Raw genomic sequence first — 72,089 nt, forward strand, 5'->3', positions numbered from 1 at the left:
CTATATTAGTCGGAGGCGACCTCAACCTACCTAGTATAAATGGTTCAAACGGCTCTGAGCACTATGAGACTTAATATCTTAGGTCATCAGTCCCCTAGAACTTAGAACTACTTAAACCTAACTAACCTAAGAACATCACGCACATCCATTCCCGAGGCAGGATTCGAACCTGCGACCGTAGCAGTCCCGCGGTTCCGAGCTGGAGCGCCTAAAGCTGCACGACCACCGCGGCCGGCCCCTACCTAGTATAGACTAGGATGTCTATGGATTCATTGCAGGTGGTACAGACAAGCCGTCCTGTGAATTACGTTTGAACACATTATCCGAAAACTGTCTTGAGCAGCTAAATCGACAGCCAACGCGTAACGGAAATATTTTGGATCTGGTAGCTACGAACAGACCGGACCTCATCGACAGTGTCCACGTTGAGACAGGGATTAGTGATCATGAAGTTGTCACTACGGCTATGGTTACGAAAGTTAAAAAGTCGGTCAAGAAGGCTAGGAGAGTATTCTTTCTAGAAAGAGCAGATAAGCATCCCACTTAGTGAGTGAATCGTCTTCATTTACTTCCGGTACGATGGGCGTGGAAGAAATGTGGGCAAACTTTAAACACATTGTAAATCACGCATTGGACAAGTATGTTCCGAAAAAGTGGGTTACGGACGAAAAAGACCCACCATGGTTTCACAGCGCAATTCGGGGAATGCTCAGGAATCAAAGGTAGTTGCGGTACAAGAAATATCGGGAGAATGCGGACAGGAAAAAGTTAGTAGAGATTCGTGTTGCTGTAAAAAGAGCGATGCGCGAAGCATTCAACCACTACCACCGTCATACCTTAGCAAAAGATCTTGCTGAAAACCCAAGGAAATCCTGGTCATACATAAAATGGTAAGCGGGTCGAAGGCTTCCATCCAGTCACTCACAAATCAGTGTGCTCTGGCAACGGAAGACAGCAAAGCGGAAGTTGAAATTTTAAATTTAGCATTTGAGAAGTCTTTCAAGCAGGAGGATCGTATAAACATACCGTCGTTTCAGTCTCATACAGATTCCCGTATGGACGGCATAGTGATAGACATCCCTGGGATTGTGAAGCAGCTGAATGGAATGAAAATAAATAAATCGCCAGGTCCTGAGGGGATTCCAATTCGGTATTACAGAGAGTACTCTATTGCATTGGCTCCTTACTTACATTTATCGCGAATCTCTTGCCCAACGTTAAGTCCCGAGCGACTGGAAAAAAGCGCAGGTGACGCCTGTATATAAGAAGGGTAAAAGGACGGATCCTCACAATTACAGACCAATATCCTTAACATCGGTTTGTTGCAGGATTCTCGAACATGTTCTAAGTTGGAATATAATGAATTTCCTTGAGACAGAGAAGTTGCAGTCCATGCATCAGCACAGCTTTAAAAAGCATCGCTCCTACAAAACGCAACTCGCCCTTTTTTCACATGATATCTTGCGAACCATAGATGAAGGGTATCAGACGGATGCCATATTCCTTGACTTACGGAAAGCGTTTGACTCGGTGCCCAACTGCAGACTCCTAACTACGGTACGAGCATATGGGATTGGTTCCCAAGTATGTGAGTGGTTCGAAGACTTCTTAAGTAATAGAACCGAGTGCGTTGTCCTCGATGGTGAGTTTTCATCGGAGGTGAAGGTATCATCTGGAGTGCCCCAGGGAAGTGTGGTAGGTCCGCTGATGTTTTTTATCTACATAAATGATCTTTTGGATAGGATGGATAGCAATGTGCGGCTGTTTGCTGATGATGCTGTAGTTTAAGAGAAGGTGTCGTCGTTGAGTGACTGTAGGACTGTAAGATGACTTGGACAGGATTTGTGATTGGTGGCAGCTAACTCTAAATGTAGATAAATGTAAATTAATGCAGATGAATAGGAAACAGAATCCTGTAATGTTTGAATACTCATTTAGTAGTGTAGCACTTGGCACAGTCACGTCGATTAAATATTTGGGCGTAACATTGCAGAGCGATATGAAGTGGGACAAGCATGTAATGGCAGTTGTGGGGAAGGCGGATAGTCGTCTTCGGTTCATTGGTAGAATTTTGGGAAGATGTGGTTCATCTGTAAAGGAGACCGCTTATAAAACAGTACTTGAGTACTGCTCGAGCGTTTGGGATCCTTTTAGGTCTGATTGAGGGAGGACATAGAAGCAATTCAGAGGCAGGCTGCTAGATTTGTTACTGGTAGGTTTGATCATCACGCGATTGTTACGATAATGCTTGAAGAACTCACGTGGGAGTCTCTAGAGGAAAGGAGGCGTTCTTTTCGTGAATCGCTACTGAGGATATATAGAGAACCAGCATTTGAGGCTGACTGCAGTACAATTTTACAGCCGCCGACTTAAATTTCACGGAAAGACCACAAAGATAAGATCAGAGAGATTAGGGCTCGTACAGAGGCATATAGGCAGTCATTTTTTCCTCGTTCTGTTTGCGAGTGGAACAGGGAGAGAGGATTGTAGTTGTGGTACGAGGTACCCTCCGCTTCGCACCGTATGGTGGATTGCGAAGTATGTATGTAGATGTAGATGTAGACTTAGATTATATGAAATGATTGCTAAACTAGCAAAAGATGTTGTTTATTTTGATACCGATTCTATGGTGTTTACAGGGTGTTACAAGAAGGTACGGCCAAACTTTCAGGAAACATTCCTCACACACAAATAAAGAAAAATGTTATGTGGACATGTGTCCCGAAACGCTTTATTTCCGTTAGAGCTAATTTTAGTTTCGTCAGAATGTACTGTACTTTCGTCGATGCACCGCCAGTTCGCCCAATTGAAGGAAGGTAATGTTGACTTCGGTGATTGTGTTGGCATGCGCCTCATTGCTCAACAGTACTAGTATCAACAAGTTGGTGTTCATCACGAACGTGGTTCTGCAGTCAGTGCAATGTTTACAAATGCGGAGTAGGCAGATGCCCATTTGATGTATGAATTAACACTGGGCAATAGACCTGGCGCGATACGTTTGTATCGAGACAGATTTCCAGAACTAAGGTGTCCTGACAGGAAGACGTTCGAAGCAATTTATCGGCGTCGTAGGGAGCACGGAACTTTCCAGCCTATGACTCGCGACTGGGGAAACACCTAGAACGACGAGGACACCTGCAATGGACGAGGCAATTATTTGTGCAGTTGACGGTAACCCAAATGATAGCGTCAGAGAAGTTGCTACTGTACAAGGTAACCTTGACCAAGTCACTGTATGGAGAGTGCTGCTATGGGAGAACCAGTTGTTTCCGTGCCACGTACAGCGTGTGCAGGCACTAACAGCAGCTGATTGGCCTCCACGGGTACACTTCTGCGAATGGTTCATCCAACAATGTGTCAATCCTTATTTAAATGCAAATGTTCTCTTTACGGATGAAGCTTCATTCCAACGTGATCAAATTGTAAATTCACACAATCAAATGTGTGGGCTGACGAGAATCCGCACGCAATTGTGCAATCACGTCATCAACACAGATTTTCTGTGAACGTTTGGGCAGGCATCGTTGGTAATGTCTTGATTGGGCCCCATGTTCTTCCACTTACGCTCAATGGAGCACGTTATCATGATTTCATACGGGATACTCTACCAGTGCTGCTAGAACATGTACCTTTACAAGTACGACACAACATGTGGCTCATGCACGATGGAGCTCCTGCACATTTCAGTCGAAGTGTTCGTACGCTTCTCAATAACAGATTCGGTTACCGATGGATTGGTAGAGGCGGACCAATTCCATGGCCTCCACGCTCTCCTGACCTCAACCCTCTTGACTTTCATTTATGGGGGCATTTGAAAGTTCTTGTGTACGCAATCCCGGTAGCAAATGTAGAGACTCTTCGTGCTCGTATTGTGGACGGCTAAGACGTAATACACCATTCTCCAGGGCTGCATCAGCGCATCAGGGTTTCCATGCGACGGAGGGTGGATGCATTTATCCTTGCTAACGGAGGACATTTTGAACATTTCCTGTAACAAAGTGTTTGAAGTCACTCTGGTACGTTTTCTTGCTGTGTGTTTCCATTCCATGATTAAAGTGACTTGAAGAGAGTAATAAAATGAGCTCTAACATGGAAAGTAAGCATTTACGGACACATGTCCACATAACATATTTTCTTTTTTTGTGTGTGAGGAATGTTTCCTGAAAGTTTGGCCGTACCTTTCTGTAACACCGTGTATTTACAATGGGAAAAATACAAGAGAGACAGGTTCTATGTTAGGAGAGGGGACAGATGAATTAGGAAATAATAAATGGATTACAAACTGGACTTCAACAGGTCCTAGAAGTTATTATTATGAAACAAATTATAAAATCTCTGTAACAAAGATAAAATGATTTACTTTAAACTACAACAACATTCAAAAGTTTAATGGTGAAACTAAGATGAGATTAATTTTAAAATGAAGTAAAAGAAATGGTGCAATTGGAATACAATCAGATAACCAGAAATGAAAAAACTAAATAATAAATAAATAAAGCTGTTAAAAAAGAATTCTCATTTCACTACGATAAAAGAATAGTTTTAGAAAATTAGGATATTCTTCCATATGGATATTAATTGAAACGTGTAAATATATAATTAATTGTATATAAATTACGCTTTTCCATTGTTTCCTTTCTAATCGTTTACCAAACAACCGCTACTGCGCTCAACGTACCCATATACTACTGTCTCTTACAGGGTTTTCAGCGGAAACAGACGTGGGCACGAGGCCAGATCGTCTGTCGATTTGACACTTGCATCTATCTTCTTTCAGGTCCACATTGTTTGCAGCGCCGCCATCATAATATTCTTTTCCACTGTCATGTACACGATGATCTCTCAGTCACTCTTTCCCCCAGATTCACGGGTCCAGAGGACAGCGCTGCCACAGCAGCCTCCAGAGGGTGTCATCATCACACCACGGGACTACCACATGGAGACGGAGTCTTTGCCTGCTCCACCTCCACTCGTCCTACCGATGGAGCTGTCCATCCTGACACCGCAGCAGTTGCCGTATTCTTAATCTGGTTATGGCAGCAGGAGGAAGACGCATACCCTTCTGGTCGTTTTCTGGGGGACGTTTCTGAAAGAACGCATGCCAGATGGCAGGATACGTTCAGAAGCTTGACGTGCCCTGCTGTCACAGCTTCTGGCCCATCCAGTGCCCCCATACTCCTATTCCCCCGCCGTGATCGCACTCCCTGCACGATGACGGTCCGTCGCTTTGTGTGGGAGGAATGTTCTGGTGTAACCACAAAAGTAGGAACGAAGATGAAGAACGCAAGACCAGAGAAGACGGTGAAATGATGTCGGAAAATGGTGCACGCAATAGGACCACACCACGGCAGGGGCGCCCTCAAGCCGAAGTGAATATAAGCTCTGCTCCTGTCAGCCTCGACCGCTCTCATCGCTTGTGACACCTTTATACATTAAAGTTAAGTATAGTCAGTCTGCTTTACAGAAATATAACTAATGGTGTTACTTGGTTGAATTGTTGTATAGTACTTTGAGAATGCAGCATCCCTTCGGCACTCACGAGACAAGTGGGCAAGACCGAGCAACAGGAATCAATGAGGTTTTGTTTTCTAAATAAACTGGATTTACACACTACAGTTAAATGTCATATATTTACGTAAATACAGAGAAGCACATAGAAGCACATGCTTACATTTCGTGGAATCAAAGAAAAGCGGCACAGACTTTTCGGAATAAATAAAGATGTTAATCATCGCTTGTTTTTTCACCTACCCTACATATTTTTCATTTTAGGTTCCCTGTCTTAGCCAAATGATATTATTACTACTTGAGTTGAAAAATTTAGTTCTTTATGTAGAACAAAACGTAAAATATCATTTTACAATAAATTACAGTATTAATACATTTCTATACATATGGTTTTGAAATCAATTTCATGGCAAAGTATACATTTCTTTCATAAATAACGATCACACATAAAGCTTTACTGCACACATCAATGTAATAGTAATCGCCACCAACCAGAAAATGTAAACAGCGGTAGGAGGAATCAGTATGGAAATGAATGAGTCTGCAGAAACTAGAGAGATCGTATGTATGGATGACGTGGTGCATACTGAAACTGTGGCTGCTCCCATGTAGAACTGGGTAGAAACAATATTGCTTTAACGGTTCTACAGCCAGGAAGTGAGGTTATATCGACTAAACACCTGCACAACCACCATGCCATAGTGACTGGACAACGCACTAACGATTTCAGGTGTGGAAGGTGCTGTACTGGAGAGGAGCATGAGAAGGCAGCCTGTAGTGTATGATTCAAATCCAAGGAAGATTTTAGGAAGGTTGGCTGCAAGTGGTTTTTCTGCGTTAGAGTCTCAGCCATTAACCCTGATGGGACCATTTCGATAGGAGAAGCGCATTTTCAGTACGCAATCGATACTGTTAGACACTCCTCAGTTATTAACAACGAAGCATTTCGGAAGTGCAGGGAGACAGGGACTCATCTTTTGATTCGAGGGAACAAGGTAGGGGGCGCGATCCACAGTAAGATTGTAGAGATCCGAAGCGAGAGACGATTGAATTGCATGCCAAGGAAGAGAATCTGATTTCAATTTTTCTCTGTACCCCTGATGAATATGGAGATTATTTTGGCGACTAATTTAATGAACGACTACCACAAGCAATTTACATGGGTGGACTAGTAATGACGGTACATGTTAAGAGTAGCCCCGTTAATTCAGTGATTGACGAATGCTGAGGGATCACATCTGTTTATACTCAGAGGCGACTAGTATAATTAAGGAGTTCGTCTGTTAGTGCAGGAAGTGTGAGCATAATAGTTTTTGTGATACCATACGGTATTCCTTTATCGCAAAATGTACAGGTATAAGTTTTAAGTAATGTTACAGAAAAGATGAGCGTATAGTAAGCCCTAGCAAGTGGCCTCTGCTGCTGGTTACAAAACACGACAAATCTGTTCGCATAGTCTTGGATTCCAGGCAGATTAACAAGGAGCAAATGACGGTCAAGAAACCGAGGATGAACCCTTGTAACACATAAACAGGGTTAACATGTTATCATCAACCGTCCTCCGAGCCAGCTACTGTCAGATGACTATACACCCTTCACGCAAGCTATATACTGTATTCCTGCGCTATGGAAACTGATTTCAGCTTCGACGACTCCAGTTCAGGCTGAACAACTGGACAAGGTTTTAAATAATACATTACCAGATAATTTATTGGTTATGGGGAACTATATATTGATGACATTTTGATTGCCGAAAAGTTGTGTAGCAAGATGTTTTTGAGAAGGCAGGCATAACCCTTCGTTTATATAAATGCCAGTAAGGACGAAAAAAGATAAAGTTCTTTGATCATATTGTGTCTCTGGATAGAATCAAGCCGATAACATTTCAGCAATAACTTAGTGCACAATGCTGCCAAGCAAACGACGACTGAGAGGATTCATAGGGCTTTGCAAAATTTATGAACGTTTTGTGAGTGTAAGCTTGTACCCACTATTCGTCTCTGTCCGGTAACTGGAAACAATATAATGTAGATCTGGGACCTGTAAGCACAAGATAAATCCAGTAAACTTAAGAATGCGTTGGTGAATGCGACTATCCCTGTGCATTTGGACTTGATGCAGGACTTCTGTACGATGACAGAAAGGTCTCTGACTGCTTTAGGAGCAGTGTCGTTTCAGGCAGAAGAGGGAAGCGACCCCATCTCTTGGAAGACATATTTATTACTGGAGCGGTCTCTCACTGTGAGAGAAAATACTCCGTTACTGATCTTGAGGCACTCACTATTGTCTGGGTTCTTACGAAGTTTTGGTATTTCCTATTTGGCACATTAACTACAGTATTCATCGATCGCCGTGCATTGAAATTTCTTATGAGCGCAAAACTGACACAGCAGATTGGAATTCTAGGCATTATACCTACAGGAATTCACTGTGTACTACATTCTAGGCCAGAAGAATATGATTGCAGACTGTCTGTCACATGAGCTTGAAGGACTTTCTGTCGTAGAAGATTATAATCTAAACAACAACAATTTTAGCAGTTTGTACCTAATGAACGTCGCATTTGAAATTTTGTCAATATCTTGCTGGGTAGCATCTTGCAGAAATAAGATCACGGTAAAGTATTGAGGGATATTAAAGAGAAGCCGCGTCACAAGAACGACGAAGCGACACTCCAAAATCGTTTGATCTAGTTCTTGGTGTATTTTATGTTGGGTGTACTTAGTGACAGAACGTGTACATGTAAATAACGATAACACTAACACGTGCTATCGCTATCCTTGTACAAGGAATAATCATGTTTATTTGGCGGAAAATAACTAGTGCTTACCATCATTCTTCTGTAAAGAATTCTGAAATAAATAGAGGACTATGTGTTTGATTTTGAACCACACCACATTTGTGACGTGGGTTTATTTAATTCCACTTTGCAAAGTACATTTAATTGCTTCATGTGTATTTCTTCCTTTAATAAAAAATACTGACTTTTGTCCTTATTTTTAAAGCTGTAAAGACGTTCTTTTACATAATCAGTTAAGATTAGGCGTATTATTTTCCTCTTTTTGTAAAAACGCTAAGCAACACCGTGTGTTATGAATTGCAGCTTTGTGCTCTTATGATGTGGACAACTGCTATGAGTACAGCTGACATGGAGTAGGGAGATCGTCAGCCAACACCCAATGCTGTTGGCGCTGCAGTTGAAGAGGTCGAGGTTTAGCCACGCATCTCTAGAATACTCACGGACACACGCTCTCTACGGGACTCTGCAAGGTGCGAGCATGGTGGCCAATACAGAGGGGTGCTGCGAGTTGTATGTCTCCTCCACGCCCTCAGCCAACACAATACAACTTGTTGGGTCAGAAGCCTCTCCTCGCCGTGTCGATGACGTTCGGTGGCACGATGTCAGTCACGTAGACACCCCCCCCCCCTTCCCCTCCCCAGGCGTTGGCACGCAGTATGTAATGCAGTGAACCTGTGTTCTGGAGAGATGGTGTATGTGGTTGTACTGACGTGCGACAGGCCAGCAGCTCTACCATCAAGTACTCTGGGTAGTGCAGGAGCATGGCCCAGCCCCCTACGCTTATAACAAGGCGAAGATGCGTGGCTGTGCATACTCAGAGGAGGGGGAAATCAGCATTCAACAAGGCAGACGTATCAACGAGGAATGTTATCCCATGCCAGGTGTCATATGATAAACCAAATCCACAAGATGTCAGTTGGGTGTTTCGTCCACATTGGCCAGTCGACTGCAGTCTTGTGACAGTGCAGGTTAGTCAATGTTCTCTGCCTGCTAAGAAAATCACACAGAAGGCATGACGTGCCACACTTATGCAGGAATATCCAAACGAGCATCGTCACACAATGCTGGGAGGAAGCTGACAACGTGTCTACACGCTCGACCACGACTACCACGATGCACAACGGCAACGAGATGGATGAGATGATACGGACCACTTTGAGGAGGTTTCCTGGGCCGAAGGAGGTAGCTAGATCACAGGTGTACAGTATGACTATAACTGACTACGTGCCCATTCCCTATTTGTTCCTGTCCATATTGTCAGTATTTCTTTATTGTTTCCTCTTTGAACTACAGTTTCATAAAATTTTCGTTCATGATTTGAAGTCTTGGGCTAATCCATAGAAGATAGCCTTGTTTTTAAGGTTTGTCATTAATTGATGTGCACTCTTGTGACTATATAAGAAGCGTTTACCTTGTTAGCCCATCTCATACTCTTATTTTTGATGTGCTGTGGTTGTGCTATTCATCAGTCTTCTGAAGCTTTTAATCATTTTTTTCAGCTTCATTTTGGGAATCACCTTCGATGAATTATTTAGAGCACATAATATTAGGATCTTCATGTTCTTTTGACTTACTAAGGGAATTATTTTGTGCCACTGGAACTTTGTTATCTGGAAGTGTAACTGACACCGAGATGCTTAGATTATGTTTGAATGTTTCCTTGTCTAGAGTGAATCTATATGTAAAAGTGTATTCATGTGTCTGTAATTCTTTTTCTTTACGTAGTTCAGTATTTATCCAAGTTCATTCTATATCATCTAGCCGCGTGCTTACTCCTACAGGTCTCACATCCAATCTTTAATCTTCTCTGTGTGAACCCAGTCACGTGTATTTATTCATCTTTCCCTTCCTTCAGTTTCGCGGGTAATGCTACCAAAAGAAGCCTTTTGGCATCTATCGTGATTTTAGTTTAATGTTGTGTAGTCAGTAAGTAAGGCACTAGCAAACCTTAACTTCGGGAAGCTTTTTTGCATGTTAATGTCAATTTTCAAGGAAATAAATGTACCTGCGTAAAATTTTACAATTTATCTCGTCACGTAGTGGCTCGCAATTTTCTTACCTCAGCCTCCTACGTGCCATACTGTTACTAAAGTGAGAATAATGGTAGGGCAAACATCTTATGTTTGTTCGTGAGAATTTAAGTGGCTTATTTCAAATTTGCTGACGGAAGCAAGGATTTGTATGACAATGATGACATCTAAATGACATCAGTAAACAAAGACTGTATTTTCCCCAAAAGGAGTAGTTACATACTATCAGATGTAGATTATTGTAACGAGGCTCACACTCTCATTTTCTTTTTAACAAGATAGTAAAGTGGGAGCATTGATAATTTCTTTCAGTCGTTTAATTTATACAAATTGATATTAAAATCAGATAACACATCGTGCTATGGTTGGGCTTACACTCAGTAAAAAGTATTATTCCATTCATTTTTGGCCACAAACACCGACACACATCGGAGTCCACCACACACCTACTATAAACTATATAACAATCATTCATTAGACTAAAGATGGTACACGCTGGAGGAATATTCATTTCTAGAATATTAAGGTCATAACAAGACGCAGAAACTAAAAGTGACCAAAAGGAAAGAAAATCACATGTGTTTCATCTAGTTCATTACAAATTCAGGAAATGACTTTATGCTGCAATTTCATATTAGAAGGAATATCAAAAAATTCACCATCTTCTTCCTTCTCTTTTTACTATATATAGCCCTGTGGAAAATTTGAAACTACTCGTACCATGATATAACAATGATACAGGTAGAAATCTTTGAGATTATACAAGAGCAGCGTCCATAATGAAGCTTTTATTGATCGTCTGATGCACTTACGGAGTTGTCCTTTCTTACTGTCGCTTTATTATCTCCAGATACATCAGCTTGCTTTGAAGGGCTCGATGCGGCCTTCTTTAATATTGACAATGATATGGAAAAAGGAGAAAGTCAGCACTTACTCTACATGCTTCCCGTGCTGATTGATGATTGCGTGTATCTAGACTGAACGCTACCGCAACATAGATCTCTGGAAGGGTCCAATTGGGAAAAATGTGCCACTCAATAGGTGAGGCCTGAGCGCTTCTGGATCTCAGAGAGTCGGTTCAATACAATCAGTTTGCACGCTGATGACCTAGGAGCACGGGTAAGACATTATTTATTAGTCAGTCATTGTGTGTACTGAGTAATCACCATCCTCGTTCACGCCAACCAGGCTAAACATGACTGTCTCCCAGTCATTGTAAATTGAAATATGCCAGCATTAGCACAGCGCGGCAGCAAAACGTCTGCTCTATAGTTCATAAGCTTCCGCTGTTAGTCCACGTTCTTCGACATCTGATTCCCAACAGAAACACCGATTATTTTTTTTTTTTGTCATAGCTTTGAAGTCTTATATGTTAATCTAACTGTGCCACAGTTCTTCTAATAAGAGAGGTGAGGATGCACACATCAATGCTGATAAATTATCTCCACTGCAATCAGGTTTTTCCAAAGATTTTGAGGGGTGGTGCACTCAACAACGAACAGCGATATCTTGAAGAGTGGTAAAGGTTCCTACGCAGAAAATCTTCTTCCACCACTAAGCCTGTATAAGCTTAACATCCATGAAGTGAATTAATTGTCTGTATTGGGATCTGTCATCCGATACAAGAAAAAAGAAATGTTTATGTGTAGCAATGATCATAACAGTACGATGCAAGTCTTCCTTACACCGACGACACAGTGACCCACTCCAAAAACGTCGTAGTGCAAGGCCTCATTTGTTCGCTTACATTACTTCCACACTCTAACGATTCCTAATTCTTTCGTGGTTATTCTATAACGGCTGTTAAGACAGCAAAGTATACGTTACAAAGAGCCTCATACAAACTGCCGAGTGACTTCCTATCACTTCATGTAACTCAGTGCAGGTATCAGATCTTTGTGTTGTGCAGTCGGTGAAGATCCGTTAAAAATAAGAGCTTTGTTAAAAGGTGGCAGGTGGTAGGATGATTGGAGCCACAGATCCTGCCACGTAGTGGGATGCATCTAGGCTTCTACATAGGCTTCTACATAGGGCCCTCTTCAGAAAGTCACCATTGTGTTTTGATTTAACATTTACATTACATTAGACACTGCTGATGTTAAACTAACCTTTCAGAACCCAATGCCAGCACCACCATTTTCTGTAGTGCCTTGCACGCAAAGATCATTTGACCCATAGTAGTAAGGGAATGAGTGCCAGCACCGAATGTGAATTAACTATATCCGTCTGTCCATCTGATACCACCTACATACTGCTCACGCCGCTATTTTGCTTTTTTACCACATGTTCTAAAACATCTACCCCTTTAAGTCCGTCGTTTGAATCCAAATGTGAATTAACTTTGTGCAACTCGGCTGAGCAATCGCTCCCACTGTACCAGCCAATCTGAGCAGAACACCAAGGTCCCTGTCAGAGCACCCCACCCAACGCAGTCTTCACACGCTTTTCGATACCAAATTGTATCATCAGTTCTCATGTCCCTATTCATTTCTCAACACTTTATTACTGATCGAACTACCTGTGTTCTGAACATTGACATATCATAGCTGTCAGCACACCGTATAAGAAGGAAGAAAAGCGGTAGAGATAATTTACGTGAAAACGTTAGCTTTAAGAAACAATTTACACTAAAATTTGTGTTTCTAACCGCTATATAAAAGTCAGACTATACAAGACAGGCGCTTAGGATAGTGCCTCCTGCATCAAAGTCTGCACTGGGAAGTGGCACACTCCGTTAAGCAAAATTATCAGTCACTATCCCTGATATCCACACCAGTCCACTGTGCATAATCGATCGACATAATGCTCTTACATTGTACTCGTCATCTGTAGTGTTATGTTGAACCACTTATTTGTTTCATTGTTTTAATCATTAACGTACTGCAACTCGTCCATTAAAAGGTGGCTTCACTAATAATGTCACCATCTTCTGCTGACGCCAGCTGTAAGTCTGTGGTGTCGTGTTTCACAGAGTGTGATACTCTACTTTATATGCTTCAGAAATACCGACCGCTTTCCCCCGCAATGTTTCCGTTCTACTCATTTCGATATAGGGGCCAAATATCATCCATAGATAGACGAGTGAAGGTGAAATAATAGTGAAGAGAGGTGATGGAAAGAGAGCAGTTTGCAATGCAAATTAAATCGACAGCCCGTGGCTTGGAACTAAGAACTTGCCAACCCTGGCAGCCGCTAGTGGCATCTGTGAATGAGAACATAGTTAGCCATCATTTATTAACGTATTAACGGTTTCACGATATATTGTTACTAACTCCTTTTTATTTCTTATTTAGACGATTAGTTAACATACTAACCCATTCATACTGACATTTTAATCAGCAATTTATTGTCATTTCTTTGGTGTTATTAATCATAATTTTCTAATGCTTTAACTACTTTAATTTTCCACTTTAGCAATTACTTTTTTATCTCTTACTTCTCTTATAATCCTTCTGCTACTAAAATTTCACATTAATTTTTATTTAGAAAGCTACTGTCATATCATTGGCGTCGCTTGTAATTAGCTTCATTCTATTACCTTGCATTTGGTAATTTGCGTGCAGATTATTGTGGCTCTGTCTGTAGGAATTATGTTCCCCATTACAGTTCAAATGTCTTGCTTCTCTGTCGGACCCTGCAGGCCTTGGTTGCAGTACCTACGGTCGCCCCAAATGTTATCTGTCCCTATTTCGTATGCCACACCACCTCCTCACCAACTAAACACATTCCTCCTGAATTGGCACTTTGTCACCAATGACCCAGAGCCCGATGTTAAATAAACTAATAATATCCTCGCGCATGCTACAACTGACGCACTACACTCAATGTCGCTCACGCAAGTTTTCAATGTCTCCCTGCCCATTATGATGATTTCTGCCAGGTACTTCAAGACCTAGTTATTCACGTAGTACGTCTACTCTATACCTCGCTTAAATGAAGCGTTCCCAATAGAATAGTAGTTTTAGACTTCTATGTCTTTCTAAGACACAACAGATGGGTTGTAGGGAGGAGGGAGGGGGAGTAGTGGCTTACATTCGCTCTCAGTTACTGCCAATTGTGTAACGCACACAAAACAATGTTCAGGATAAACAAATTGAGTACATGTTTATTGGCATCAAATCGTATGAAAGAAAGTACTAATCTGTGTCATCTGATAAGCTCGTAAAGTATGCTGGTTGGCCGGTTTCGAAACTGCCCTCGCAAGACTCAAATCGATGTACGAGTATAAATTGTAGCTGCTGACACTAATACACATTACAAAAGGCACCCAAATGTAATGCTAAAGAGTGTGCTTTCTTGATCAAATCAGATCGTACTTCATCTTGTGAATACACGTTACGTGGCTAGTGTGACACTCTCATAGATACATTTGTTACCAAATCACGAATCAGAGTAATTCGTACCTCCTTAAACGTTGACGCCTGCTGGCCCACCCACGACATAATTTTCATGACATACTCAATAGAATATTCAAGAACGAAACCACGGCTGATTACATACAGAAACTTGGAAAGCATCAATATACTGAATCTTAAGGCTGATACGAAATCATTTAGGAGAAGACTTCCGCTCCTTTCCCTGACGTAAATGGAACCCTTCATGGATATACTAACAAACTTACTCAACTATTAGACAAATAGCTCCCCTAAAGAGGAGAAAACCAGAAGCAAACCGGCAGCTTGCCTACTTGATGAAATAATATATCTCATAAACTTTAGTGACACCTCACATCAGCCGTACAAAGTACACCACACAAATATAATGACATCGCTTATGAGCAGGAGCGCAACATAGTCGGTCAGTCTGTGATAAATTCTAAGAGCTGGTATTATGTTCATTCATTGACCTACAACAGACACTGACCAGCTGTCCCCCGGCAAAATCTGTGTGGTCTTGTCACCAGCAAAGTAAAAAATGCATCTCATTCCAGGTCGCATTCGAGAAATTGTCCTAGTACTCCATGTTACCTATAATAACATTCTAACCACAAAGGAAACACAGTCTTATTGATACATTCATGGGGATAAACGACGGTAGCCACGGAGTATGTTACCTTTAAAACCATCATAAAACGATCGTTCGTTTTAGTGCAGCAATCTACTGAACACGATGGATCAAAAGTCTAATTATTAACCTTGTTATTGACGCACTAATGCCTACCATAACAGATGTTTTCAACCACTCGTTATTCGCAAGTGATTTCCCTGAGGTTTCTAAAGATGAAATGTTTAAGCCACTGTCTAAAATGGTCTTTTCTCAGCAAACTCTGATTACCGACCTGCATACGTTCTTCCAGTACTGTTCACGGTCTTGGCGGACATAGCACACTACCAGCTAAGCAACTATTGAGCTACAAATAACTGGCTACACGAATACTAATTAGGTTTCCTCAACGATATGAGGACATCTGCTTTTATAAATATAACAGATGACCTACAGCGTACCATAGATAGACTATAGACGACTCTATTACGTTTCTTAGAATTCTGCATTGGCTTTGACGCCGTCGACTTCGCCACCTTACTTACTAAACTTAGCAGCCTAAATTTCTCTCCAGCTACAGAGCTATGGTTTCGCTCGTGAGTGACATCTCGCCAGAAACACTTCCTCTCCCGCACCGTAAGGCCGTAGCGAGCGCAGGTAGTATGAGGCGTACCACAGGGCTCAGTACTCGCAAGTATCGGATTATCTCCGATGAAGGTACTCGAGTCCGCAGCACACTATAAGCTGGTTCGTGCTAAATGAGTATCAGAGCTGGCAGCCAGACTTATCTACTACAGATCTGATGGCTTAAACGCGAAAGCGAAACTACTTCACAGCGGTTCTTCTCAGAACCAACCAATCAGACACCGAAGCCGTAACATTCGGATTTTACAGCTCAACATCTAAGGGTTCAGTCGATCTAAATCACAACATCTATGTAGTATGCTACTAGAAAATAATGAACATGTGGTAGTTATTCAAGAAACTCATATAGATAACGAGCAAAGACTGTATTCAAGAGTACGTGTAGCTGGATATGAAGTCCTGGGAACTACATACCACCAGAGGTACGGCTGTGCTCCCTATATACGCAGTAAAATTAAAACACCCATGTGATATCTGCTAACTCCGTACAAAATATTGAGACTGTCTCAGTTAAAGTTGAAGATGTTACTGTAACAAATGTCTACAAGAGTCCGGAAGATAACGGGCTAGCTCATGTTCTTCCCGTTTCCTCGCATCCAAGTGTATGTATTGGCGACATCAACAGCCATCACAGCAATTGGAAATACAGCGATACTGAAAAAGATGGCGAGGACCTGTAAACATGAGCTGAACATAAGAACCCTAGCCTAGTTTTCGACTCAAAGAACAAGGGAACATTTTAAACTGCAGCCTGGAGCAAGAATTCCAACCCTGATCTATGTTTTGTAACACAGGACTCCCAGGGACAACTTCTACATACAGTAAGGACAGTCCTTGGAGATTTCCAAAAAAGCCAACACCGGCCAGTAGTTCTTGTCGTAGGAATTCAAAATTCTGTAATCAGATCAATGCCTAGACCAATATGGAACTAGAAAAGCAGACTGGACTAAATTCTCCAAAGAACTTGATAAAGTTATCAAGCGGTTCCCCCCACTAAGTGAAAATTATGAAAGAATCGTCAGAGGAGTTCTAACACCAGGAAAAAAATACATGCCTAGAGGATTCCGGAGAGAATATATCCCAGACTGGAGTAATGACTGCGAAGAATCGTATCAGTCCTATTTAACCACCAATGACAGTGGAAATGCTGCAGAACTCCTCAAACACTTTCATTAAGCTCGTAAAGAGTGCTGGGACCGAAAAACAAAGTCTTGATTTTAAGAGGTCAAGTAGAAAGGCGTGGAACCTCTTGAGAAAACTGGGAGGAAGACGACCACCCGCCCTGAAAGATCCTGGAGTAACACAAGACCAGATTGCGAACAGAATAATTTCTCTCGCCAAAGCAACCACACACAAGAATGGTTAAGAAAAAGCTTAGAAACCGGAAGCAGGAGGCACCCAACAAATCAGAATACTCCAGAGACTTGACAGTAGATGAGATCACTGCCACAATAAAAAAAAAAAGGGAAAGCTCCAGGATTGGATGAGATACACCCAGAGTTTCTCATCATTTGTGGAATCAGGACGCGTAGATTGCTTACAAGTTTCTTCACTAATATTATGCTGTCAGGGAACATGCCAAAAGCCTTCAAAAAAGTCGTACCAATTCTGAATCCAGGTAAACCAGCGAACAAAACTGCTAGCTATCGCCCAGCGCCCTCCTGAGCTGCTCCTACAAGCTTTTGCAACGAGGCATTGTCAACCGAAACGGTCCAAAGGTCCATGAAGTTATTCCCATGTAATAGGCAGGATTCAGACCAAACAGAAGCTGCGCAGATCAAGTCCTCAGCTTAACTACAAGCATAGAAGCTTGATTCCAACATCACCTTAAAACGTCAGTGGCTTTTATTTACTTTACAGCTGCCTATGATACAATGTGAAGACAAGGACTCCTGTATAAACTCGCCAGTGCAATACACTGCCAAACCACAATCAGGCTCATAAAAAACATGCTATCTGATAGATACTACCAAGTAGTTGTTGGCAACCAACTAAGCAGACAGAAGAAACTTAATAATGGTCTTTCTCTAGGCTCAGTTTTGGCGCCAATCCTGTTCAACTTCTATACATCTGACATCCCTGAAACAGAGTCAACGAAGTTCATCTATGCAGACGATCTGGCCTTGGCCACCCAGCAAAAAATTCTTGAATCTGTGAGTAGATCCTATCCGCATATCTAAGCACATTAGATGAATACTTCAAAATGTGGAGATTGATACTAAATCAAACGAAGACTGAAGTCAGCTGCCTTCACCTTAACAACAGAATGGCCAATGTGAAGCTGAATGTCATCTTTAATGGTCAGATGCTTCACCAACAAGACAATCCAAAATATCTAGGAGTGACTGTTGTTAGAACCCTGTCTTACATAGAAAACACCGCAGCAAAGCTGAGATTACAGAGCAACATCATACAGAGGCTGAGTAGTACCTCATGGGGCGCAAGAGCTACGACACCGCGATGCGCTGCCTTCTATTCCGTTGCTCAATACTGTGCTCCAGTGTGGCTCTATAGCACTCATGTGAGAAAAATTGACGTGGAGTTAAATGCAGCAATGAGAACAATAACATGTTGCATCAAATCTACTCCTGTATACTGGTTACCACCTCAAAGCAACATTGCGCCACACACCTCCGAAGACAGAATGCCCTCCTCAAGGAATACCAAAAATTATTGAAAATCCCCTAGCTTTCAATGCACTCTGACGTTCCTACACTCCGAGTGAACAGATTAAAATCTAGGCAGCCATCTGTCCTACTGGCAGAATCGCTACAGTATCAACCAAAAGTGGACAGAAATGTGGAACACTATTGCCCATGACGAACATCAGACCCTCCAAAGACCTTACATAAGACTAACCGGTATGGAACTAACGCGACGTGCGTGGAGAACAATTAATCGATCCGCACAGGCCACGGTATCTGTGCTGAATATCGATGGGGAAGGGCTTCATATGTGACTGGAAATGAATACCAGACGATCCATCACAATGCAACAAGCTGTAGCAGAAGAGCCTACCATAGGAACTTGGAAGATTTTTTGAAGTGACAGAGGCAGCCCTTGATTGGATCAAGAAACTTATTCATAGACTTATTTTTTAAATTAAAAATCATGAAATTAATAATTTTTTCTAAAATTTTGTAAATCTATGTAATCCACAATTGCTAGTCACTGTTCGTATGTAATTCCATACGCCAAATAAATAAATAAATACATCTCCGGTTGTATCTAAGTGCGAAACCAATAAATCTAAAACAGCCATCGAGAATTTCAATACAGGCCTGTGTGAACTATTGAAATGAGCACAGAATACAGTGCTAAAGCTGAATTCAATCAAAACCTAAGCTTAAATACTAGGTCATACTAGTGTCATTAGCCCGAAATATCGGGTATCCCAACCGACTATAATGATAAATAGTACAAATATCAACTTCTCTCCTTCAGCAAAGAGTATAGGAGTAATAACAGATAAAAAGCTATGTTGGACTGTGGTCATACTGGCAGTGTGCTAAATGGTGTCAACTACTCACCAAGCACTAGAAAAATATAAAAAATCTCTTCCTTATCGACTTGGAAATGAAACTTCCATACACTCCGTCTGCTCTGCTGTCTTATCAGAGGCCACTGTCCCACATAGTAGAAATACTCGATTCCATCAGAACAAAATCCTCTTACACTTCATTACTCACAAGCTTTCTCGATGTACTCCTCAGTAGCATTTTAAGACTCTGGAATGACATCCCACTTTATATCAGAAAACTGAATATCATCTCCAGCCTCCAATGATCTGCTGAGGCAACAACAGTGTCTACCTTTGATCCGTATACCTTACCATAGCACAACCATTTTTCCTGTTAATATTAATTTTACTTACGTTAAATGCATGAAATCCCGGATTTCCAGCTTTATGCTGGTGGGTGCATTAACCGCAGTGGCTATCAGTGTACGACTCACAGCCAAACCCAAACTTCCATATGTAGCCGTTGCTGCGTCACAACCTGTACTCGCACACACGTTATGTAATTCCCGTACAGGGCAGGATGTTCGAAATGAGAGTTGCTGCCTGCCACAGCGGATGTCCGAGGAACATGTCCGCAGGAACATTACACTGTTTTTCTTAGCAACAGAGGCACTGATATAGCTTATAAATTTTCTTAGCCTTAAGTCAGTGCTGTTTATTCAGATTCTCTCTACATACGGTCAGGTCATATTTAATTCTATTTATACGACGATATTACTGTATGCCACATTAAAAACTTAGTTACTTCTTAGATGATTATGATGAAAAAGAGTTTTGAGTATGATAAACCCTCGTCCGATGTAAGAGATGACCTGAAAGTGCAGTTCTGATCGGAGTGGATAAATGAGTCTCATACCATAAAGGACCGAATTTGTTGTCTGAAATATTCATGATACATTCAGACCCAGTGACGTCTCATCTCACTTGCGTTTCGATCGCAGAGGCTGGAAAACATTTTCACGAGCGGCCGAAAAGTTTCTTTGCCATTACTTCCAAGCCAACGAATCTTGGTGTGAAAGTCTCTGTGATTTATTTAGAATATCAGTTTCCAAGAGCTGTGGTGTTGTGTGATGTTAGAGCTACTCGTATGATCACTGCGTTCTCCATTTATTATTATAAGTTTAATTTTTACTCAGGTATGTAACAGTCCCAATTCTCTATTACATGGGTCACATTTTTAACAATTCCTTATACTTGTATATTTCAACGTGTGTTAAGGAGAATGTAGCTACTATTTACTACTGGAAAAAATTAAGTAAATGCCTAAATAAATAGCAAAGCAGTAGCCACCATGTTGTAGCTCCCCGTTGTTGTCGCTGTGGTCTACAATCTGCAGACTGATTTGATGCAGGACTCTACACTAATGTACCTTATGTAGCTGTCTTAATCTCTGCACAACTACGGTAAGCTACAGCCATTAAAATCTGCCTTCCGTACTCAAGGCTTCGTGTTGTTTCCTACATTCCATGATGTCAAAGACTCGATGGTTCGTCTTAAGATGACCGGCAGTTGCCTAATCCAAACATCATGCAGTGTAGTGAACGAGATCCGGCTGCAAGCCCGAAATTTCTCTGAACGTTCAGATCTGAAGAAAAATTTTAAAATTCATCTCAGTATCTGTGCTTTGTGTAGTCACGTTGTACCATAATACTCTTGTATGTCCATTTCTTCACAGTATCTATTCATTGGTTAACCAGTGAACCAATCTAGCCTTAAGCATTTTTTCTGTATCACATTAACTCAATAGGTGCTATTCTCTTCTTGTCTGAACAGCTGATGACCCACGTTTCACTTTTCCAACAAGGTTGCCCAACAGACAGATACATTTCGGAAAGACATCTGAAAATTTAAATCTATATCCACTGTAAGAAAATTTCTTATTTTCCGAATCGTTAACCCCGTTATTGTGACTGTGTTTTTTACCCTCTCTAGGTCGTCAGTTATGTTGCCCACGAAATAGCATACCTCGTCTACTAGCTGTTGGTGTCTCGCTTCGTAACCGAATTCACACACTGGCCCTGATTCAGTCAGCTGAATTTCATTATCCCAGTTTTACTTTTGTGTTCATCTTATAATTTTCTTCAATACTTTATTCGTTCCTTTTAGCTAATCTTCCACATACTTTGCTACCTCTGAATGGATTTCTCTATGATAGGCGAACCTTAAAATTACTATTCCTCTGTCCCACTCCCACCTCTGGTACTAGGTCCGTTTCCTGTCCTATTATGCTTCACCTCATGTAACTACATTCCGGTTTCTGTACAAGTCGTGGAGAACCTTGCCCTCCCCGTGTCGTATCCATTTAACCTCATAAGTCCTAAGCGTGTATAATACTTAACAGTGTCTCTCTAAGCCTATAAAGCTGTAAATGTAGCTACACATTACTCCAGTTAGTCTTCTAAAATAAGTCCTTCTTTCTACATTGAATTGCGTTTACCTACCTTTCTCTGGAACTGACACTTACTGCCCCGAGGACGTCTTCTAGCAGCCTCTTATTATTTGTCCCTTATTCACCGATAAAAATGTGTACAGCTACATCAATCACCTTCAGGAACTTTGGCATCTGCCATGATGCCAGCACAAATAACTACACAATACATATTAACAGTTTCACACTTCATGTAATCACCACCTTCTTAGATTTAAATTTTAAATTGAGTAGCATTTAGATACATAACGAGTTGATGATTGTCTAAGAAAGAACACAGCGAAAAACCAAAGAACTAAGCAAATCCATTATCCAGTCAGCGTCTCCAAGTCCATCCGTTTTATTTATAATACATTTTACGCTATACTTACTTTCTTCATCCAATTTCAACTTACTCTTAGCGTTTTCATTGGCTTACATTACCCATTTGTTCGATCTAAATTTTTAAATATTAATTTATTTGGAATTTTGTAGTCATCGTAACTATAAAAATAAACTATTTCATATTATCATATGTGAATTCCGTTTAACGCAAATAAAGAGGAAAACGTAAAATGATTCTGTTGTCATGCCAACTGAAACTTTACTCCACTAAAGGAACCACAATGCTGCGTTCCTTCATCCGGATAATAGTTATTTTATCTTTGTGTTAAAAAAAGCCAGTTATTCATATCTTGACGATCTTTTTTCTTTTAGCAAACGATAAAGCATTTTTTCGACCATGTTAAGTATTACATTATACTGATAAGTTATCTCCGAGTGCGACAAGACGTGATTCGAGATGTTTCATATTTTAAGTGTTCATCGTAAAACATGGCGATGATAATCGCGTCCTTCATGTGCAAGTGACTTGCAGTTTTGGACAAATTTCACTCATATATAAGCCATGTATTGAATCCTCACGCCAGGAGATCAGCTGCAGCAATACTGCACTTCACAGCGAGCTCTAGAATGGTTCAAGGTGAGCTCACGCCCCCTGTGGGTGGCACTGTTGTAGATTACTGTACGGCTTGGATTCTAGGGTTTATTTCTAGCTTAGTATTTCACTGTTTTTGAAAGACATTTTCGATGCATTTAGTTCATGTAGTGATTTCTTAAAATGTTTTATATCTAACCTGCACAAGTACGGGTATTAATCTTTTCATAAGGCTGGTAACAGTTCTAACGATGGGTAATTTTAAGAGGATAATGAGTAGGTAGTACTTGAACGGAGACCCCATTTCTATGCAGCTAAGAAATGCGATAGAAAAATGAAGTAAGACACTATTTTAGATATTCGCCACTGAATAGTTTACTACAGGTATTTCCCTTCCGTTACCATTGGATTGCGGGAAGAAATGGATATTTTTTAATGCTTCCTTTAAGCTTCGAAAACGTCTATGAGCGATATCCAACCCCACCAAAAATCTGATGGCAAGCCGCACTTTATTTTGGTAAAATATAATTTTAAACGATGTTTAGGGAGGTTCAGGATCGCCATCCATACAGCCCCTAGTCAGAGGTATGTAGAGTCAAATGTTTCTCATACAAAACGGAAAGCAGCCAAGTCTCTTGAAGGCGCCTTTTAATGGCCAAATTAAGTAAGTCAACCATATTTTCTCTTCTATTCTGTTATCCTGTAATCCCAGGTAACCTGGAGTTCACACCAACGGTAGGGCGACTTCTGTTTCGTTAAAATGCAGTACTACAAAATCGTGTAATTAGAATATCTGTCATGGTAGGTTGGGTACTAGTTGGAATACAGCACTTAAGAGGATGTTTCATCTTTTTATGGGATTATGTACGATCTCAATGCGTACTCATATTGATCTTCCGTAGTTATGACCGATACAGGAAGAATTACAGTGACCTGCTGTAAGGCGATATTTTACAGAATCAGGGGGCTATTGAAGGAGTAGGGTAATAATGGATATACGTAGTTCTGCAGTATTATTCTGCTACAAAGGTTCCCATAAATCAGGAACAAATGATGTAATGTTAGGTGTTCTCAGAAACATATTTCACGAATGTGATGAATTCTAATCTATTGTACAAAACATAAATAAAAGGTAAGAGACATCATTATAAAACAGAACATCATGATAAAAATTAAAAAAATTCAGTCAATTATTAAAAGTTTTCGCCTTTTTGGTATACTGCTAACAACGAGACTGAATTTGTAATAAGAGTCTCTATCGTGGTCAGTCGCACACTAGTTTGAATTCAGTACGTAGGTCGATATGTATTCGTCGTAATGATGATATGTGTGAGGGCTAACCTGCCTATTAATGCCCTTAATATATTCGACCTGCAGACAAGCACTTAAATGACACACCGTTACCGTACTTCCGTCTATATTATACCCTGTTACACTGACATGGGAAATTCCAACCAAACACTTGGTGACCGAGTGTTGTAGTTTCCGTGTACAAATAATCTCCTTATGCACAAATGTCGAGATAGTCAGCCAAGAACATAGCGACTGAGCGTTGTCTTTTTTGGGTTCAAACTATCTCCTGTTGCACTGACGTTGGGATTGTTAACAATATGAGGACGCCACTTATTCACGATTCGAGACGGCTGTGTAACCTAGGCGCCATTTCATCCCTAGACTAACCCAGGAAATCACAGATGATATTGTTAACATTTTGTTTTCTGGTCAAACACGAGTTCAATTAATATTCACGCAAGAATCGTAGTCGTAGTTCCAAGGGCCCGACCGAGAGCGTCTGAAAGCAGATCGTACTGTAGGCCTGTTTAGGATCATATTGGATTCTTCGACGTTTCTGAGTGTGCCATGGTTCGAAGAGGGACCGCAGGGCAACTAATGACCGCATCATACTCAAGGGGGCGTCCAAGTGAAGCAGACCAATGTATTTGTTTCACCTAGGAAACTTTCTGATCCCAGAGATGTTATCGTCCCTCGTTTCCTCACCGGATAACGCGGAACAGTAGGGTCAAAAAGGCAGGCGCTTTTGTGGCATTTGCTGTGAATGGACTGAGTCCGACGACTCACCGCTCTCTGCCTCCAGCTGTGCCCGCGACCACCCTGCCGCTGCTGCTGGCGTTCGGCCTGCTGGTGCCTCCCGCCGCAGCCAGCCTCAGCACCCGCTACGACGAGGCTGCTGGCCGCGTCCAGATACTCTCCCACAAAGGTAAGTGGCCGGCGACCGCCGCCGCTGCCGCGCGGCTCGCTATCAGCTGTAACAGAGTCGCGACTCAGTACTCGCAGCGTAACCAAACGACCCGATCTGTGCTGACACCTAGGTGTCGTACGAGGGAGACCAACCACTACGTATGAAAATAATGCTTTCTACTGTCTTGAGTTTATTGTTTCAGCGACAGAAAATATTGATGCTTCCAGTATTGAGATAACGGTCTGTTCGCACTTATTCGACTTAATCAAATCACACTTCGTGGAAAATGATTGCAAGGTGGTATCAATTCTGGGAAATGTCCGTCTGTAATTCAAGGAAACAAAGAACGTACAGAGAAAAGCAGATCAGCCTATATTTACTTATTATATTAACTCCAGCAAGAAGCTTCCTCTTCTTAATATACTACGGGGTTTCACAGTTTTATTCTTGTCTGCAGAATGACTAAACCCAGAAAGGGATAGTACGTGATGATTTCTATTCCCAGTCTCTGAATTATACAGCGGTAATTTTTTTTTCAAGTACTGGAACATTAACAAGTAGCCTTATGTGTCATACGTGTGAATGTACGTTAACTTTCTAAAATCCTCAGATGACTGATATTTATCATAGCCAAGTCCACAGTACATAAAGATCTTTTCCTTACTACAGTTTTCATTTTTTATCAGTTTCATTGGTCCTGTATAAACATATTGTCCATGGATTTAGGCTAATTTAAATCTCAAAACCGGTTTTCTGAAGGAAGTATAAAATCTACTTCCATTGCACAGTTTTTTACTTCCACCTAATCCATAACAATATAATGTTTATGACAGTAAATCAGTGGAATCTGTCTTGAATTTTTTTTTTGTTTTCGTAATTACAGATTCCCATACGTCATATCAGTACTTCCTTTTCTGCTGGAGAGCAAAATCTAACTTCCCGCCATTGTGAACTAACTTCATATAAAGGTTTAATATGTGTTCCAGTATAAATTTTATTATCAATATCTCTCAGTTTCTTCCATTTTCAGACCACCACCTAAGCTAAATAATTTATATGTCTAATTACACCTAACCACATTTTGATGTCAGTTGTACTGTAAGGTGTCTCCTCACTTATTGAAAATGATATAAATTCATAATGTGAATAACGAAGCGCCACTGCTGTTATTATGTTAGAAAGCTTGTGAGAGACGGTAGGCTAGAGAACCTCACCAATCTCCATTCTCGCTAATATTCTAAAAATAAGGATCTCTTTCTGAAGGCATTGTTTGATTACTGACTTGTTGCAGATGGCAGCGAAGTGGAAATCGGCTACATCCCAATCAGCAGCGAGCAGCGCTCGCATGCGCCACGACATGTGAGAGGCACTAATGGAGAATCCTTCTACTTTGGAGACCATAAAATCGCCTTCCGGCGCCAAGGACGAGAAGGTCGTTGCCTCGGTGTCCGGCAGTGGGTCAGCACACCCCAGACGGTGCTCACCAGTTGTCAGAACCACTTGACCAGCCACATCTATGGCGGGATCGAGAACAGAGAGCAGAAGTTTCTCATCGAGGATACCAAGTACGAGAACTTCCCGTACATTACAGACCAAAGCATACAAGCTGGCATTGCCGTGCGCTACTGGCTTTTCTCCGACGGCAGATTCGTCTACGTTCACTCGAACGTCCCCCTTTTCATCAACCAGAATACAAACCAATCAGTAAATGCTATCTGCTTTACTGCTGAGAACAAGTCTCCCTACCCAGCCGATCGAGCCGACAACCTGCTGGAGTGGGACCTGTGTTCATTCGAGGACGCTAGGGAGGCCCACGAGTTTGCTGTCCAGAACTACCTAGGCAAGCCGACTGCAATCCCAGACGACTCCATGGTGCTGAGTCCCGTTTGGGCTACCTTGGTCAGATACGGCAGAAATACTAATGAGGAGTCGGTGCGGAAACTCGCCAACGAGGTGATTACCCATGGTTTCAACAAGAGCCACATCGAAATTGATCAAAAGTGGGAGACCTGTTACGGAAGCCAGACGTTTGACACCACAAAGTTTCCCGACATAAAGAAGCTCACTGACGATCTTCACGATCTGGGGTTCCGTGTAGTGCTGTGGAATCATCCCTTTGTGAACAAAGGCTGTGAGCCGTATTACTCCGAGGCACTGGAGAAAGGCTACTTCGTGACCGACGCTAATGGTAACACCGAGACCGAGTTTCAGAATGAAGTTGCTGGCGCTGTCGACTTCACCAATCCTGATGCAGTATCCTGGTGGACGAACCGACTTTTGGTGAGTATATAAGTAAACGTATGTAGTTGTTGTGCAAGCGGGATCTACTAGAAAGTATTGCTCTACATTACTGGAGTCTTTTAATTCGAGTCTATTAAACTGGAAGGGCAGTTCAGTTGAGATCAGTGGTGTTCTGGGACAAATACTGTGTGTCGTTTGTACTTCCTGGTCCTAAGTTCGTTTTCCATGATGTTATTCGACAGCTGATTCACGATCATCCTTGTTCCCATATACAGTTTTGGTGAACTGAGATTCCTGAGTAGTATGATCGGAGGCCCAGTTTTAAGTCTAAGGCAGTGTAATGGCGCTCGTGGCATTTGGAAAAGAGTTTAGAAATACTATACGGAAGTTCACATTTTCTTCAACTTTTGCCATCGTGTAGTTCGATTTGTGTATTCTCTCTTCACCGGGAATGTTTTTTTTTAATGTTAAAGTTGATAACGTCGGCAATATTATTTTTAGTTACCAAATAGTTCGTCCGGATTAGTACAGTGGTGAACTATACTATGTTAAAGTTGGTCGATGAGTGTGTCCTCAACAGTGGCTATGTTGCAGAAATAGCTGTTGAGTTCAATGAGGCCGGTCGCCTGATTAGTAAGATTTATATTCAGTCACTGTACCACTTTGCTCACACTTCACTGTTTGTTTTTGTTAACTCACTGCACTACTTCCTGGCAATTCATATTTCTCCAGTACGCTGATTTCTTTGCTTCTCACGTTGCTTATCGTCGTTCGTTGGGAACTTAAATGTGCTTGGCGCTCTTCGTCTGTTTCGTTTCTTCATTGTTCCTTTTTTCCCCGTTTAGTTTCACTACTGGTATGATCTCCTTTTCTTCGAAGTTTGGACACTGCCTAATATGCAAATGCAATCAACTTTTTATTAACAACTGCAGTAAGTATAATTACACACTTTTCACATTTTCTTTTCCATATATATTCGGCTAATATATCACGCTTCGCTGTGTGATTTTATTCACACACTACACTACGTTTTCGGTTCCTAACTTTGTAACTAATAAGAAACTGATATTCGGAGTAGCCCCAACAGTGACAAATTCCGGAACTAATCAAAAAGCTTTCGAGTAGCCCACAATCTTCATGGACATTGCACAACACTCGAGAGTGTTCTGGAATGTTCAGGGATGTTTCCGAACGTTCTGGAATCTTCCCAAATGTTCCAGACTATTCCCGAACATTCCAGAACATTCCGGTTCATTACGGAACATCCTGGAACATCGCCGCAAGAGGTTCTGACCCACTGCGCATTCGCACGGGGGATATCATATAAGAAAAGATTACAGACAGCTGTATTTCGACAGAGCTAACGACGTCAGCTGCCTTTTTCCCTCTCCTGTGCAAATTTTAGCTTTCACCATAGAGTTACCTCATTGTCCATTTGTTCCTACTGTCGGAACCTCCCCCGAAATACTGAGATTTACTGCCGTTTTCTCGAAAAAAGTGGTGTCTGGTCAGACATGTTTATAAATGGATACGGAGCTCTTCTGGTCTCATTCCAAGTCACTTTCTATTTTAGGGCTTCGTAAAGGAGACAGCATGTGTTCGACCTCAGCCGAATTGTATGCCGCTTGTTGGCATAAATATATAATAAGGTATATGGTGTCAACTCATATTATGTATTATATCTGCGAGGTTCATTACTATGATACCCTTAGTGCAGATGCTCAATAAGATCTGAACCTCTCGCAGGAATGCAAGAAGCTGTGTATGAGGTAAATGGACAGGGTCGCTAGTCAGTACTGTGCGATAAATTGAGAATGTTGATCGATCGTAGAGCGTGCTCGGATAGTCTGAGCGATTAAAGCGACAGATTGCGTAAGGTCGGAAATCCCGATTCGAGGCGCGGTCTGACACAAATATTCAACAGTTGCCATTGAGTTATCTCCATGTCCAGTGGCTCCTGACGTCTGCACATAATTCGTACTGAGGTTCAGATTTAGCACCAGATCATGGAGATTACACTGTGGACCAAAGGAATCGTCTGAAATGGGCAGGTGAATTATTTTCCTTCTTACACTTGGGAAGGGTGTCTCCAGATCTAGATACGCCGTAATGCATTTAACAGCTGCTCGAAGCTTCTACCGCAACCACGGATGCAGGCTTATAGGGAATTACTCTGTGCACATCATTTACCACGGTTTTATGGAAAGTATGGCAGTAATCGAAGGCAGCTTTGGCGTACGTGAATAGAACTGCTTCATGCCTTATGCCTTCCCAGACGGCGATGGCATTCCACCTCTATACTTGTGTAACATAGTCAGTACCACACTGTAGTGACCTGAGGTGCATGTTACAGAACTCACGTTAGGAGGGGTAGGACGTTAAACGGGTCGACTTGGAGCAGATAGGCACAACAGGACATTTTAATTTCCACTGTCTATACTTTTACAAGTAAATTCATAAAACTTTGTCAGAATGGCCCGGAAGGATTTAGGATTCACACTCGTAGCAGTGGAAGTTCAAAAACATAACAAAATAATTATTTTTACAAGTGAAATTTCATCATTTTTTTCAGTTTTCTTCATAAGTAAGAGAGACTGTTCGATAAATTTCGCACGGCATACAAACCATACTTACAGATGTCTGAAATTCTAGAATCTATTTAATTTATGAAAAAATGAATGAGCTGTTAAGTTTTAAACAATATGTTTAGAAAACAATCAAATTTTTTAGTTAATTATCTCAATTTTTACCACACCTTTTAATAGAGTGGAAAAATCCTAGTGTTTCATACACCTGTAAGTATGGTTTGTATTCTGTGCAAAATTCACCAAAGAAACTTCTGAAGAAGAATGTAGATACAGCAACAAATGCAGCCAAAACTAAGTGAAAAAATGATGAAATTTGATAGCTAAAAAAATCTATTTTCTTATTTTTTCCACATTCACTGCTATGAGTGCGAATCCTGACTCCTTCCTGGTCATGCTGACAAAGTTTTATGAATTTATTTGTAAAAGTGTATACAGTAGAAAATAAAATGTCCTATGGTGCCGCTCCTGCTCCAAGTCGGCCGGTTTGACGTCCTACCCCCCTTAAAGTATTGGCCACTAGATTCGCCTGATGGGTCACTTCTATGGCGCTGACGTATGTCACTTCCGCGTCCACAAACCACAGATCCTTAATTGTAGGGCACTGAATGCAGAGATCTGGTGGCACAAACTTCTCGAAACCTACTATGGAGGTATCGAATGTAAGACAGAATAGGAGCTGTATTGGGCTCTAAAGAACTACCAACACAACGTTAAGTAGGTTGTGGTAACGATATGGCTGACCAGTTTATAATCAGCTTTTTCCGTTTTGTCTGAAAATATATTGGTTCTTCACTGTTCGCAGGCGCTTCGCAACGAGTCTGGTATCGACGGATTCGAGTTCACCGCTGGGGAGGTGGACTATCTGCCGCAGCCGGCCAACATAGAGCCCAAGGAGGTCAGCCCGATAGCCTACTCGGACGCATTTGCGGCGACGATCGCCCAGTTCGGCTCCATGGTGTCGATACAGACGGGTGTGGAGAGCCAGCAGCTGCCCAACTTCTTCCTCATGGACATCGTGCTAAACGTCTGGTCGGGCCACGGCGGCTACGACACGCTGATTCCCAAGCTGCTGCAGCTCAACCTGGTCGGACACCCCTTTGTGCTGCCGGAAATGATCGGCGGTTCAGTCCAGAACGGCAAGCCGGCAGCCAGCGATTTGTTCCTGCGTTGGCTGGAAGCAACAGTCTTCATGCCTGTTGTGAAATTTTCCTACACGCCGTGGGATTACGACAACGAGGTGCGTTCATTCCTGATACAGGATGTATTCAACTGTTAAACAGCTAATTCCCTACTTTCAATTGGACTCTCCTGACGATTGTTCTCGAATTACAATTTAAAATAGATAACGTATCACATGGGCAAGCGAGGCATCGAGTGACTCGTGACCAATGGCGGGCTTTCGGCCAAGTGCTTGGACGCTACTAATGTACTTAAGGCCGTCACCTTCGGCGTTGTGATTCTCATTCAGTATCGTTTATATTTGGCAGCAGACTGTAGACAGAACGAGTGGCAAACCGACGGTATAGCTTTTGTAGATTAGGAGAGAGCTTTTGACAATATCGACTGGACTACACTCTTCGAAATTCTGAACGTATCACCGGTAAAATACAGGGACCTAAACAGAAACCAGACAGCCATTATAAGACTCGAGGGGCATGAACGTTAAGTATTGATTCGTAATGGTGTACATTCGACTAGTACATCGAGTAAGCATTAAAGGAAAACAATGAAAAATTAGGAAAAGGAATTAAAGTTCAGGAAGGAGAAACAAAACTTAGAGGTTTGTCGACCACATTGTAATTCTGACAGAGACAGCAAAGGACTTCGAAGAGAAGTTGAAAGGAATGGACAGTGTTTCGAAATGAAGATGTAAGGTGAACAGCAGCAACAGCAAAACAAGGGATATAGAATGAAGACAAATTAAATCATGTGATGCTGCGGGAAGTGTGTTAGGAAACTGGAAATAAACAATATTTAGTAGATGAGTTTTGCGATTTTGGCAGTAAAATAGCATTACGGGACAAGTAGAGAGAGGATGTAAAATGCAAACTATCCATAAAAGGAAAAGCATTTCGGAAAACGTCGACAGTTGTTTTAAGTGTTAGGACATCTTTTCTGAAGGTATTTGTCTTGAGTGTAGCCTTGTACGGAAGTGAAACGCGAAAGATAAACAATTCAGACAAGAAGAGAACAGAAGCGTTGAAATGTGATGCTACTGAAGGATTCTGAAGATTATATGAGTAGGTAATTTAACCTTCATAAAGAGGTACTGAACTGTATAGTGGAGAAAGTAATTTATGGCATACCCTGACTAATGGAAGTAGTCGATTGAGAGGACACATTTAGAGACATATAGAGATCACCAATTTAGTACTTGAGCGAATTGTGCGGGAAGAATTGTAGAGGAAGGCCTAGAGATGGACACAGTAAGCAGTTTATTCAGGACGTTTTCGTGCTGGAGTTGCAAATTTGATAAAACGAAACTAATGGGAAAGGCAGGAGGTGTGTATTATTTGAAGTAGCCGGAGTTGAAAATTTCTGTACACTTGATGCCGTCTGCATACGTCAAAAAATTATTCAGACTGCCAGTTAGGCTTGCGGCCTGCAGGAGTGACGACTTCGGCTAGTCTACAAGAGAAAAGCGGTGTTGTGGATAGCCCAATAAATTGTGTTCTCTTCTGACTGCGGTGATACTGCGTCGCGTATGGAAATGGTATTGTCAGCACCTACGCGTTATTACCTTTGAGCCAACTTGAGAAGATGTAGCCATTCCTCATGTCAGACTAGTTTCATTGGTCTCTTCAGAGAAGTGCCACTCTTACTGAAGATTTTACAGATATCTAAATTTCAAATGAGAATATAAAAATCGAGCGGGACTTCTCGTTAGCTACAGAGTACTTTCTAAGGTTTACTTCCAGCAGGTAGCCACTTTACGCAAGGCTGTCACTAGCGACCGTGTTGCAGACGCTGGAGATCGCCCGCAACCTGACCGAACTGCACGCGCAGTACGCGCCGCGCATCGTGGAGCTGATGCAGAAGGCGGTGGAGGACGGCACGCCGGTCAACCTGCCCGTCTGGTGGCTCGACCCCACTGACTCCACGGCACAGACCATCGACTCAGGTACCAGCGCAGACTTTCTCTGTACCACCAGTGTGTGCTATCTGCCTTCCTGCATTCAAAAGTACTCACCACGTTTGCGTGACAGATTTGTTTGTCATACTTTCACAATAAATGTACATCACCTACAAGCAAACGTAACGCATCATACATCTAAATTCAATCAAAGTGTGAAGCTCTCTATAGCCGGGGTGACTAAGCAGACGTCTTCCCAGAGCTAAGATAAAATTCTGTGAATTACGAAGTGTTTTAAATCTGATTTGCAGGGCGCTGTTGTCATCTGCTTCACATTAGACTTCTGTTTGCTGATACCTTAGTTTCTGTTTGGTCTCTATCTCAGCAGATTATTCTCTGGTTTCTGTTTGGTCTCTCTCTCAGCAGATTATTCTCTTTCTTCTGCAGTGATATGAACAAAGTTGACCATTTCACAGTACTTGGAGGAGGAAACTTTATCATCGCTTTGACACTTAAAATTAATCTTAATGTCCTGGTGGCATTGCTATTTTTAGGTGAGGAAAAGCAACTGACTGCTGTAAGAAAATTTCAGAATCGAACTGAGGATTAAACATTTCCTTGTCTCAAAACACATACTTACCAGGTGCAGTTTCTACGAATGGGAGCAGCTCACAACTTCAGTTCGCACAACATTTGAGATAATGTCCTGTCCATAGATCAGTCGTTAGTCTTGTCACTCTCCGGTTCCAAACTTTCCATCTCGAGTCATCAGCCTGTTACTCTCCTGTGGAAATCCCATCATGTCAGAGTAGCAACTGCAAGCGACGTCCTAACTTATTTTCTAGATGTATTCCAACTTCTGTCGTGGTTTTTAACCTCCCCCGTTCCCTTTGTTGCTATGGAAGCTATTCCTGTATGCGTTAAAGATGGCGTATCATACTGCCCCTTCTTCTTGTCAGTTTTTTCCATCTACTCCTTTCCTCGCTGATTCTGCGGAAAACCCTCTCATTACTTACAATTTCTCCACATATTCAACATTCTTCTTTAGCGCCCTATAGCTAATGCTTCTGTTCTGTGTTTCACACTGTTCGTACTTGGTTTCCATACAGTACTGTGCTCCAAACGTACTTTCTCGCTAATTTCTTCGTCAAATTGAGATCTATGTATAATACTACTAGTAGATTTTTCGCCATGAATACCATTTTGCACAAAGCCAGTCTTTTTTCATGTCCTCCTTCCTCTGTCCACGGTTTATGTTGCTGCCCAGCCTGCAAGATTCTTTCTCTTCGTCTACTTCGTAATCTTAGCTTCTGATATTAAGTTCCTCGCTGATCTCGTTACTTTCGGCTTTCTTCGATTTACTCCCAGTCCACATTCCGTCACTGACACATTCACTATCCACAAAGATCTACGTGGTGTATAGAGAGGATACTAACACAAACGCATGAAATGCATATGGAGAAAATGTCTAAACTCCTGTAGTAGAAATTGATTCTTAATCATCATGTATGGTGGCTGTACTTTCTCTGGGAAGGGCAGGACACGAATTCAGTTTGTAAGACCCCACCCACCGATATGTGCTATGAATATAAGCATCCAGAGTCACATGCTTCATTTAGACGGTATCACCCACATTATTTCAGTTCCCTTTCGTCATGCTAATTCTACAGGTTTTTTTTATTCCATATGAGGATCCAACAGACTACAATGAAGAACACCACTTGGTATATTCCCTTCCTCAAGACAGTTTAAAAAGTTGCATGTTCGTCGACGATACAAAAAAATGGAACTTTTAATATCAGCCTTAATATAAGTGGAGATAGTAACTCTACAGCACTAGCACGAAGCAAATAGTTCATGTCATATTCTCACAAACATTTCTTTAATCCATTTTCAAACATGCAAGAATGTGTTGCTAGCTCCAGAAGTATACTGTAGCGTTCGTACAATGAATGATATACTTGTGTGTAAACTCCACCTGGATATCAACGTGGTGTCAAAAATAGATAACATAATAAAGCTTAGCTCTGCATGTTTTGCAGACCTAAGAACAAGTGTATTGGTCTACACTCCATTTTCTCTTATTCCCTTTTACAGATACTGCTGTTCTTTTGTTTATTTCCGAGGACATTGACTCCTGGTAGGTTAATGTTGCTGCAAATAACATTCGGATTCTGCTGAACTTTGAATGGCAAAGTTACAGGATTTGGGACAAAGTAATTGTCGTGAAAATGTAATGTATTTGTAGAGATCTACAAGTATAGGTACATTCTGTTAAATGTAACAAGCTCTTCTGTACAATTAAGAAAGATTTTGAGAAACTCTACCATTTCGAATGAAATTTACAACAAGCCTCATTATCTTTTATTTGCACACATTGTCTGATTATTTAGTGAAGGGGTTAAGTATCTGGCCCTTTTTAATTTTTATTGTGGAGATGTACGACATCTAGTTGCGTATAGAAATTGCCCATCTGTTACTATTGATGAAAGTAACTTTTTTCTTTGAAAAATACCAGTGCAATGGCGTATATTTTGTGGTACCTACATAAATTAAACAGCAGAATTTTAATACAATTGAGGATGCATTTTCTATTTAGAAAGAGCACTCTTCCTTCTTGTTTACTAGTTTATACTAGATGACGTGAAATATCAACAACGTTAAGCAATGTGCAGACAGAGATATTAAAGATTATGATTTTACAAATCGCTTCACTTGCGTTAGTGTAAACCACCGCACATACCTTATGTCTCTTCCTCTTGAGCTGATCTATCGAAGATGACAAATGAAGGTGTGACTGAATAAGTGACTGTCAAACAAATGAGTCTGATAAGTATATTAAGAGACACAAGTCACAATGAATAACTAGATATTCCTCAGCTGTGTACCAACCAGCAGAAAAAAACAATTTTTACATCTTGTCCTTGGTTCATCTTACACGCTAAATGTTGTTTCCGGAAAATGTAGCACACCTATCTGGCATAAATTTGTTCCACGTCTTTCCTTTTGAGAGTACTTTAAAGTGGAAGTTACTAATTGGCGAATTTGATATATTAATGCAATATACTCCGTGAGAGGTTTCGGGAAACGCTCACAGAACATAAAAATGGGTTATTATTATTTTTAATTCATTAAGAAAAATTTTCTAATCATTATTTTCTCAGTTGTGTATTTCCTTACAGGTTACAATACAGGTCAATTATTTACACAGTATGAGTAGCAAGCTGTTTCGTTTCTGTGCAGAGTTCCTTCTGGGCGAAGACATCCTTGTGGCGCCGGTGATCTACCACAAAAACACCGCACGAGACATCTACCTGCCGAAGGGCACCTGGAGGGACGAGGTGGACCCCGAGCACCCCACCATAGAGGGCCCCACCTGGCTCCGCGACTACCCTGCACCGATGAACACCCTGCCCTACTTCACCAGGATCACCTCGTCATAGACGTCACCGTCTGAATCCCCGATATCATCTTCGATATGAAGGCAATCTTTGGATAATGCCGTCACAGTCTTTTAAGAATGTCACGTTGAAGCATTATAGCTGGAAAATTATATAATGGCAAATTTTAAATACAGGCATTAGTTCATACTATGTTTTACACTCTTTTAGTCTCACTCCTTTGTTTTACATATCCTCTTAATGTGTATAGACACTTCTCACGTTAAACAAACATTTTCGAAGTGTGGATTCCTTACGTCAAGAAGTAACACATATACTGTACCAAAATTAACTTGTATTAAGAGAATGTACGATTTCAACGATGAACACTGCTTCAAAGAGTGCATGGAATAGTGAGGAAATGCCTCGCAACTGAAATACACGGAGAAATTGACAACATATGACAAGATAGCTAATAGGATATACGAGCTTTACCTGAAATACTACACATGACAAGATAGCTGATAGGATATACGAGCTTTACCTGAAATACTACATTAGTAACTGAAGACTTGTCTCGAAGCTCAGTAACGCAAGCTGCTAGCAGCACCATTACAAAACTAACCTTCTTGTGTAGGTACGTGCAGTCACTATAAATGCTTTCGATTCTCATCAATTCCTTTAAGAGACAGTTGGGAAACAATATTTTCAGAATGAGATTTTCACTCTGCAGCGGAATGTGCGCTGATATGAAACTTCCTGGCTGATTGAAACTGTGTGCCCGATCGAGACACGAACTCGGGACCTTTGCCATTCGCGGGCAAGTGCTCTACCATCTGAGCTGCCCAAGTACGACTCACGCGCGGTACTCACAGCCTCACTTCTGCCATTACCTCGTCTCCTACCTTCCAAACACAACAATATTTTGTTAAAATATGTTAGAGGCACATGCCTGGCAATCCACACTCTAAGGCATTAACAAAAGTTTATAATTTATTGATTTCGCACATTTTTACCAGTGTGTGGGATACTTAATGAAACATTTCGTCTTCACTATAATGTTGCCTTAAAATTGCCTTGTATCCCGATACGAGAATTGTATATTTGAATTCACAGCATATAATGACATCCTCAGTTACTTGGTTGCTCCGTTTAGAAATTTCAAGTTGCTCAGATTCCTCAGTAGTATTTTGTATGCATAATTTTTGCCCTTCACAATATCCTGTGGGTGATGTTTAGAGGGGAAAATTGCCTACAAGGATGGAAGAAATCAAATGGATGATTACTGGGCAATTTCGTCTATGCATCATTCACTATCTGCTCCCAAATACATAACAGATTTGATAACAACTCTTACAAATTTCAGGTTTCTGTAAGAAAATCATTACCCTCTCCAAGCTGTATAGTGTGCTCTTGATGATACTCCGCTACAGTCGCAGGTTCCAATCCTGCCTCTGGCATGGATGTGTGTGATGTCCTTAGGTTAGTTAGGTTTAAGCATTTCGAAGTTCTAGGGGACTAATGACCTCAGATGTTAAGTCCCATAGTGCTCAGAGCCCTTTTTTATGATACTTTTTACAGAACGTGCTAGAATAGGTTCTGGCGCACAAGGGAAAACCGAGTGAGCTGTCGCAATGGGTGTCACAATGGACTCGTATTCGGTACGAATGTAGTTCAAACCTGCATCCAGCCATCCTTATTTAGTGTTTCTTTAATTTGCCTTAACCGCTCCAGACAAATCCCGGGATGGTTCCCCTAACAGGCCACACTCAATTTCATTCCCTATCCTTGACACATTCTGAGTTTATGTTCCGTCTCTAATGGCCTCAGGTCGATGGGACGTTGAACTCAATCTTCGTTCCTTCTTTCACGGGCGATAGATATTATTACTTTCGTGTGTGTCGTGTAAGACATTTACATCGGAAGCTCAGACACGTAATGGCTCGTTTCGAAATGATTGTGGTAGAACGCTAACTGCTGATTGCCAGAAACATCTACTCTTAGCAAAGCACCGTCGCATCCAACGTTTTTATTTGTCCTCTTTGTGAAAATTTCATTCTAAAACATATGGGCGAGCATATAAAATTACCAGTGAACTAGCTACTTGCAAATTCAAGCGTTACACACTGCAATAACCACAGGTGCAAAATTAATAGTAATAATAATACGAGTTATTTAGACACAGGCACTGACACACAATCTGTAGAAGTACTTAGGAAGTTACGAGTAACAGAGTCGCCTCCAGATCTTGTAGCTGAAAAGCAACAGTGATATAGTGATAACAGCAAGTCCGTTCGGAGATTGAGTCACGATGATAGACACGTCGGGGTAGAAGTTATTTGAGTAGAATGAGAAAGTCCCACCAGTCAGGATAGCAGACATGGTCATATCACACAGGCAACTTCCCTTATGGAACGCTTTCCGCTGGCAGTTATATACTATCTTTTCGATACATCGAACTGTGATCACTGAAAATCCGTTTGTGCCAAACCTCATGACAAGTGCCTCGGCGTAGAGGTGCGCCAGTGAGCAACCCTGCATAGACGAACACTTTCCTCCACAGAATTCTTACATTTAGACGACAACATGTCGAGTGACATGGCACAACCATTCTCAACTAGTGCGCACAAACTCATCTATTGGCTGTCGAATAGCCAACAGATTCGGATATTTAGTTTAGTGTCTGGATATCAAGCTGTCAAAGTGTACCTCTATATCGGACGTTGGTTGTGTGCAGTTTAATTCCTATGGCTCAGTCCTCTTCTGACACAGGCGTATTCTTGTAGTTGCCATAAATTCGGATCCCATTTCTCCTTTTCTTTCCTACAGGTAACATAACACAAAAAAATAATCGGAGGTAATAGCTATCTGTCTGAAATAGGATAGGATGTACACGTGTACGATGGTAGTAACATAGAAAATGTACGTTGCATAAAAGTCTTTACATAAAACGTAAGTAGAGTATTTTCGACAGCCTAAACCGACTCTGAATTATTACCAGATTTCTGATGACGCCATTGGTGACATCTAAGGTAACGTTGAAAAATTCCCCCTCACTCCTGACTTATGACGTCACACTCCAGTGTGTATAAAGTGGCAAATTCAGAAACTGGCAGGAAACTAAAAGTAATGCATGTATTGTAGTAGGTTTTCCCCCATTTCTCTTACGACACAGTTCGCTTAGCTACGAGCCCAATTGCCCCTAGTGTAAGTTGGAGGGATATTGCTAATCATTCCTTTGTACTCGTAAAACGCACACTGCTCTGTGCAGCCAGAGACGCCAACTCTCCCAGTCTGATGTGAGGTAGCAGTGATTTCAGGCTGCACGCCAAAAAATATTTGGAAGTGCACCAGGGATACGTAACCACAGTCCGTGCACCGAATTCGCAGCCGCTGAAGGCTATATACTTCCGTAGAGAGAAGCCTGAAACTATTTGAGCCTGAACTATACTCGCCATTAATAGAAGCATTATATTTACTTGAAACACTTCAATCCAATCATAAATCTGTTGTGATATTGCGTATTTTATTCATGTGACGACAGCGCCGACCAGAAGCGACCCTGTGTCATCCTAGATGCCAGTACCTATTACTTTCACGATCTCATGGACGAACAGTCATCGTTTACTGAATGATGGTGATATTCCGTCCCCAAAAAGAACGTAATAAGAGAGCATAAGAGTGTTCAAAAGTTGACACCACAGTAGACTCACGTACGATATAGGTGTAAAACCGTATACATCAGCACGATGACAGTTTCCAAAAATGGAAACAATTCCCAAAAATGGGAATTACTTCTTAATGGAATTGTCGTCAACTTTCTGCACACAATACTGTGGCGACTATGCGCTACGCTACGGCTTGGTGGGTTTATGGGTACCAAGTGCTAACATAATTACCAACACTTGAAGATTCAGTAGTTGAGATTTCTCAAATCATTCCGAGAAAATGCGCAGCAGGATGAAACAACATTATCACTGAGTCACGAACTTGGATATGCTACTGTCCTTTTGTCTGTAGTGTGTGGAATGATCCTGCGGCATTCCAGTACTGTCCCAACTGTTGAAGACTTTACTAGACGATTATTTAACTGATGGCACACACTGCTTTATACTGTATGCTATACCTCACACGCCTCAATGTACGTGAACTATACCGCAGATAGAAGTGCGCCACTGTACGGTTGTTCTCTGACGATGCTGTTATGTAGAGGTTGTGTAGTTCGATGGCCGACAGTCGTAAAGAGTTGAGGAAAAGCAAGGTTAAAATTTATTCTGGGTTAAAGAGAGATCCAAATTTAACTGTATGAAAACTCCTGTAACAGAGAAAGAGCCTGACAATATTCAAGTCAGGATTAACGGAGAACATCGTGCAAGTATTCCGGCGATATACTATTCAGCCTTGCTAACACTTGTTTTAAGGCTCCTGAAAGGAGGTATTTATGTGGAAGAGACGTGGAGGTAATTTAAGGTTACAGACAGTCTGTACAGCGATAAGCAGAGTTTTTTGATTCAGATTTTATACTGTAACATATGTCCAAGTGCAAATGTGTAGTCTGATCGTCATTTATTCATTATGAACTGAAGATTGCACCCGTAGAATTTGCAAAAAGATAGAAATTTAGCTAGACAGGAGGTGAATAAGTTGGGAGAATGGGCAACGACAAGATGGTGGTGGGTTGTTCCCAGTAGGGATGATAAAATTCCACCTAACATTAACAATAGTGACTGCCATATTGAACAGTGACATTACAACATAGACAACAGAATTAACTATAATTCAGTGTAAACTAGTAGCTGTGAGAACAGCCAGAAACCTAATGGCGTGGTTATACAGTAGGTGACAGAGAATAGTCAAAATTTCGCCATGCCTAGTTGTTTTCAGGTCCATGAATTTAAAAATGCTTTTTGGTGTATAGAGACTAGGACACACTTGGAGAAGAACAATTCACGGAAAAGGAGGAACGAGTAAGCAACATGCCTACCTTTATACCTACACCGAGCAGGAAATACAATTTCCGCTGAACGTGAATAGCCAAGTGAACACACTATCAGAAGATACTTGGCACAGAAAGCAGAATCGGTGTAAGTGTATTTATTTTCCAGTAACTAATGTGCAGGTGGTGGGGCATACAGGAAACAAGAAGAAAAAGTCGAGGAAGACTTTATATCAACTTTTAAAATTTCGGGAACAGTTTTAAACATTCATTGGTGTTAGTATCAGGAACCAATCTACGTGGTTTGCTGGGTATGGACTGTTTCGTAACCCACTATTGCTTAAAATCTATACACTACAAACTCGATTCAATGTCTCGAAAGAGTCACCACGAAAACCATCTAACTCTTAGCAACAAATGGCAACAGTGCAGTAATCATTGGGAGTTCAAAAATGGTTCAAATGGCTGTGAGCACTATGGGACTTAACATCTGTGGTCATCAGTCCACTAGAACTTAGAACTACTTAAACCTAACTAACCGAAGGACATCACACACATCCATGCCCGAGGCAGGATTCGAACCTGCGACCGTAGCAGTCGCGCGGTTCCGGACAGCAATCCTAGAACCGCGAGACCACCGCGGCCGGCCCACTGGAACTGCTATACGTGAATAGCAGTACATCACTGACGTAAGCGGATAATACTCTCATACTATAAACTCAATTTATACAGACTATAATAGAAATGCAGATCTCCAACTGCTCCTTCAACATTATACATCAACCACAAATAATTATTGGGCCCACAGAATTCTACTTCCCACACTTACCTACTCAAAAGCAATACTTCAGTGTAATTCGCTGCCAGTGACCGGTCAACCTACATGAAAATAATCGGTCATTGATTTGTCATGAGGGTCAACTAGCAAATACGTCAGTTAAAAATAGCTACTTCTTAGAACCAGACGCCGGCCGCGGTGGTCTCGCGGTTATAGGTGCGCAGTCCGGAACCGTGCGACTGCTACGGTCGCAGGTTCGAATCCTGCCTCGGGCATAGATGTGTATGATGTCCTTAGGTTAGTTAGGTTTAAGTAGTTCTGAGTTCTAGGGGACTGATGACCACAGCAGTTGAGTCCCATAGTGCTCAGAGCCATTTGAACCATTTTTTTTAGAACCAGATGTCGGTTGTAGTGACCCTGACCTGTTTTCTCCAGATGAACTAACTTCTATAAAGGATGAAACTAGACTGCTTCCTCACTTCCGTAAAAGATATTCGGAACCATATAACTGAATAAACAAATAGGACCACTTCCAGTCTTTACAATAGTTTCGCTGTTGGTGTTTGCTTGCTGTGAATCCGAGCGACCTCCGAATGGACCGTGGTGTTATCGCTGATTGCTGCAATAACCAGTGGCTGCCTCACTGCTACGACGTGCGTCGGCGTTCTCGTGATTTCATGTGAACTGTGTATCAACAAAATATTTGCAGCAAATACATATACTATGTGATCAGAAGTATCCGGACATCTCAAAAACATACGTTTTTCATATTAGATGCACTGTGCTGCCACCCATCGCCAGGTACTCCATATCAGCGACCTCACTAGTCATTAGACATCCTGATAGAGTAGAAAGGGGCCGTTCGCTAAACTCACGGACTTCGAACTTGGTCAGCTGGTTGGCTGTCACATTTGTCGTACGTCTGTTCGCGATATTTCCACACTCATCCATAGGTCCACTGTTTCCGATGTGGTAGTGAAGTGGAAACGTGAAAGGGCACGTACAGCACAAAATCGTACAGGCCGACCTCGTCTGTTGACTGACAGAAACCGGCGACAGTTGAAGAGGGTCGTAATATGTATTAGACAGACATCTATCCAGGCCATCACACAGGAATTCTAAACTCAATCATGGTCCACTGCAAGTACTATGACAGTTAGGTGGGAGGTGACAAAACTTGGATTTCATGGTCAAGCGGCTGCTCATAATCCACACATCACACAGGTAAATGCCAAACGAGGCCTCGCTTGATGTAAGGAGCTTAAAAATTGGACGATTGAACGGCGGAAATACGTTGTGTGGAGTGATGATCATGGTACGCAATGTGGCTATCCGATGGAAGGATGTGGGTATGGTTAATGCCCGGTGAACGTCATCTGTCAGCCTGTGTACAGCCAACAGTAAAATTCGGAGGCGGTGGTGTTATAGTGTCGTCGTGTTTCTTATGTAGGGGACTTGCTCCCCTCGTTGTTTTGCGTGGCACTATCACAGTACAGGCCTACATTGATGTTTTATGCAACTTCTTGCTTCCCACTGTTGAAGAGCAATTCGTGGATGGCGATTACAACTTTTAACACGTTCCAGCACTTGTTCATAATGCACGGCCCGTGACGGAGTGGTGACACGACAATAACGTCTCCGAACTGAGGTGTGAGAGTGTGACGTTAGGTTTACATTATTTCACGGCTAATCAGTGTTCCACAATTCGAATTCCTTCTATTATTAGTGTTGTCTTTTTCGCTAAATTATCTGAAGCCATCAAGTTTAATGGATGCAAGACTAATCAATTTAATATGGGATTGTCGCTCAATTTTATGTTCCTATTTTTAGAAGGACGCTAATTCCAAGGTCCACTCGGATCCGAAATGTATGCAAGTGCCTAATTATTACTATAGTCCCAAGCCTTAACTGTAATGACGAAACTTCTAAGAGATCCTATGTCCATACTCGTATACTATTACCAACCCATACAGGAAAACAATTGCTAAAGCTTGCCAAATTGCTCTTAATTGTAGTAACATCAAATCATCATTACCTAATAAATTCCGTATATAAATATCACCCCTTTTTATAACAAAAAATACAATAAAGTACAACAGAAATTTTTTTACAGCACAGTACAATAACTCTAATGTTAGCGATCCCAAGAGTGGGGCCCCGTCTAGTAAGCGACAGGGAAGGAGCAGGCGGAGGAGTAACAACCTCGTTAAAAAAACCTGTGTCCATCTGGCGATGGTCAGTAGTACCCTGTGGAGACGCTGCCTCGGGCTGCATGGTAAAACTGGCTAACGGTCTCGAAGGCGGAAGATTAAGTCTCATTTACTTCCCAATGGTGGGCAGAACAGAAGAGCCTAGTGGAAAGAAACACAGAAAAAAATCAAATTTCGGACTAACAGTCCGATCCTATCTTGAAATCTAATTCTTTACTTTGTGTGTTAAATAATTTCGATTGCGGCATGAAAAGTCTACAAAATAAATGCACCACCCCAGGTGGTAACGTGAAAAAGAAATCCACCACTGCGTCACGCAGTGCATTGAGAAAACGGTTCTGGGGAGGCACAATAGCTGAATCGGAGAAACCATGGAATCCTCCTACAATAAAATGAAAAAAAAAGTTTTTTCTAGGCACTTTAAAAGTAAATTCTCTACTCAAAACTGGTAAACAAAAAGCTCTAGAAACACTTTCAGAGAAATGCAAAATTCAAATTTTAACAGTTCCAGCAACAAGGTTCTTGTATCAAAATGTCATAGAATCTTCAGAGGCAAATAAGCAATAAAAATTATCAGTCAGATTCCATAATGGGGCACACCTTTCTATTTTTATAAAAGAATAATTGGAAATGTAACAGAATTTTAATCCTACTCAGCAGTGACAATATCTTTCCTATCAGTGAAGTGCAAAAGCAAGGTACAGTATATACACTTGTGAAATGCCATGGATCAGACAATGAAGAAACAGGAGAAATAAAGAAAAAATCTGTGATCATTTAGAATGTGAAATATACTAAATTTTACAGATGAACATCATGTTACTATTATGTGATTTAAGGGCACAAATATGAAGAGAAACGAAATTTAGGAATGTAACAGGACAATATCCCGCTCATAGAAGAACCAACGCATGTAGTATGAGGCTAATCAGTTTGTGACAAAACTCTCACCTGAACCTATTAGCAACCTTCCTTAGGAAAATACCAATAAAAATTAAAACGAGGGTACCTTCCACCAAATGTTAGCAGAATTTCAGTTACATCACTTCGATATTACGCAAAAGAGTATACTGGAAATAATGTATGCCGAAGTAGTAAGTAGTGGTGAATTTTATTCCCTCTAAAATTAAAGTAAAACCTCCACTAATAAGGAACAAAGAAAATCACAAAGGTTAATACAATATAATCAGTTAAAAACTATCAAGACGACATTAAAGTGGCCAAAAATGGCCACTGGTAAGAAATATCCAAAGCAAATAACAGTGCTGCACAGAAAACATTTAAAAAATAAAAAGTAAAAGGAAAATATTGTGGAACGGTATGTACAAAGAAGCCATAACAGAGAAATCTAACTTTTAAGAACTATTTCAAAGGGTAACGAACTCCTAATGTGTGTTTGAAGTATGAAAAAAGAAACAGAGTATTGAAAATTGTGAAATACTAGCAAAATATTATAATCAGCTTCTAACCTCACCTAATCAAGTCATAAATTAAAATCCCCAGATATTAATGAAAATTTGGGATAAGATTTACGACCAGCTATAAACTAAATTGAAAAAGTAATTAAAGTGCTCATAAACAAAAAAGCTAGAAGACAAGATTGTATTAAAGCTGAACTTTTGAAGTGGTCCTTGCTAAATGTAGTAAATGAGCTAAATCTGCTCTTTGAAGAATTCTGAAAAACAGAAAATATCCCAGAGGAATAGAAAGTTCCCTTGATACATCCACTCTACAAACAAGGCAATAAACAGGATGTAAATAACAACAGAGGAACCTCTTGATGGCTAGTAGCGTATAGAGTATTCTACAAGACTTTATTAACTGTAATATGAACAACACTAGTCAGTCATCAACATGAAAATCAAGGTGGTTTTAGAAAGGGAACGTCATGGTCAGAACGAATATTTCCTCTCAAGTCAATAATCTGCCACAGATTACTTAATTGGAATGATATTGTAGTTATGTTTGTGAATGTCAAAACTATAGATAAAATAATTAGGAAATTTGGCGTAAAATCTAATCTGGCAAATAAAATAAGTGAAGCTCTTACAGGTACAGTCTGTGAAGTAAAATTTATGGGAGAAACTTCACAGCCTTTCAAAATAAAAGCAGATGTTGGACGAGGTGACGGCATAGACGCTATTGTTTTTATTAGTGCTATTAAAGAAAACAGTGAGTATTTTGATCGAAAAACTTATTAACTCAACATTTCACCGATAAGGTTAGGAAGAGAAACCAAAAAGATTGGAGTCAACTGTCTTGCATTTGCAGATGATTTTACATACTTTCGGAAAATGCGGCATGTGCTATAACACAAAAAAATCTCCTTGAAGAATTAGCCAATAAAATTGGCTTTAAAATTTCTGAAGAAAAATAAAAAATTTTAAATATCGTTAAGAATGCTCCAAAATTTCCGAAAACAGATGTTGCCCAAATTTGGTGGGTTAAAAAAGTTCAAATATCTATAGCAGATAATCCAAGAAAACGCTCTGGCAAATTCAGCAGTAGACCTTAGTTATATGACCTACCCAATTAATCTCCAGCATTCTTCTGTTGCACCACATCTCGAAAGCTTCTATTCTCTTCTTGTTAAACTATTTATCGTCCATGTTTCACTTCCATACATGGCTACACACCATACAAACACTTTCAGAAACGACTTCATGAGATTTAAATCTATACTCGATGTTAAAAAATTTCTCTTCTTCAGAAACGCCTTACTTGCCATTGCCATTCTATATTTTCTATCCTCTCTACTTCGACCATCATCAGTTATTTTGCCCCCCAAATAGCAAAACTCCTTTACTACTTTAAGTCTCTCATATCCTAGTCTAATTCCCTCAGCATCACCCAAATTAATTCGACTGCATTCCATTATCCTCGTTTTGCTTTTGTTGATATTTATCTTATACCATCCTTTCAACACACTGTCCATTCCGTTCAACTGCTCTTCCAAGTCCTTTGCTGTCTCTGAGTGACTTACAATGCCATCGGCGAACCTCAAAGTTTTTATTTCATCTCCATGGATTTTAATACCTACTCAGAACTTTTCTTTTGGTTCCTTTATTGCTTGCTCAATACACAGATTGAATAACATCGGGGATAGGCTACAACCCTCTCTCACTCCCTTCCCAATCACCGCTTCCTTTTCGTACCCCTCGACTCTTATAACTGCCATTTTCCTTCTGTACAAATTGTAAATAGCCTTTCGCTCCCTGTATTTTACCCCTGCCACTTTCAGAATTTGAAAGAGAGTATTCCAATCAACATTATCAGAAGCTTTCTCTAAGTCAACAAATGCTAGAAACGTAGGTTTGCCTTTCCTTAATCTTTCTTCTAAGATAAGTCATGGGGTCAGTGTTGCCTCACGTTTTCCTGCATTTCTACCGAATCCAAACTGATCTTCTCCGAGGTCAGCTTCTATCAGTTTTTCCATTCGTCTATAAAGAATTCGCGTTAGTATTTTGCAGCTGTGACTTACTAAATTGATAGTTCGGTAATTTTCACATCTGTCAACATCTGCTTTCTGTGGGATGATAATTATTATATTCTTCTTGAAGTCTGAGGGTACTTCACCTGTCTCATACATCTTGCTCACCAGATGGGAGAGTTTTGTCAGGACTGGCTCTCCCAAGGCTGTCAGTAGTTCGAATGGAATGTTATCTACTCCGGGGGCCTTGTTTCGACTCAAGTCTTTAAGCGCTGTGTCAAACTCTTCACGCAGTATCATATCTCCCATTTCATCTTCATCTACATCCTCTTCCATTTCCATAATATTGTCCACAAGTACATCGCCCTTGTTTAGACCCTCTTTATACTCCTCCATCTTTCTGCTTTCCCTTCTTTGCTTAGAACTAGGTTTCCATCTGAGTTCTTGATATTCATGCCAGTGGTTCTCCTTCCTCCAATGGTCTCTTTAATTTTCCTGTAGGCAGTATCTATCTTACCCCTTGTGAGATAAGCCTCTACATCCTTACATTTCTCCTCTAGCCATCCCTGCTTAGCCATTCTGCATTTCCTGTCGATATCATTTTTGAGACCTTTGTATTCCTTTTTGCCTGCTTCATTTATTGCATTTTTTATATTTTCTCCTTTCATTGATTAAATTCAATATTTCTTCTGCTGCCCAAAGGTTTCTACTTGCCCCCGTGTTTTAACCTATTTGAGCCTCTGCTGCCTTCACTATTTCATCCTTCAAAGCTACCCATTCTTCTTCTAATGTATTTCTTTCCCTATTCCTGTCAATTGTTCCCTTATGCTCTCCCTGATTCTCTGTACAACCTCTGGTTCTTTCAGTTTATCTAGGTCCCATCTCCTTAAATTCCCACCTTTTTGCTGTTTCTTCAGTTTTAATCTACAGTTCATAGCCAATAGATTGTGGTTAGAGTCCACATCTGCCCATGGAAATATCCTACAATTTAAAACCTGGTTCCTAAATCTCTGTCTGATCATTATATAATCTATCTGATACCTTTTTAGTGTCTCCAGGGTTCTTCCATGTCTGCAACCTTCTTCGATGATTCTTGAACGAAGTGTTAGTTATGATTAAGTTATGCCCTGCGCAAAATTCTACCAGGCTGCTTCCTCTTTCATTTATTAGCCCCAATCCGTATCCACCTACTATTTTTCCTTCTCTCCCTTTTCCTACTCTCGACTTCCAGTCACCCACGACTATTAAATGTTCTTCCCCCTTCACTACCTACATAATTTCTTTTATATTCTTATACATTTCATAAATTTCTTCGTTATCTGCAGAGCTTGTTGGTATATAAACTTGTACTACTATAATAGACTTGGTATTCGTATCTATCTCGGCCACAATAATGCGTTCACTATGCTGTTTGTAGTAGCTTACCCGTACTCCTAGTATTTTATTCATTATTAAACCTACTCCTGCATTACCCCTATTTGATTTTATATTTATAACCCTGTATTCACCTGACCAAAAGTCTTGTTACTCCTGCCACCGAACTTCACTAATTCCCGCTATATTTAACTTTAACCTATCCCTTTCCCTTTTTACATTTTCTACCCTACCTCCCCGATTAAGGGATCTGACATTCCACCCTCCGATCCGTAGATTGCCAGTTTTCTTTTCCCTGATAACGGCGTCCTCTTGATTAGTCCCCGCCCGGAGATCCGAATGGGGGACTATTTTACCTCCCGAATATTTTACCCAACAGGACGCCATCATCATTTAATCATACAGTAAAGCTGCATGCCCTCGGGAAAAATTATGGCTGTAGTTTCCCCTTGCTTTCAGCCATTCACTGTACCAGAACAGCAAAGCCATTTTGGTTAGTGTTACAAGGTCAGATCAGTCAATCATCCAGACTGTTGCCCCTGCAACTACTGAAAAGGCTGCTGCCCCTCTTCAGGAACCACAGGTTTGTCTGGCCTCTCAACAGATACCCCTCCGTTGCGGTTGCACCTACAGTACGTCATCTGTATTGTTGAGTGTTGAGGCACGCAAGCCCCCCACAAACGGCAAGGTCCATCGAGGGGGGGGGGGGGCAAATAACCTTACATTCGATAATCTAACTATGCAGACTCATAAAAGCCATACAATTTGTGTAAGAATTTCTTAGATCGTCGCTGAGCAGCGACTACCTGATATTTCAAAGAATATCTTCCGCGCCACGGCGCAAAATACGATTTGTTCATAAATTGTATCGATAGAGAAATTTTGTGTTTCTAAATTTTTGACAGCTGAAGAATTATAACCCTCTTGTGTTACCACAGTCCTGATATATTTTTTAAAGAAGGCGGACGCATATATGGCGTGGTCCTCAAATATCTAATTAGTTATTATAAAAGATTACTATTGTGCAGTCATATGTAAGAATTTATGTGTGCAGCTGAGATGAAATATCGAAAATGTTAAAGGATTTTATTTAAAGAAACAGCCAGGTACAATTGGTGAAAAAGGTATAATATTATGATGAAATAAACAAAACCCTATGTAGCTTGTAGAGACATTGAAATGGAAAACGTGTGAAATAATAATGAAAATATCATGTCAGTTTCATAGTTTGAAAGCATTTTAGCATTATATAGGTACTTCTATGTCTACGTTTATTTTTGCGACAGTGCCAGTTATCTCCACTTAACGTATATAGCTCTTGATTGTGAATAGTGATACTCTCCTCGTTCTTGTAGATGATAAGAAACCCTGTGACCAAAACACAGATGAAGATGAACTGCACAAAGACAATTTGTACTAATGATCTTAATAATGAATATTTTCTTTAGTATGGTAACTTTATGAAACGTCCAGTGTACATTACTATATGACTACTCAGTTTCAGCAATAGCCATTTACTAAAAGTCCCTAATATTACGAGTGACATGAGGACGGAAGTAATACCTCCGGTATTCATCCCCTCCTCATGGCAGGCAGTGTAATATTAGTGCCTGTTCCGATAGCTTAAATAAACTTACATGCCATGATCCAACCACGCAGGCTCATAAAAGCCACATAATTTGTCTAAAAATATCTTAGATCGTCGCTGTGCAGCGACCACTTGATATTTCAAAGAATACCTTACCCGCCCCGGCGCAGAATACGAATTGTTCATAAATTGTATCGATAGAGATATTTTGTGTCTCTTATTTTTTGACAGCTGAAGAACAGTAATCCTCTTCTGTTACCACAGTCCTGATATATTTTTTTGAAGACGGCGGACGCGTATATGGCGTGGTCCGCAATCGCTAATTACTTATTATAAAATATTACTATTGTGCAGCGCTATGTAGGAATTTATGTGTGCAGCTAAGATTGTAAGTAGGCTGTTTAGGATCTTATATTGGTAACGCCGCCACCACGTAGCAGTAGTTCGAGTAACGAAGATTTTTGGTGAGGTAAGTGATTTGTGAAACGTATAGGTTAATGTTAGTCAGGGCCATTCTTTTGTAGGGATTTTTGAAAGTCAGATTGCGTTGCGCTAAAAATAATATGTGTCAGTTTAAGCATAGTCATGTATAATTATTAAAGGGAACGTTTCATAAGACGAAATGTCGAATTTGTTAAAGGACCTCATTTAAAGAAACAACCAGCAAGATATAAATATGAAATGTACGAAGCCTGTTGTTAGCAATACTGACTAAGGTAATTAAATTGGTTAATGTGTTCTCAAATGCTGTAGTGCCTGCTGATTACTTGAAGTATTTCTATGCTGTCCATCTCCTATTAATGGCAACAGAAATAACGGTGATTTTATAGGTTTCATACAGCTACCAGGGACCGACTGCATGTCGGAAAACGTCGTAGTTAAGGCAGAAGGCGCATTGCTTTTAACCTTGTTTGTGATATAAATCCAATTTCTTTTAATGTGTAGTGTAGAATAGCAAAGAAAATTTCCAGTTCTGTTTGGCCTCTTAGGTTTCTCTGTTCGTAGTTGTTATGTCTCACATCCGGTCGTGATCGAACATGATCACGACACAAATAAATTAAGTAGCAATGTGAACTCTGTTCTTAGTACTTGCCTCCGGCAAACGATTTCTGGTGATATATAAACTATCAAATACAGTAATTAAGTTTTTAAAAAGTCATTGCTCTTCCCACCAAGAAGTGGTGCAAAACTCAAAACAGATTTCTGAATCTTCACAAGGGAACAATAATTTACTCAAAATATAAATATAAAAAAATAAAAACACCACACACCGTATTATGAAGTACATCTCGTGTGTAATGTGGCTTTACTTTTCCTCTTAATTTGAGCCCTGACTGCATTCAGTTTAACGTTAAGTTTAGGTGAGTGCCTTGTGAAGTGTGAGGAAGAGAATTAGATGGAGCCTCGGAATCATCTTTAGTTGTGTCTATAACGCTTGGCACCTTAATATTATACCACGAGTTATCTCGTTTTTATTATTCTCATAGAAATTCAAAATGCCGAGTATATTCAGCCAACTTAAGTACACACCTTCGAAAAAATAAAATCCCTTTCAGCAGTGATATTATAAGTGTTCGGTTGCCAGAGAGCATCTGGACCTATATTTATAGCTTGGCTACCATGTTTTGGATGACATAGTTTGCCACTAGATATCATCTTGATGCGTGCACTTTCGGATACTCGACAATAAAACAAGCGCTTTGAGCATCTCTCCTACACTGTTGGTTAGTCACCGTTCTCAAAAAGCGGCCGTGCTGTTAGCTATGATTTCTTCGGTACCGGCAGCTTATCTCTAAGTATATGCGTACACAGGAGTCTCATTGCCGTTAGCGCAGCAGTATGTTGACCGATCTTGTTGGGCTTCCACGCTATGCAGCCGTCTGGACACTTCTATGGTAAGCTACTTGCGAGGTTCCCGAGCTGGCATTCTACATCGAGCTACATCCAGCAGCGGAGGCGCAACAAACCTCTTGAAGGGGTGTCTTCGTCGACGTCTCTCATTCGTGGCTGCGACTGTCAGCGACTTCCTTTAACTTGTGGTACTGGCTGCATTCTGGGACCTCACTCTTCGGACGACACCTAGAACATAGAACTACTTTAACCTAACTAACCTAAGGACATCACAAACATCCATGCACAAGGCAGGATTCGAACCTGCGACCGTAGCGGTCGCGTGGTTCCAGACTGTAGCGCCTAGAATCACTCGGTCACTTCGGCCGGCTAATATTTAAACACGCAGGGATGATCTGCTGCGGAGCTCCATGTTCAATACTGTATGACTGTATGATGAACTTGTCAAGTGCCCCCAACTTCACCAGGTGACATGCAATATCGCGATGACCAGGGGCCATAATGTTTTGGGTGTTCAGTCTATTTATAAACATAGCGCTAATTTCAAATATTTTTGAACAAAGATCCATGTTGGCTGCACTGCTCCTACACTGAGGTTGGCTATTCGATTTTATGGGCCATTAAAATACAAAGTTTTGATTGTGCAATTAGCCAGTTATTACTGATAAATGGTGTGATAGCTACTTTTGTATTACCGCTGGCCAATCGGGATTTGATATTAGCAAGGAATCATGATTTAAATTCTGCACCACGCTAACGCTCCCTTTCCCCGAACGTGATTATACATTGGTGTGGTTTTGATTATCTGAACATAATACCAATCTTTTCCATTTCTCTTTTGATAAGAAGCTCCAGTTTTAAGGAGGAGGGAAACTAATTGGGGCACGGGCACAGGAAACCACTTTGTATGAACATGATTGTATTCATTTTACATTACTCACGAAAACCTTTGCTTGCCACACCCGTCGATACCAGACCAAAAGACAATAAATAAGCAGCTACTATCTGTGGGACGGGTGATAAGGAGAAAAGGAAGATAGTCGATACATGAAATACATATGTGCTCACAAATTGCGCATTCACTTCACTGGACACAAGAACATTGAAAAAATTATGTCTTGCATTCATATATATAAATACACTCCTGGAAATGGTAAAAAGAACACATTGACACCGGTGTGTCAGACCCACCATACTTGCTCCGGACACTACGAGAGGGCTGTACAAGCAATGATCACACGCACGGCACAGCGGACACACCAGGAACCGCGGTGTTGGCCGTCGAATGGCGCTAGCTGCGCAGCATTTGTGCACCGCCGCCGTCAGTGTCAGCCAGTTTGCCGTGGCATACGGAGCTCCATCGCAGTCTTTAACACTGGTAGCATGCCGCGACAGCGTGGACGTGAACCGTATGTGCAGTTGACGGACTGTCAGCGAGGGCGTATAGTGGGCATGCGGGAGGCCGGGTGGACGTACCGCCGAATTGCTCAACACGTGGGGCGTGAGGTCTCCACAGTACATCGATGTTGTCGCCAGTGGTCGGCGGAAGGTGCACGTGCCCGTCGACCTGGGACCGGACCGCAGCGACGCACGGATGCACGCCAAGACCGTAGGATCCTACGCATTGCCGTAGGGGACCGCACCGCCACTTCCCAGCAAATTAGGGACACTGTTGCTCCTGGGGTATCGGCGAGGACCATTCGCAACCGTCTCCATGAAGCTGGGCTACGGTCCCGCACACCGTTAGGCCGTCTTCCGCTCACGCCCCAACATCGTGCAGCCCGCCTCCAGTGGTGTCGCGACAGGCGTGAATGGAGGGACGAATGGAGACGTGTCGTCGTCAGCGATGTGAGTCGCTTCTGCCTTGGTGCCAATGATGGTCGTATGCGTGTTTGGCGCCGTGCAGGTGAGCGCCACAATCAGGACTGCATACGACCGAGGCACACAGGGCCAACACCCGGCATCATGGTGTGGGGAGCGACCTCCTACACTGGCCGTACACCTCTGGTGATCGTCGAGAGGACACTGAATAGTGCACGGTACATCCAAACCGTCATCGAACCCATCGTTCTACCATTCCTATACCGGCAAGGGAACTTGCTGTTCCAACAGGACAATGGATGTCCGCATGTATCCCGTGCCACCCAACGTGCTCTAGAAGGTGTAAGTCAACTACCCTGGCCAGCAAGATCTCCGGATCTGTCCCCCATTGAGCATGTTTGGGACTGGATGAAGCGTCGTCTCACGCGGTCTGCACGTCCAGCACGAACGCTGGTCCAACTGAGGCGCCAGTTGGAAATGGCATGGCAAGCCGTTCCACAGGACTACATCCAGCATCTCTACGATCGTCTCCATGGGAGAATAGCAGCCTGCATTGCTGCGAAAGGTGGATATACACTGTACTAGTGCCGACATTGTGCATGCTCTGTTGCCTGTGTCTATGTGCCTGTGGTTCTGTCAGTGTGATCATGTGATGTATCTGACCCCAGGAATGTGTCAATTAAGTTTCCCCTTCCTGGGACAATGAATTCACGGTGTTCTTATTTCAATTTCCAGGAGTGTATATAACATGGGTCAATCAACAGTCATATTTCAAATGGCTGTTTCGTTCCAATGCAAGCCAACGTTCCAAGAAATAATGTGTGACTTCTTGGAGTGTGAATGACGCCTTAGATGAGGGAAGCCTCATATTTCTCGTGAAGCTGATCACGTCATAGTTAAGGGCGTCGTGGCTAGTGACGTCATGCGTTCTATGTCAATGAGCAGACGTCAAGTCAATAGGTTCAAGTTCGGTGAAATTATGACAAAGAGGGGTAGCTTCATTGTTTATAACACATAATTAATGAGATACAACACCATAAACATTCAGATCAGTAATATACTAGCTTTCTGTGGGAGCGCAAATTACCCCGAGTATATGCGTCCAGTGCTTCACAGAAAAATTACCTTCTGCTAAAAATGGAGTGCAAGTTATCCATGGTAAAATCAAGTGTTTTATTATGATAGCACTTAAAGACTTTCAAAAATATTTAAACATAATTTCAAACCATTTCCAAATTTTTTCTCGCTTACATGCTTGAACACTTCTACCGACGAATGGACATTTTTCCCAGAGGCAAAACTGAAATTCCTCTCCCTCTTCTAATTGATTTAGTGGGTGGATTAGAGGTAGCAATTTTTAATATTTCTTAGTATACATCATTTTGAAATGAAAGGCATTTCTATAAGTTTCTTATTTTTCGCGAAATAATAATAAATACTTTAAACTCTTACTATGCTGCTTTATCCTCATTGAATAGCCTAAGCGGAGACGGTTACTGCACATGATTCATAGCCTTGTCTCTTCTGTTGCAATGCAGTGCTCCTACTTTCACAGTCATGGACATGCTAAAAGGCAGCGCAATTCCGGTACAATATACATTCTCAAGAATTTGACACTGTTCACAGGAGGGAATTGCTGATGGGACGAACTCATAGTTCCTACTAATATTAGACTCCTGGAAGGTTTGCACTCCTTCTCGATAAACTAATGTGTGTTCAGCTATTTTGTGTACAGTGCTTGGCGTTTGTTCTTAGAAAACATTTTCTGAAATACTCTTAAATGCACAGACGCTGACCTACAAAGGGTGTTGTGAGGTGAAGATTGGTAATACCGATAGAAAACTTGATGAATTTCTTGCTGCGAGGTGAATTAGTGCTGCCGCTGAATCCACAGAAACGAAAATGGTGCTTCCTTCGTTATAGAAGTGAGGAATACAATTTTACGGATTTGTGACGTTATGTGATCGCCTCAGGGAAACCATAAGGTTCCTCAGGTTTGGTTTTAGGTCGACAAATTCGTGTTGACAAAATAATAATAGGTTCACTCTCATGTCCGATGCATAGGAAGGTATCATAGCAAATTGTCGAAGCATTTTCCATATATTCGTGCCGATTGGAAGTTTCTCCCGTCAGAGAGTAGAAGTTGGTTCACTCATGACCCCCAAAGAATGACTATTTATCGACAGCCATACAGTATTTTTGTCCATAATGGTCATGTATGGTAAATGTTTTTACATGCCTCGCTGAACATGAAACTCATTGTAGTAGAGAACATCTTAGTAAATTTTTAGTGAACTTCTAGGTCCATACGTAAATCGAGGAAGGTAAGTTATGTGTGACAACTTCTTCACATAAGCTGCACTAGCATGACTGTTGAAAGCAAAGTGAATAAGCTTGCTTGCTACAATTAACAAAATTACATAGGAAGTGCCTGGAACAGGAAGAAAGTTCGCCAGAACGAGCACAAGACAGTAGTTCTCGGAAACGGTTGCGTGATCCTTCCAGTGTATCAGGGAATACGAGGAGAGTACGAAGTAATTCTCAGTTACTTTCATTGTGATGGACAAACTGGAACAGACACGAGGCCAGTGCCTAGCACAGTGACATGTAGCAACGAAATTAACTATGGGGCAAACGTTATTTGGTAAGATTGACAGAAAGTACACAGTGAAACCCAATGGAAGAAGGGAGTCTGTTAACTCTTGTTACAAGATTCCTGATTTAGGAGGCACTATTGCTGGAGCACTCTATAGAGAAGTAGTTATCTTGAAAATAAGACGATAAGACTTACTTTTCAAAAACGCAGAGGACCTTACCAAAGATTATATAGGAACCAAGGTCAGTGTTGCAGCTCTTCAGGTCGAATTATCAGACGTAGGTGGTTGCTGCAGCCACAGTTGGGTATGAAAATTTTGCAAAGAAGGGGAAAGTGTACACACATGCACAAGGTGCGACAAAACAGTATGCAAGAACTGTCCTCTTACGGATTTGTGCATATCGCTATTCATATTTCTAACACCAACCTTCATCTTTTCCTGTAGAGAAATTGTGTCAAAGTGCAGACCTATATTAGACGATGGTGAAGCATTTATTGAAAATGTGTGTTGATGCTCACTTGAAGAAAAAATAATTTTTAAGAAAAACTATTTGGCTGGTCTGTGTTTATGTAATAATTCAAGAATTATTCATGATATTCCAAAACAAAATTTGCGTATTTGCACATTGAAGTTAAACCGAACAACATTAAGGAAATAGGGAATTTTTATTTTGTTACATGAAGATATGTTAAAATAAACTGTAAATGTCTGGCGTGACTGTATTTAATGTTAAGAATTAAAAGAAGAAACAGACCATTAGCATGGCTATTTATTACAGAAAAACTCATCCCCTGCAATACAAGTTTTAAGAACGAACTGTAGACACATCAAATAGGAATGGCAATTCCGATTGCAATTTTAGTGCGTTCAGAAATCTAGTAGATCTTGTGTTGACATGAAATATATATCACATTAGCTCATTTTTAAAGTAATCAGTTGTTGGAAGCTATTTTATGCATAGGAGTGAGATTCTTTATAGAATCCGGAGTGAAGGTTCACTAATATACGTAGAAGACAGAAACAAGCAAAAAGATTCAAGTGAAAGTACATATTACATGTTATCACAACTGTAGTAAGTACAGGATTTGTACCGAGCAAAACTTGGGTGCTTTCTACTAGTCTCACTGCTTGCCGTCTCATCACCAACTGACAACTGACACTGACAATCAGATCCCTGGCAGGGAGCAACAACTGAAAGTGATGTTCTGTGGATCTTAAATCATTAAGTTTATGGACTGCCCTTAAGGTTGGCCGTACTGTGATTTGCATTAAACGGTATCTAAATACAGTTATCTTATTCCCTGAAAAAAACTCGCAACTTTCCCGTGAACGTAACGACGACGAAATTTGTCGTTGAACTGACACGACCTTCGATCACGCACCACGGACGCTTTCTGTTTATCTCTTCGGCATCTCGTATCTTGGTACAAAAACAACTTACGTGACTCGATGAACACATACAGGATGATTATAATTAAAGTTAAGCTTTAGAACCACTGTAGAAATAACACCACAGCTCAGAATGACGTGAAATTGCTATGGAATAATGTCGAAGGGGGAAAACGTATGGCAGAAGAAAAATAGTTGCATAATATACCAATAGATGGGGCTGTAAGCATCGTAATTTAATAGTGGTCGCCTACTAATGACAAAGGAATCATACAACATTACCTAAGGTATGTGTTTGGCATTAAACAAACTCTACTACGCAGAGTGCATGGGTGGAAAGGTGTGGTACTGTTAGTTACGTAAGCCAATCCGCAACGGCCACATCTCTCGGATGGGAAAAATCGGTTTTTGATTTTTTTGAGGCAGGAAAACCGTATAAAAAGGATCTCTCACATCAGTTTGTAATCGTCATGAGCCACAAACCGCATTAGAACAACTACCACATTGGTTTGTAATTACCTGAGGCCAAAAACAGCATAAAAAGCATGAATCAAAATAAAATCGGATTATTAATTTCCGCATGACCGGCGCAAAACATGTTCAATATGCCGTCCACCGTTTCCTGCAACAAGTTGAATCTGAGAAACGTTATGTTCCACATCTCATCAAAGTGTTTGCGGGGTCACGTTCAGAATGTGTTGCGCAATGCGTGCGTTCGATGCAGCGTTAGATTACAGTTTTCACTCGGAACAGTGAGCACATCTTTCAGATAGCTCACATCCAGAAGTCACACGAATTAAGATTAGGTGGTTGGGCGGCAAGGTTGTAGGGAAATGGCGGCGTATAATTCTAGCAATTCCGAAATGGCGCTTCAGCAACTGCATTATCCTATCCACACAATCCACGCTGCTGGAGAGTTGGAATGACAAGGTTGGGCCAAAGACAGTCATAGCACCTACCAGTGTCGATACAGGTAACAGGACTGGAAGTACCTGTCGCTTCGAAAAAATTTCGCCCTTTGATAAATAACGTCGTAAACCCGCACCAAACAGTGACCTTTTCAGGATGAAGTGGTACTGGTTGATTTGTGTGTGGATTTCCTGTTGCCCATATTTGACAATTATGTGTATTGATATACACTCCTGGAAATGGAAAAAAGAACACATTGACAACGGTGTGTCAGACCCACCATACTTGCCCCGGACACTACGAGAGGGCTGTATAAGCAATGATCACACGCACGGCACAGCGGACACACCAGGAACCGCGGTGTTGGCCGTCGAATGGCGCTAGCTGCGCAGCATTTGTGCACCGCCGCCGTCAGTGTCAGCCAGTTTGCCGTGGCATACGGAGCTCCATCGCAGTCTTTAACACTGGTAGCATGCCGCGACAGCGTGGACGTGAACCGTATGTGCAGTTGATGGACTGTCAGCGAGGGCGTATAGTGGGCATGCGGGAGGCCGGGTGGACGTACCACCGAATTGCTCAACACGTGGGGCGTGAGGTCTCCACAGTACATCGATGTTGTCGCCAGTGGTCGGCGGAAGGTGCACGTGCCCGTCGACCTGGGACCGGACCGCAGCGACGCACGGATGCACGCCAAGACCGTAGGATCCTACGCATTGCCGTAGGGCACCGCACCGCCACTTCTCAGCAAATTAGGGACACTGTTGCTCCTGGGGTATCGGCGAGGACCATTCGCAACCGTCTCCATGAAGCAGGGCTACGGTCCCACACACCGTTAGGCCGTCATCCGCTCACGCCCCAACATAGTGCAGCCCGCCTCCAGTGGTGTCGCGACAGGCGTGAATGGAGGGACGAATGAAGCCGTGTCGTCGTCAGCGATGAGAGTCGCTTCTGCCTTGGTGCCAATGATGGGCGTATGCGTGTTTGGCGCCGTGCAGGTGAGCGCCACAAGCAGGACTGCGTACGACCGAGGCACACAGGGCCAACACCCGGCATCATGGTGTGGGTAGCAATCTCCTACACTGGCCGTACACCTCTGGTGATCGTCGAGGGGACACTGAATAGTGCACGGTACATCCAAACCGTCATCGAACCCATCGTTCTACCATTCCTAGACCGGCAAGGGAACTTGTTGTTCCAACAGGACAATGGACGTCCGCATGTATCCCGTGCAACCCAACGTGCTCTAGAAGGTGTAAGTCAACTACCCTGGCCAGCAAGATCTCCGGATCTGTCCCCCATTGAGCATGTTTGGGACTGGATGAAGCGTCGTCTCACGCGGTCTGCACGTCCAGCGCGAACGCTGGTCCAGCTGAGGCACCAGTTGGAAATGGCATGGCAAGCCGTTCCACAGGACTACGTCCAGCATCTCTACGATCGTCTCCATGGGAGAATAGCAGCCTGCATTGCTGCGAAAGGTGGATATACACTGTACTAGTGCCGACATTGTGCATGCTTTGTTGCCTGTGTCTATGTGCCTGTGGTTCTGTCAGTGTGATCATGTGATGTATCTGACCCCAGGCATGTGTCAATAAAGTTTCCCCTTCCTGGGACAATGAATTCACGGTGTTCTTATTTCAATTTCCAGGAGTGTATCATATCAGATGGAGGTGTGCTTTATCTGACTATAAAATCTTCCAATGTCAATCATTGTTCACTTCCATGCTACCAAGAAATTCTAAATCAAAGATCCCTCTTGCTGGCAGGTGAACAGGAAGCAATGAATGCATAGTAAAGAAGGATGTTTCGTAGGATTTTACGCGCCGTGTCACGGGTATGTCCAATGTTCGAGTAATTCTCTGTGCACTACACGTTTGCACACAACCACTCATCTCCTCCTGCATTGCTGGGGCCACTGCTTCCACTGGCGTCGAATCAATTCGTTTCCTCTCTGTATTACGGTGCACACCAAAATTACGCGTCTTTTCGAATTTCGGAATCATTTTCTCCAGACCAATGGCAGTCATTGGACCAAAGCCTCTTTTCAAACTCTTCACTGTCCGGAACTTCTGCAGAGCGACGTGTGCACAGTCATAATTCTGGTAATACAGCTTTACAAATAGAGTCCGATCCTGCATTCACACAGTTATGGCGAACGCCGCAGACGGTAAAGGAGGAAAAGCCGTGTACACCGAGTGTTTATACCAATTTCAATGGTTTGTGGCCATTGCAGGTGATTTCATTTACATATTCTGATACATATAGCGCCATCTATTGCTTAATTTTCACATTTTTTTCTTCTGTCATACGTTTTCCCCCTTCTCCGATAATATTTCGTTGCAATTTCATGTCATTCTGACCCGTGGAGTTATTTCTACAGCGTTTTGAAAGCTTAACTTTAACTTGTATATACTCATTACCACCTTTGTCAAATTGGAAAATTAAGAATCTAAAGAATTTCGGAACTGAAGCATTGCAGCAATAGGATGGGAATAACGAGAAATTGTCCTTGTGTTGCGCAAAAACGTTATGCACAACTCAGATAGCAATACATAGGTTAAGATGAACAAACAGCATGGATCATTGGGTATCATCACACGTTGAATATCAAGTCAGTCGTTATCAAATTGTGATTTAACTACAGAATATATGTTCGCCATCTAGATATAAAAATGCAATTATAATTGTGGGAATCAATGCTTTTAATTTAGCTCCGTAATTGTCACAAGGAACAGGAATAGCATTCATTGGCCCTATCTCCGGTTAATCGAGCAATGAACTGAAGACCTTTGGGCAACATGCATATTGACAATTAAAATTTTCGTTACCAAGTCCACTGTTGGCATGTAAGCCATTTTAATGCAATCTACTTGTCCCCAAACCCTCTTCAGCTACCACGAGATGAGTGCCCATTCACAAAAGGTATTTACCCGAAAAATGGACAGTAGCAGTTGGCTTCGCATTTCTGGCCTCTATCGGGCCTTCAGTCAGGACCCAAAGACCCCAGAGTTGTATGAATATCGACTGTGATAAAAACAAGGAAGTATCTCAAGTTTGGAGTTGGCAATTTAGGGTATCTAGCAGATAGTGATACTAAGCTACAAACAATTTTCCATCAGTCAGATGTTCAAGTTGAAGCAGATAATCCCACAGGTAACAACAACTACCTTGCGGTGAGAAGAAGCAGAGAAAGAATGCGCATGTGAGAATCGACGAGAGGAAGTAGGTGTAATTTCCGATTATAGCTTTTGACTCCATGAAAGAATACCAGTAATGCCAAGTGTCATTTGAGAAATGGGTAAGATATGTGCATCCAGTGGTTAAAATAAGTTAAGAAACTATTGTTGATGAATATGAACGTAAATGAGTTTTAGGAAATGATAGGTTTATGAGATATGTCAGTATATTTTAGAATTTTACGTAATAGTTGAGAAAAGTGAGGGGGTTATCGCTGCCAGCAGGTATTTCACGTCCATGTCTGGTTAAAGTCCCAGTCTCGACATTTCAGTGCGTTAAGTCTTGAGCTACAACCGGGGACGTCGCTCCAGTACGTTCTCAAGCGTCTTCTGCCATACCCGCTATGTCTACGCACCTACGACAGCGTGCTGAAAAAAAGTGCTTCTTATTTTTCAAGTGAAAACTCTTAAATACTTTTAAATTAAGCAAACTTTGTTCTTATTTATAAAATTTATTCACTATTTATACATATTTATTTCTTAACACAGACAGCCTGGTGTGAAACACCTTCCAACTAGAGACCAGTTCGTTGATACCGTCACTGTAGAATTTTTGATTTGTTTGACGGACTACAACTTCACCTTTGCTTGTAAAGTTTCCCGATTACCTAAGTGAAGTCATCGAAGGTGTCCTTTAAGTCTTACAAATAGATGAAAACCGGATGGGGGTAAGTCGGGATAGAGTGAAGCACGGTCGATGACAGTAGTTTCAAGGCGTCGGATTTTTACAGACGTTGCAGCACTCGTGAGTGGTCTGGTAGTGTCATACTGAAGGAAAGGGTGCATTATGTGTGGACAAACTCTTCGAATTCGAGCTTTCGGTTTCGTGAGGGTCTCACGATATATAGGTACAGTTACTTCACACACCAGTTTGTTAAGGCTACACTTCGGAGCCCTGTATCGGCACAGGGTTGCAACTTGCGTCAGAGAAGCTGGAAAGTCTGCCGAGTAACGTGCATTGCATGTTATACCCGGTATGGTGTCGTTAATAGAAAAAAAATTGGAGGCACTACTTTGCAGGACGCCCACGCATTTCATTTGCGCTAGATTCATAATATAAGCGCCTATCAAAAGTTTTCCTTCGATGGCCGCGCAGACTTCTTGCATAAATGTCGGTGCTTATATACCTGCATCGGAATTATGCTGGATACCATGCACGCTGCAGCAACGCCCTGAAACGGTAACTTTATAATCCCTTCTTGCAACATCATCCACACGTCTGTTCCAGAATAGGCTTCATGAGTTTCTGTTCCTCATAGTGACTTTTGACATTTATTTCTCGATGGCTCGCTCAATTTAAAGACTGATTTCTTTTTTACTGCAGTCACCAATCCACACCCATTCTAAATATAGAATCCGTCGACTGGCTCAATGATTACAATGTTTTTCTATGTTGCTTTGTTTCCATACATTGCTTGAGTATTATTTTTGCCCTATTGCAAGCTACACACACGGCCTGTAAGATCTTTTATTCATTGTCAAATCGAATCTATGCATCGGACAGAGAGGCTCCATGCGATACAGAAGGGTCATTTGGTTTGCCTGCATTACAGGCCTCAGGCGGTGATACCTTGTATAGCCTGTCCCGAATCAGAGCGTTGCTCGCTATCATTCCACCCCCAGGGTGTTTCTGGTTGATGCACGGTCCGACAAGGACAATCGACTGGAATTTCGATGGATGGATCAAATTCCGAAGGAGGCGCCCAGCCTCCTAGTCAGGACGAGAGCCAATGAATGTCGGTCGGCAACCAGTTTGGACGGCTGCCACTCATCTGACCATAGCTTCGTGATTCGCCTTGAGAGCATCTCTTGGAAACGTCTTCCAACCAAATTAGTATTTTGATGTAGCCGTGAAATATTGTACCTGACGTTGAAACTCTTCCAAATGAAACTTCAGTAGTCTATATAATTGATTCCTTTATAAATAGTGAGAACTGTTAGACTGAACATTTCCTCGGTGTTTGTGTTCTTCTTAGCCACCTTGGCAGAAGTGATATAATGGCAATCGCGTTTGTTACGCGTTGTAGTGCGCTGAAGAATAGTAGACTTCGTTGCTAAAGCGTACTCCACAAGCACAATTACAATACAGCAATGTGCATTAGAGACAAATAGTACGAAGAGGAAAGGACTTTAATGTTACGAGAACTCACATATAATAGGCAGACGAATATAGGTAGAAGGAAGGAAAAAACGATGAAACCACGCGTAACTGAAGAAATACTGCAATTGATCGACGAAAGAGAAAGGTACAAAAATATTCACGAAAATTCAAGAGTACTGAAATATAACTAATACGTCACTGAAACAAACAGGATCCGTAGGAAAGTCAAGATGAAATGTCTGCAGGAAAAACGAGAAGAAATCAGGAACGGAGGGGTGGTCGAACGAACGGTTACAGCATTCAGAAAACCAAAATAACCTTTTGTGAAATTAAAAGCAGTGGCTTCAAAATTGCAGGTACAGGGGCAATTACAATGTTAAGTACAGAGAAGAGAACGGCTAAGTGAAAGAGTACGCTGGAAGTCTCTATAAGGAGGGAGACGTCTCTGATGACATGATTTAGGGAGTCAAGATGAAGGACTTGCGCTAAAGTTACAAACGAGGGCTAGTTGACCCCCCCAATGAGGAGTATCAGAAAAGAGTTTAATGATAAACTTATCGTGAAAATTAGTGAGCCCGAAGTAGAAGAAGATAAAAATTTGTAACAACTGGGAATCAAACTATCAAGAGCAGAACTAGTCAGGGAGAAAATATACATCAGGTAAGTGCAGACATAGAGTGCAGACTTGTTCAAGAGAGTTCTAGTAGTATCGATGAATGGCCTTAATCTGTGGCATACAATTCCGAGAATGTACATTTGAAGGGAAGCATTATATGGTAAAGAGTCACGGACTGTGGGAAAACCGGATAAGAAGAGAAGCTAAACGTTTGAGATGTGGCGCTACAGAAGTATGTTCAAATTAAGGTGGGCTGGTAAGATATGAAATGAGGAAGTTCTTCACAAAATCAGCGAAGGAAACATATGGAAAATACTGATATGAAGAAGGGTCAGGATGATGGGACATGTTTTCAGACTTCAGGTAATAGCTTTTAGGTAGAGGGAATCCAACAACCAATTGAGGACATAGAGTGCAAGTGTTATTCTGAGATAGAGGAGTTGGCACACCGGAGGAATCTGTCAGATAAGTAGGTCGTATTTACACCAATGGCGGAATCAGTCAAATCCTCAAACGAATAATTTAATACTTCCTCCGAGAATACTGGTGAATCTTTTTCACCCATAGATGTTGGTTTTTACAAATGGGCACTCAAAACACCAAACTAGGTGACCCCCGTTGTTGTTATATATCTTCTATTACAGAAAACACAGTGCACGTGCAGGATGTCTCTCTAGTGAAATGGTCTTTAGTTGTACCGCACTCTGCCTGGTGTCCTGATGTACGTTCACATTACAAGTAGTAATGAATGTCAAGGAATGCAGCAGACGAGCCTTGGCTGCAGGACGCCGTTACTTTCGGTAAGTGTTGAAGTACGAACGTTAGTCGAAGGTGATTATATGACTGCTTTGTTGAAGGAAGCTGTCCTAAAATCTGTTCACACTAAGAGTATTTTCAGGCGACAAGATATACAGGAAATATATGTTATTTTCCTCGGTTTCAGTACGTTGTCACATTTAGCCAGTATTAAGGAAGAATCATTGTTGGGCGATGATTTAATGCTTTCATATGATTGCTGGCAAAATTTCAAAAGTTAAGCTTCTATTGCGTCTGTAACTGAAAGTATACAATGAGTGTGTATTCCAAATTTTGACTTAGGGTATGAACTTCTAATGTCAAGCTAACTGTTTTCTTTTTGTCAGTACTAACAAAGGGATTCCTAGAAGAGGTAGGGACACTAAAGAAATTTGTCGGTAAAACGAGTGGAAAGTATCAGCCAGATATGACGGCTATGAGAATGATAAGAAGGCAAGCGGAATGAAGCCAGTAAGCTGGTAAATGAATAGTAGATGGAATGAGGACATTCTTTGCTCGATTCAAGTATACTAGTTAAGACAGAAGGATCACTAATAGATGGTTATAGCTGTCAGTAGGGCAAAGGTTGTTGTGTCTTGTCGAATACGATAATCCATGTGAAACCTGTATGAGTCCTTTATCGTCAGATAATGTCAGGTGGCAGTAATCTATAACACTGCATAAGAGGTGCACAGACTAGCACAACGAAGGCCAACGGACGACAGATTAGGTTCGGCAAAACTTTGGTCTCCAATTCATTGGCGTTGGGCTTCTCGTCCACACCAAACGAAGGTGTTTGTGCCAAGTGGTTTGACCGCGTGGAATCGCAGTAGGCTTTCATAATTTGCCATCGTTGCTCCCGTTTTGTTATTGTTACCGTATTAACTGCAATTTTACTGGCCGATATTATGAGGGAAGAAGAGGACTTAGCAGCATTTATTTCACTGCAAGAAGCGGAGTATTCGAAAGCAAAAGAAAAAATGACGTTTGGAGACGACGTCTCCTTCACAAAGTGGGGAGCAGTGTGGTGAGATAAAAAAAAATGGTTCAAATGGCTCTGAGCACAATGGGACTTAACAGCTGAGGTCATCAGTCCCCTATAACTTAGAACTACTGAAACCTAACTAACCTAAGGACATCACACACATCCATGCCCGAGCAGGATTCGATCCTGCGACCTTAGCGGTCGTGCGGTTGTGGTGAGACAATATTAATGTTTGCCTTAAAGCTTAATTATGATATGGGGTATTTAATATTTTTTCCCTAATGAAAGCTACTGATTTCGAATTGTTATTGAATTGTGTAGACTAATATTTCCAGAGATAATGCCTCTTCTAGGAGTGCTGTACCTGCAGCAGAAAGTTAATACTCACTCCCAGTTTTGTTTGTCTCTCTTTGTCGTAAATAAAGACAATTTTCTTTTCCATATCATGAATTTCACTTGTGTAATAGCTGAATTATTTCCCTCAAGTGGCTAGTAGCTTCAGTTCGTGTATAAAATCGCAGTTCGTGGGGCCTGTAAGCACTCCCGTTCACGATGAAACTGTATCGGATTTAATGCTCTCTTCATTCTACTCTATACACCCGTATTTTTAAACACATTAAATACATAAACTTATCAAGAGCAGGCACTACCTGCATTGGAGACAGCGAGTGTTGGAATTAAGTTGGCCACACCTCGCACATAGTATGTATTGTTCACTGGCTTCGCCCTTTAATTTAGCAGTAAATTACTATACTTTAAAACGAAAACACACTGGTTTTATCGAGACAGAAACCGCACAAAGTTAATCATGATTGCTGAGACATAGAGAAAGCACTTGAAAAGAGGCTATTAGACATTCTAAGGAAAAACGTGAAGCAAAGGACGTACAAAGATAATGCGCGTGAAGTTGTGTTGAATTTCCAGTTTATCATTAACAAATTATGATTCAATTGCAGGATAAATGTTCGCCATCTATTTGAAAACATACAGCGATAATTATGCCAAATATTGCCTTTAATTAGGCTCAGTATTTATCACGAAGAACAGGATTAGGCCTCAGCTGTCGTATCGTAAGGAAACGCAACATTTACACTCTACTGTTGGTAGAGAAATAGACTAAAAGGCTTTGGCAAAATGCATATTCACAATAACTGTTTCCCAAAACTAAGTCCACTTTTGGTTTTACAGCCCTTTTAATGCTCTCTGCATGGCTATCAACCACCTCCAGCAGCCACCAGAAAAATGCCCATTCGTAGAAAGGATTTACCTGTGAAAATGTAGAATTTAAGCAACTGTTGTTGGCAAGTATGAATGTAAGTGAACGTGATTAAGAAAAATAAAGAATAAGTATTTTATTCAACTATTACAAAAGATTTTTTTGTTGGTAGTAAACATTAACCTTGTCCACATGAGCCGGTGTACCGCGGCTTGTTGACTACATTTTAGAAAACGACACTGTACAAGACGTGGTAGTCCACTACCATTTTAAATACTGAAGTGACAATTGAGAAAAGGGAGGGGGTAAACTTTTTCGGCAGCTGTTTGATGTCCGGGGCCGGTTACAACATCTCATTTCATTGCTTTACAACTAGAGCTACCACAACCCATGTGGCCCCAGTATGGTTTCAAGCGACATCTACCAATCTTATTGGTATTTTCTCATCTGTTAGAAGCCTGTAAATAGCTTCCGATGTCCATCTATTATCCTTCATCCCTACCTATGTAGGAGCGCTTGCTGAAAAGTAATGCTTCCAGTTTGTCTGAAAATCCTTACAGCTTTCTATATATATAAGAAACTTGATTAATGTAGTACATATTTGTTCCTCATGCGTAAGTATCTATTTTTACCATAGGCACCCTGGTGAGAAGTACATTTCTTCCAACGAGATACCTGTTTGTTAATACCGTCACTGTAGAATTTGTGATTTTATTGACAGGCTGCAATCTCACCTTTGCTTTCGGGGCTTTACCACTGTCTAAGTGAAGTCGTCGAAGGTGTTCCTTAAGTTCTGAAAACATGGAAATTGGATGGGGTGAAGTCCGGACAGTGTGGAAGATGATGAAGCTGCTGATGTCATGTGTGATGTGGCACTGCCGTTCTGAAGGAGAGGGTGCTCCGTGTGTGGATCAACTCCCTGAATTGGTGTTAAAATTTTACTTGGGACGTTACACACCACCATGTTACACGCTAGGACCTCGCAGTACATCAACGTAGTTACGTTACACACCACCATGTTACACGCTACATATCTAAGTCCTCTATAGGCAAGGGGTAGAAACATGGCGTGAGCGGAACGAGAACGTCGACCAACATGCATTGTAATATACAGCAACAGACATGGAGATGAGGAGAAAATCATCGAAGGTATTACTTGTTATTCTGCATCTACATCTACATGACTACTCTGCAATTCACATTTAAGTGCTTGGCAGAGGGTTCATCGAACCACAATCATACTATCTCTCTATCATTCCACTCCCGAACAGCACGCGGTAAAAACGAACACCTTAGGTTTTCTGTTCGAGCTCTGATTTCTCTTATTTTATTTTGACGATCATTCCTACCTATGTAGGTTGGGCTCAACAAAATATTTTGGCATTCGGAAGACAAAGTTGGTGACTGAAATTTCGTAAACAGATCTCGCCGCGACGAAAAACGTCTTTGGTTTAATGACTTCCATCCCAACTCGCGTATCATATCTGCCACACTCTCTCCTAGACGAAACTCACATCTAAGAATCTACGAAGTAAACACAGGAAAGAAGCTATATACGTATCTTTCTGCGCTGTAGATGTGCACCAACTGGGAGCTCAGGCGGCAGGGAGCACACTAGCTGTGACCAAACAACACTGGCCGTTCAAAATAAAAACAGAAGACAGACGACTACGCGAATTTACACTATTCAGGTACTAAAACGCGATGCTACAACTCTCGAATACTATAACACTCCCGAAATTTATGGATTAAACAATGCAAGTACCCAAAAACATCTAAAGAAATTAAGAATTAAACTGTGTAACAAATAAGTAAGCTAGGAGTATATGACTTGCTGCTGCCAGCTGCTTATCCAACGGCGGCAGGGAGTACACTATTAAGCGGTCGTATTTCGTTTTCACTACCCTTACAACGTAAGGGTGATCAAAAAGTCTCCATTCGGAAACTACACGAACACTTTGTCTGCCGGTGCTTATGTACCGCATACGGATTGCGCTGGGTCCCATATAGGCTGCAGCAACGCCGGCCAACGGTACGGTTTTTATCGCTCCCTATAAAGGAATTCATTTATGTCTATTCTCTAAACTAATTCATTGGCTTTCGACATTTAGCTGTCTATTTTACGCTTGGATAATCTCAATTTTAAGAGTGATTTCATTGTTACTACAGTCATCATACACGACTACCCACAGTGTATAAAAATCCGCACACCTCTGCTACGATTCCATTGGTAACCTATGTTACTCTGTTTGCAATATGTTATACATACAATACTTTGATTTTACTGCAATCTATTTTCGTGTCTAAACATGCAAGACGTCTTGTGTACATTGTCAAAATTAGTCAGCACAGCGGTCAGAGAGGCTCCACGTGGTAGGCAAGCGTAATTTGAGTGGCATGCTCGGCAGGCGTTAAGCGGCTGGCCGACGTACTGCTCAAGTCGTAATTCCGCTCCGGCTTACTAAGGGCGACAAGTTTGCCGAACTAGTTTGTTTCTGTGGGCTGCACGGCCCGACTTTGAGAGCACCTATTTCCTGAACGAACGCCGAGCCTTCTATGAAGGAAGAGTGCCAGCGGGAAACGGGCGGCCACCAGTCTTCGAGGGCCGCAACCCGTCCAACTGATCGTAGCTCCGTGATACGACTTCGAAGGATTTTTTGGAAATGTATTCCAACCAGATTATGACTTCAAATGTGAATTATTGTACTTGACGGTTTGTCTCTACCAAACGACACTTCATAAATGGTTCAAATGGCTCTGAGCACTATGGGACTCAACTGCTGTGGTCGTCAGTCCCCTAGAACTTAGAACTACTTAAACCTAACTAACTTAAGGACATCACACACACCCATGCCCGAGGCAGGATTCGAACCTGCGACCGTAGCAGCAGCTCGGCTCCGGACTGGAGCGCCTAGAACCGCACGGCCACCGCGGCCGGCACACTTCATAAATCATTTACAACATTTATCTCTTTATTTTACTCTTATAAAATCTCAATTTTAGGACTGATTTTATTATTACTACAGTCATCATGCACTGAAAGGGTCCTGTAGCCACCTTTCATTAGTCTGGTAGCCCATTTTCATTAGAATTTCTCTTTCTTTTCCTTGTTTATCTTTTCTCATAACTCTCATAGTGGTGTGATTCAATGAATGTGGTTGTGTGTCACGCTGCTACTCGGTGGCGTAGTCTGCTGCAGAAAGTCTGCGATAGTGATACAGATTCAGCACCAATTGTACAGAATTACCAACTCTCGTAGTGGTCAAGTAGGCAAAGACGTTTGCGCTACTTGTGAGAAATGCGTTAGGTTGGTGGCGGAAATGGCATCTTTGGGTTTTCCGGGCCATGCCGAGCGTGGGGGAGACTGGAGGTGAAAAAAGGAGGCAGGCTGCCTCCAGTACGGGAAGCGTCCACAGCTGTGCTCCAGTCGAAGAACGGTGAGTTATACTGACCGCGTGGCGCGTTGTTACTTGGCGAGGGGAGCTTTTGGTCTCGCTTTTCAGCACTGAAAGATTGCCTGGCCTTGTCGCAGCAAGGAATGCAAAAATTTGGCAGATTTTTTTTCAGTATATTTCTATAGCAGACTTGGATCCAACGGAAGAGCGCCACACAAAGCTGTCGATACGAAGTGAGCACTCGCTTCTGTATGAATGTCTGCTTGCCTTCAGCTGTGCTTGTATAAGCTCTCATCTTTCTAAATATTTATAGCTTTCCCTTCTCGTAAATTTTCCTTGCTTTATTTATCTCTCGTTTGTGGGGAGCCGACCACGTGGTTGAATATTAGAGTTTGTTGGGCTACCGTCATCACTAACTGTCCGGCCTCATGTTTGTTTTAAATAATGTTAACTGTTCATGATTGGGTGATATGATGTTGTTGCAACTTGGCCACGATACCTGGAAATTGCGTCTCCACAAACCACGAGCGCTCGAGGGTGTACTGCGAAACGT

At 41.6% G+C, this 72,089-nt stretch overlaps 1 protein-coding gene across 1 annotated transcript; it reads left to right on the forward strand.

The window, feature by feature from the left end:
- Window positions 1-22,826: 22,826 nt before the first annotated feature.
- Window positions 22,827-36,529, forward strand: LOC126281492 (myogenesis-regulating glycosidase-like). The gene is made up of 6 exons (XM_049980494.1): window positions 22,827-22,875; window positions 24,926-25,048; window positions 26,322-27,310; window positions 30,662-31,096; window positions 32,824-32,980; window positions 36,176-36,529. The coding sequence occupies exons 1-6, from the start codon at window positions 22,866-22,868 to the stop codon at window positions 36,373-36,375; spliced, it is 1,914 nt and encodes a 637-aa protein (XP_049836451.1). The 5' UTR covers window positions 22,827-22,865; the 3' UTR covers window positions 36,376-36,529.
- Window positions 36,530-72,089: the final 35,560 nt, after the last annotated feature.

Source organism: Schistocerca gregaria, chromosome 7, assembly GCF_023897955.1.
Source record: "Schistocerca gregaria isolate iqSchGreg1 chromosome 7, iqSchGreg1.2, whole genome shotgun sequence".
Taxonomy (NCBI): Eukaryota; Metazoa; Arthropoda; class Insecta; order Orthoptera; family Acrididae; genus Schistocerca; species Schistocerca gregaria.

Excerpts from the sequence above, each read along its gene's own strand:
- LOC126281492 (XM_049980494.1), top strand. Across the intron at positions 27,311-30,661 it reads GGTGGACGAACCGACTTTTG|GCGCTTCGCAACGAGTCTGG; the intron begins GTGAGTATATAA and ends CACTGTTCGCAG. Across the intron at positions 31,097-32,823 it reads CGTGGGATTACGACAACGAG|ACGCTGGAGATCGCCCGCAA; the intron begins GTGCGTTCATTC and ends ACCGTGTTGCAG.